The sequence below is a fragment of the Xenopus laevis genome, chromosome 9_10S (assembly GCF_017654675.1).
Source record: "Xenopus laevis strain J_2021 chromosome 9_10S, Xenopus_laevis_v10.1, whole genome shotgun sequence".
Lineage (NCBI taxonomy): Eukaryota > Metazoa > Chordata > Amphibia > Anura > Pipidae > Xenopus > Xenopus laevis.
Genome location: NC_054388.1, coordinates 90,888,925 through 90,961,013, shown reverse-complemented (window position 1 = coordinate 90,961,013; position 72,089 = coordinate 90,888,925). Strand labels below are relative to the sequence as shown.

Genomic DNA, 72,089 nt, shown 5'->3' with positions numbered 1-72,089 from the left:
CTTAGTTGCATAAAAAAACAGGTGCACTGCTAAGCAGAGCCTCCCGTAGGCTACCAGTCCACATGGGGCTACCAAATGGCCAATCACAGAACTTTTTTTGCACCACCCAGGAACATTTTTCATGCTTTTGTTGCTCTCTTTTCTTTTTACATCTGAATGCTGCTAACGGATTAAAAAAGGTTTATGGTATCCAAACAACCGGGCACGAGCTGGGGCAATGGGGTATACATTTTGAATGCCAGCAAGGTCTGAAGAGAAGAACCGGCAATGCACTGGCAGATTACATTTTCAAACCTACTGGATTGACAAACTGATCAATGCCCATGAGTCAGGGTCATAGGACCATCAATCACATGGCAATGTGATTAGTACTATTGTATTGGAATGTGTTTGGCCAGATTGATATGACTCTTCTAAATCAGAACCAGTATTCTCTAGAGGAGTACTCTGGCTGACCCTCCAGGTATCCCATTTCATCTTTACTTCAATTTATGTATATACTATAAAGTTGGGCTCATAGTTCTAACAATGTTGATGGGGGGCAAAGCCAATGAGGTACCGCTTTACCATCTTCTTTAGGGCACCCGTAGGATCTGTAGCTTGTGACATCAATCCTTGATACAACACCAGCATCTGATTTTGTGCCCTTGCAGATTGACTTTTTCATTCTATTGATACTAGTCAGCAATGGTTTAATGAATGTAAAAGCAGTGACATTCTCCATGTGCCATAGCCCTTATGGAAATATTTCTATCAAAAACTGCTGCTCACCTTGGGGCAAAATTACTGTTCTTTTTTCTTCAATTGGGTCGGCTCTCGTCCCCTAACGAAAAGAGTGTCAGATAATGTTTAACTTTTTCAGATTAGTGCATATTTATAAATATATAGGACAGGAAACACCTCAGACAACAGATCTTACAGAGAGCAGCTCACAGAAACCACAGGGCTGTTAAACCACAAAACCAAGATCAGCTTTTTCTTTTGTCTTCTAAGTAACTGAATTTGAGTTTATACAGTATGCTACATGCCCTCTATAAACTAGGGATGACAAATGGAGGCCTATGGGTCAGATGCAATCCTCTAAGGGAATTTCTATAGATTCTTTGGTATGACATTGTTGTTTTATTATTATCTGTGGTATGTCAGACAACAGGCCCACTGCATTTCTTTACCTGACACATATATTTTGCAGAATCTAAGAAAACCTTTGCTCTCGTTACAAAAATATTGTTTCCGTGGAAAAGATAATGGTCACTGTTTTGTTTTACTATAATGTTGCTACTGTTAGATTTATTTAAAATGCACTGAATCCTGGATTCGGTTTGGGATTTGGGCAAATTCTATCCTTTTTCAGCAGCATTTGGATTCGGTTGAATCCAAGTGCCTGACCAAAGTGATTCCAGACCCTTAGGGTCAGTCCACACAAGCAGATCAGGGAGATTAGCCTCACAAGGAAACTTTGGGCGTCTACGGAAAACGAAGCGCCACGTGTGCATTGCCGCAGGCGATTTTCATTTTAGCCAGCAGAAGGCAGGGGGAAGGCAGTTTGGGGAGATTGTCGCCCGAATAAGAGGTGATTTGTTGCTGGGGTGACTAATCTGCCCGAATCTGCTCGTGTGGACTTACCCTTAAAATCACATGACAATTAAGGGGATACATTTTTTCTGCTCGCATTCTACCCTTTCCTTTACCTAGTTTGTGTATGCAAATTACAATTTAGATTTATTAAGTATCCACACAACATGTTTCGGGCGCCAAGGCCCTTTCTCAAGGTGCCCGAAACATGTTGTGTGGATACTTAATAAATCCTAAATGCAGTTATTCTGCCTACAGCGTGTGATTCCAATACTTTGACAAAACCGTGATTTACAAGAGGAGGCCAGGGACGGAGCTTCCAGCGAAACAATTAGGGGCAAATTCACTAAAGGACGAAGGGCCTAACGCTAGCGTTAATTCGCTAGCGTAGCGCATTTTTGTTAATTCGCCGATTCACTAACGGACACTGGCGTAAATTCGCTAGTGTTACTTCGTACCCTTACGCCTGCCGAATTTGTGCAACGGACGTAACTACGCAAATTCACTGACGCGCGAATTTGTCTGAACGCTACCTTTTACCTCAGACCAGGTGAAGTGCAATAGAGTAGATAGGGATTGCTTCAAAAAAAGTAAAAAAATGTTCAAAGTCCCAAAAAACGCTGGCGTTTTTTCTTTTTTTATGGGTGATAGGCTGAAAAAGATCGAATTTTTTTTTGGGGGTACCCTCCTTCCCCCCTACATTTCCTAACATATGGCACTTAAACTATACAGTGGGCACATGTATAGGGCAAAATAACAACTCTATTTTATCTTATGAAGATTTCCCAGGCTTGTGTAGTGTAATGTATTTGCTGCTACATATACGGCCATTGTACTTTAACTTGGCGCCGTAAAATCGCTAGTGTAACTTCGCTTTGCTTGACGAATTAACGCTAGCGCAACTTCGCTACCATTTGCCTCCCTGAGCGCAACTTCGGATTTTAGTGAATTAGCGGCGCCCTGGCGAAACTTCGCCTGGCGAAGTGCGGCGAAGCCTGCGCTAGCGCAACTTCGCAGGTTAGTGAATTTGCCCCATAGTCTGGCTGTACTAAAAGTGCAGCTAATGAGTGTAAACTTACTATAGAGACAATTTAGATTTAGTTAGGGTTTTGTCAGAATCCTTCTTGAAAGATTTTGGGTTCGTTCGAATCCCAAAAATAGGAATTCGTTGTATCATTATTATTGATCAATGTGAATCCCTATTCAGTAGTAACAACAGTTATACAACAGTACCATTACAGAGCATACATATTAACTTCCCTCTGCTTAGTTGCTGTCAGGCTTTTTCCATTTACGTTATAGATTTTGGAAGCAATGTGCATTGTGAATGTATCTCTTCCATTCCCACAGGTAAAGAATAAAGACTTTACAGCCATTTCCAGGAAGCTGTGTAATAAAAGTAAGCAAGCCTTTCATATAAAGGGTAATATATTCTCCCTGTGTTTGCTCTGTATATTGAGAATCCCTGACATAAAATAAGACAAAACAGGATTTGTATTTTTGCTAGAAAGGCAACAGTAACATGAGCAGCAGAAAAGAGAATGTGCCATGCAAACAAACACTCTGGAGGAAAATAGCTTCCTACATATTGTTTCATAGAATAAGTCGTTTTGTATTCTAGTAATAGCATCCCCTTAACCTCTTTAAGGTACAAAAGCTCTAAGACATATTTCCTTTCCATAAGAAGGCTTCATTTAATATCATATACCCTGTATTTTAATAATTATTTCTTGAAGTCCCCACACAGTCTTTCATTATATAAAGCCTTATATAAACGTTTAGTGTTAGTGTTATGGAAATTCTGTTTTCCAAATGGCAGTTCCTGGTGTCAGACATGACATCAACCTGTGGAACAGTACTGTCATAATCAGCTGTGCTTATACGGCATCATATGCCAAAGCATGTGTTGTTGTACAGCCATGTTTAAATCTTATGTAAACCTCCAAATATACAAAATCAGGAATTTGATGTCTAGTCCCATTGCAGCCTGTCTTCCAATTAGGATAAAGCAAAATGTTTCTTGGCCTGTATTTTGCAGGGTGGGCAGAAGAATCGATAATAAAAGCATCCTTTGTTTAAGCTTGAATGGGAGTCATGTGTTCTTCCAAAGCCCAATTTGCTGTTAACAAGCCCACAGTGCACTGCACATTGAGTATGAGATTAGTTCTTCTATCACCTCCCATTAGAATATGGACCATTGCCTCTGCTGCCTTTACATGCTTCTGGATGGTGGGAACAGCTGAACCACTAACTACAGACTATGGAGATCAACATGGCTTCATGGCACTCTAATTGGCTTCCCATTTTACTGATGGGTATTCCCTGAATATGCCATGTGAACAGCCCAGAGATGCTAGCATTCCATAAGGAACATGTTTGCATTGGACTGCAGTTATAAAGTGGGAGAAAAGGGAACCTAACTGGCCTCATTACATGTATATATGTAATTTACTTGTGCAGTTCCATTAGCTGCACAGACATAGGTCTTACAATTTACCTAGAAGAAGAAGAAAAATAGGCTTTTATGGGGACATGTAATAAAAAGTTCACAGTTTCTACAGGTCTAGTCACCTACAATAACCAGAGTATGATTGGACAAATCATTTGTTGAGGGACCAGACACACCCAGATGGTCTTTCAAATCAGTCATCAAAGTGCTATCAAATCATAATATGACAAGTACTCCTCAGCGGGTGAACTGATGGATACCATACAAGGGACCTTACAGGGTATGATGATGATTAGATTAGAACATGTCCAATCCCCAAATCAAATCATACCCATCATGGATTTCAATTGGAATCGGCAAGCCACCATATATGTACCAAAAACTTAGACAATATGATATCTAGAACCCTATTCAACTATGTGCCTAAAGAAACCAGGCTTGTATTGCCTAATATTATTTGCCTATGATTAAGTGTCCCAGTGACACGAAATGCGTCAGGCGAGAGATGATTATATAATAAAGCTTCAATTTTTAATTTACTACTATTCCGGTCTGATCAATACATGAGTCTGCCAGTGTGCCCGGCACCAATACTTATGTGCTTTGTACACCTAATATTATTTCAGCCCAGGGAAAGCTTTATGACTCATCTGCTTTCTTCATTATTCCCTCTGACACTTCACTTTCAATTCTCGTGTTCCACCGCTGCCCTTTGAAACATAATTCTGCTCTGACTAATATTTTAAAGAATATAAACACTTACACCATAAAAGGGTCATGAAGCTGAAATGCAAACATATTTTAAAACTGGTTTTACACCTATAAATATGATCAGGGAAACAGATATTCTCAATGTATAGCCTTACCATGTCTTTGTAAGCCCCTGGGGTGACAGTTTTGACAGACTGTCATGCAGCCCTATCAAATGGCAATCAGTTTCTCAAACTAGAAAATTCTGACTACCTTCACAGCTTGTGCGTTTTTAATCATGTAACAAAAAGTGACAAACAGTTGCTCAGTTGGACAATGTTACCATTAATGTGTGTCCAGGTCACATGTGTACCAAACAGTCAAATAAGTTGAATATAAACCATGGGCTCCATATCACTGTGTAATACTTGAGGCCCCCTGTATGGTTCTTAAAAGTACTATATAGTAGTACTGCAATTCAGTTGGTACAACACTGAGCACCTGTAGGCTCACCCTACAAGTCCCCTGGTTTTTTACAAAAAGCATCAGTTACTAGTGCTGCTCCAGCAGACTTCTGCACTGAAATCTGTTTTTCAAAAGAGCAAACAGATTTTTTATTATTTAGTTTTGAAATCTGACATGGGGCTTGATATATTGTCAGTTTCCCAGGTGCTGTCAGTCATGTGACTTGTGCTCTGATAAACTTCAGTCACTCTTTACTGCTGTACTGCAAGTTGGAGTGATATCACCACCCTCCCTTCTCCCCCACAGCAGCCCATCAGCAGAACAATGGGGAGGTAACCAGATAACAGCTCCCTGGTAGATATAAGAACAGCACTCAATAGTAAAAATCCATGTCCCACTGAGATACCTTCAGTTACATTGAGTAGGAGAAACAATAGCCTGCCTTAAAGCAGTTCCATCCTGAAGTGCTGGCTCTTTCTAAAAGGACATGGCCAGGCAAAAATATCTGAGATGGTGCCTACACACCAATATTACAACATACACTTGTTGGTTTAGGAATTAAATTGTACATGGTAGAGTGAATTATCTGCAGTGTAAACAGTGTAATTTAGAAATAAAAACTACACCATAAAAATCATGACCATGAAAACCATTTTGGTTTATACCAAAATACATGACAGATGGCTTAGGTTTGATATCATAAATTGCAAAAATAAACTTGATCTGGTACCAACTCTTTAAGACTTCAACTTGTACTTGAAATAACTAAATAAAAAAAGATACCTTAAAAAGCATTTTCTGTTTTGATCCTACTAAATGCTAGTTGTGTCTGTTATTGATGTGTTTTGACTCTAGATTAATAGCGCAGGACTAGATTTTTTTTCTCCTACAATCGATGAAAGCATCTGGTGCCAGGAACATTGTTTTTTAAACAATGTCTGAAATGACTCTATGTCTCCTGGGAACAGCTGGTCCCCCAGCTATAAGCGAATAATAGGAAGTGTGAGAGCATTAATAGCTCTGCTGGATTGCCTTCCCATCTCTAATCCTTGGGTACCAAGCAGTATTAATACCTGAAGCATCTCAAACAAGAAAGACTGTGAGGTGGTGAATGGGAACCACAGTTAGTGAACTGATATAAAGTTACAGGTATATTATATTCTGGAAAAAGATACACATATAACAATATCAGTCATATACAGTGTATATAGATAAACATATAATACACAAAAGCCATGAATATCTTGTAAATGATATCCTTATAAATGGTGAGTTCTGATGTCATCAGTTATAAATGGTGAGTTCTGATGTCATTTCTGACATCACATGACTCACTGAAACTTGTGTATTATAATAAATCAAGTACCCCCAGTTGCAAAATATGAGGATATTAGAACGTTACCTTGGAGTTCCATGACCTTCGGCCTTGTGTTTTTATATGGTCATGAAACTTAAATCTGTATATCTCATTATAGTAAAGCTGACTGAGGGGAAATGGAGTAGATATTCAAAGGTCATGAAAACTCACAAAGCAACCAACATGCTTTGAAGACATTGTTCAACATGTATTGAACCTAAATCTAGACTTGTCAGGTGTGAGGCCATCAGTTTCACTAACAATAGAATGACTTCAGCGCCTCCAGGTAATAGATTGATTACACTCCTTCTGAGCCAAAGACACATCCCTTCTCTGCCTTTAGGCCTTTAGGCACTACTTCCCTTCATAAGCTAGTTCCTACCCAAGAGGTGCAATGACGTTACCTATCAATCCCATATCATACGCAAGGCCTTGGATGGGGCCAAAACGTCAGATTGAAGTTCTGTAAATAAAAATTAATTTTATTTATCTATAAGTCCTGAGAGTGCGGATCCTTTTGGAGGTATTGTGGAAATTTGATGTTTCTGCAACCAGGCATACATACTAACTTTGTCGAGAGTCCTGGTAGCCCTTGGAAGTATATATATATATATATATATATATATATATATATATATATATATATATATATATATATATATATATATATATATATAGAGAGAGAGAGAGAGAGAGAGAGGGACAGAGACAGATACAGAGAGACAGAGACAGAGTGCTAAGGCAATCATATCTGTATATATATATATATATATATATATATATATATATATATATATATATATATATATTACAAAGACATGTAACACCAACACAATACTATAAATAAGGCCCTATAATCCACAGTTTTGCCTATTTATGAATAATTCACAGCTACGTTGTCACTGCAGTGATGCAGACGCTTACATCTATGCCACTGATCATTTTGCTGCCTGTTGCAACTTTAACATTGTGATTTTGCAGCCCATAATGAATGGGAACAGATGGCTACAACATCACAAAGGGGCCAGTGCATTATGCCAGCATAGAGCAGAAAGCTTACAGACCTTAACCATAATTACATCTTGAATAACCCAGTCCCATGTGTATTATTATTTCATTGGCCACAATAGCTTTGAGGCAGCTTCATTTGGGCAGGTGTGAAGGGTGAAGGGAATAGGAAGGTGGGGGGGGGGGATATGCCTATAAGAATAGATGTTGTTATGCAAAAATATCTGATATACTGCCTATAATAATATTTTCAATACCATCCCTACTTGAAAGCAGGGCTATTTAGTGAAACGTTTAATCACCTGCTCAAGAAGCGTAGTTCAGTTTCACAGTTGTTTTCATGTAGATAGAAAAGGCATAATGTTGTAGGTTCATACTGTACAGCATCAGGCTTTGTATATACAGAAATAGCCTGAAGTCAACAAGGCCCCAGACGTGTTAGTTAGGCCCTAAAGCAGTGGTCCCCAACCAGTAGCTCGCGAGCAACATGTTGCTCACCAACCCCTTGGATGTTGCTCCCAGAGGCCTCAAAGCAGTTGCTTATTTTTGAAATTCTGGCTTGGAGGCAAGTTTTGGTTGCATAAAAACCAGGTCTACTGCCAAACGGACCCTCTTTTAGGCTGCCAGTACACCTAGGGGTGACCACATAGCCAATCACAGCCCTTATTTGGCATCCCCATGGACTTTTTCATGTTTGTGTTGTTCTCCAAGTCTTTTTTACATTTAAATGTGGCTCACGAGTAAAAAAGGTTGGGGACCCCTGCCCTAAAGGGACAACCCCTTTAGAGAAGATAGGGAGCAGGGACCCTGTAAAAGAGACAAAGCTAGTGTGCAGGATAGCCGCTGTTATACCACTCTCTAGGAAGAATGAGTCAGTGAACTCTAGTTAGCAAGATTAGCATTTCATCTCCAACAAGGATAGAAGGGAGTAGCTCTCCCCAGGCCCTGCTTGCCTGTAGTGAAGGGATCACATAACTGACAAGGGAATTAGGTTATTGTTCTATCCCTGTTCCACATCTACTGTAGGGATCCAGATGACATGAGGTACTGACAACCTGGAAGGTGTATACTTCAACTCCCCCTGCTATTCCTTCAGTGGTGCTATTCTGCCTGTGTCTGCAACAAGTGATGTGCGGGTCAAGAAAAACTTGACCCGTACAGACCCTAACTCGCTGCTCCCCAGCCCGCACCCAACCCTCTTTACATACCAGCGCCCTTCCCGCTGTGATGTTACGAAAGGAGTGGGGCCTGCACGAGTATACAAAAAGGCAGGCACAGAGGCGGAAGTGGGGCAGAACAAGGCCCGAACCTGCCAGGGGCTTGAGGACGTACTGTGGAACTCGTCCCAAACCCACCCGCGGGTCCCGTGGCCTTTGGGCTGCCCCTCACATCACGATCTGCAACACTTGTGATTGTATCTGGCATTTATCTGAACTACCTCATGTGTGTGAGTATTTTAAACCCTGCATTGCTTTATATTGAATAAGGCCTGTTGTTATTTTGTTTGCAAGAACCCCTGGCATCCCTTTTCTATTATTTTACATTTCTGGCAGTATAGAGGTATATTGCAACAGCACCCTCACACAGGTCCTGACTGTGATTTAAAAGACGCCCTGGCATTTCAGACACGCAGAGGCCCACACAGCCCCCCAGAAGCCTAATCAATATTGACTGTCTATGGCATCTTACATCAGCCCCTCTGGCATTTGCCAGAACCCACAGATTACCAATCTGGGCCTGCTCTTTCCAATTAGCAAAAGCCCTTTCTGCTGAAAGAGGGCCCAGTGTAGCCCATGCTCTACTTCACTAGCTGGAATTTGCCTTTTTAAACCAAATTATGGCTACACTATGTAGAGGGGTTTCCTCCACAGGGATGCACAACATTATATGAGACAACCCAACCAGTACAAATCTACACCCAGACAGGCAGTATGAGTGAGAACTGACTAATAGTAGCTTGGCTACAGTAGAACAATTGACTTCAAACCTGTAAGACTGTAAATCTGGCCAAACTGAGAATAAATTACGCACCCTTCAAACGGAGTTGGGAGGTTATTTGGCCTGTATCCGTAGCTGCGACTTCATCCTCAACATATATCTGCTGATCTCTTTATCTGGCAGGTTTGAAAATCCTGTTGGGGCGAGAACCACATCTGTGCATTAATATGATCTTCTTTTTGACAGCCTGCATTGGCCTCCATTGTGATTGGATTGTTGGCCTGAGGGAAAACTCCCCTTCTAACTATTTTGTTAATGGAACACAAAATGCAGGTTTACCCATGGGTCAAGCAGGTTTGTGCTGGCATCATACTTTCCCAGCAGGTCAAGGACAGTTGGCAAGAGCCAAACATTTTACATTTAGCCCCACAAAGCCCACAATATAAGCTTCCTTCTGATGTCCCCAATTTTTTCTGACAAACTTTCCATATTAATATTCCCACCCCTGCCCCACCCTACCCCCTCAAAAGATGTCACAGAGGAGCAGGTGGGCATACTGTAGATATACAAGTAAGGATGGCACACCAGGTCATGGGGGTTTCTGGTAGGGAGCGTGTAGGTTAGGGTCGGTCATGGGTCCACTTTTTGTTGACCTGCGAATCACTAATATACATGTGTAATAAACATGAATACAACACACAGACGATGCTCATTTACTTTTATTGAAATACATTAACTTCAATAAACACATTGTAAGAATACTCATATCTAATTAGCACAAGGGACACCCTTACGTTCTAGCCAAACAAAGTGCTGGATTTACGTACCTGAGTGAGTACCAGAGGATTTCCTGGTGGTTCCCAGCCATAATGGGCCTCAGTCTGGGATAATTCCATGCCTTTCTTATTTCCACCATAGATCTATATGACATCTGTATAAAAGAAGGTGTAGCTAGATCCCTCTTTATTCTCCCTAGTTCCCCAGCAATATTTTATATATCTTTTAAAAGTCTACTATTTTGAGCTGCCAACACACTTAGCAGAACTGTAATTCCCTGACACCAGAAACCATATGTGTTTAATTCAATTAATTAGCTTTGAAATGTATGTCCCCCCTTTTTTGAGTTGTTGAGGAGTTTCTTCTCAAGCTTTAAGTTTTAAAAATGATATCATAGTGGGTGGTGAAAGCATGGCTCCCATTAGTGTCACAATATGGAGAATATTAGAGAAAAAGAAAGTGTCACTGACTTCCTTTTCCCACGCAGCACAAAAGAGTCCCACTGGCATCTACCCAGTTGGCAAATACAGATCAAAACGTTTTTCGCCTCAATGAAATTTAATGAATATGCCCTTAGTCTTCCAGCAGAATTTGCCTATGTGTCACAGAATGTATTACTCCCCAGAATAAGTTGTTGTCATAGAAACAGAAGGTCTCACAAAGGTTCCAGCTACTATCTTCTCATTAGTATGTGCTTCTGCCTCTCTGCCTTGCCCTAGATTATATAGGGTTCCTAAGAATTAAGTCCTTTCACACCAATACCTTTTGGAAGTATGGGAACCTAACACATTCCTACTCTGGTAAAGGTCTAGGGAGAGTTCAGCTTAATTGGAATTTGGGCCAATACTATTGTCATAGGATTCCAGAAGGTTGTTCTACAGCTCTCCTCAAGCATGCACATACAAAGGGACTAGTGTAGCTCTAACGTAGAGACTATTTTTTTGTATCTCATTAACATGCCAGGTTTCAGGGTATGCAGAGAATTTTCAGGGATAGAATTTAAAATGAAAGAAATACAGACAAAAGGTACAGCATGTCAGGGCTCTGGAGTCAGCATTTATTTCTACAGTGACTCAATGTCTGTGCCAAACCACTTCAATAACCTTTTAAGTTTTTTTTTCATTACTTAAACTTTTAGGATTGCTGGCCAATCCCATGTTCAGGCTCAGCTGCAAGAAACAACACACACTGACTTGTCAGGTGACTTAGCACTATGTAATGCGGGGTTCATTGGGCCAATCTAAGCAGCCTAAACCGCATCAGAATAGACAAAGTCTGAAATCTCCTAAGTGCTCATGCCATGAATCAGTGATCCCCAACCAGTTGTTCGTGAACTGCATGTTGGTCACCAGTCCCTTGGATATTGCTCCCAGTGGCTTCAAGGCAGATGCTTGTTTTTGAATTGCTGCTGCAATTTTTAGTTGCAAAAAAATAGATGTACTGCTGCCAGACTGCCAGTCCACATAGGGGCTACCAAGTGGCCATTATTTTGTATGACCCAGGAACATTTTTCATGCTTATGTTGCTCCCTGACATTCTTTCTGAGCCAGGTTGTTACTGGGAACGTAGCGCCACATTTTTGGGCTCTTTAATAATGCATTGCAAAACGCAGCCCTAAATATGTCTGTGTGATTTTTTATGTAATGGAGATCTTACTATATTGTGCATGCACAAGCCAAGAAAGCCACAAGGATGCTTTCAATGAAAAGATGGTGATGCAGCACTAGGTCCCCAGACCTGTGCAATTTTTTGTTAAGAGAAGTTTATTTAAAGCATGTTTGCATCAAAAGTATCAATGCATTTGTGTTCTTTTCAACAGTAACAAGTATGTAGCATCCATTTATAAGCATAACACATGTTTAATTTATTATTCCCAGGCGTGTATCACCTACCAAACAAGAACAGGCTTCGTGCAACATTAGAGAACTAAATTGCTGGTGTTGAAAGTAGCACATTCTCATTCAGCTCTTGTTCCATCCCATTTAGCTAGAAAATAGACACTTGTTTATGATTTTTCTTTTGTGAAAGGGTGTTTCTTGTGTCCTATTGAGAGCATGTCCCAAGACCAAGATGACTGCATGGGGATGGGCAACAAGTTAGTCTTGTTTTGCAATTGGAAATGAGAGACTCGAGGCTGTAGATATTTCTTGCTTATGGTACTTAAGAAAAACAAACAGTTATAACCATGGGACCTTTCTACACCCAACCATTTCCAGTCAGATCTCAGATGAACTATAACCTGTAAGAGCTCTACCACAAAATGCAAATGAAAATTATTTGATTATGTTTTTTATTAGAAGGTTATCCCTGATGGGATTGTACTGATTAAAATACTCAATATGCCACTGAACAGAGTTACTTAATAGGGCATCTTTTTATGGCATGTAAATAAAAGAATCTAATAATCGCCTCCATCCCTAGGGTCCACGGTCGGATCAGCCCGATATTGCCCACCTCAATGTGGGCATATTGGGGAGAGATCCGCTCGTTTGGCGACATCGCCAAACGAGCAGATCTTCCCTGTGTATGGCCACCTTTAGCAGAGACATTCTGGGTGCCCAAATGACAATATAATCTCTTGCAGCGTCAGCAGCACTAAAGCCATGGCAAATATTGAAAAAAGGAAACACGCACATGGGTGATAAATGCATAATCCTGTTGGGCAGGACTGTAAGAAAGCAGATCATCCATTTCTCCAGGTATCAACAGCAATGAAGAAAATGCTACATATGCCACTGGCCTAATAGGGGACAATCCTGATTTAAATGTTAGACATCTTTCTCAGCATCACCTAAAATGAATTGTATTTTCATGACAGTACCCCTATAAGTAGGTCATCGTCCAACTATAAAGTACAAAGATAGGGTGTCAAATGGCAGACTGAAAGACCCACATTTTAAGTGCAGTTAAAATAGGTACAAACAGAGAATCAGCAATACAAAGGGGAGCAAAGATAAGAAGCATAAGCTGCTATTTGGCAGGTTTTTGAACCTTAATTTGGTCTCTCACTATTGTGCTTACACTGACTAAAGCTGCAACCTCGATTCCCACAGAGTTTCAGACACACATCAGATCTCTGTTGGGAAATAAAACTATCCTGCAGATATCAAACTTGTAAAAAGATCATTGCAGAAAAAGGAGTGCTGGAAAAAATGAGATTCTTCCTGCTTTAGAGGATACCTGATCCGAGTGTCTGTTGTTTTGTTTTCCCGAAATCATTGTCTGCGGCCTGTCTGCCCTATCTTCCCTAATGTAACTCTCCTTGTAAAAGAGCTTTGTACAAGGGCTGCATGAGAATAATATGAAGGGAATGAGCCATTATAACATGAATGGTTAGAAGCACAAGAACACTTGGCCCATTCAGATATCTGCTCACAGGACTTCCATTTTTTATGCCTTGGTCAGACCATTTGTTAATCAAAGGCATTCTTAAATGAGCAACAGAACTATGCAACTACCGGGAGGCTGCTCCATGTATTCTCCACCCTGCCAGTAGTAATATTTCTGAAGCCTTCCTTGGCTCTAATTCCGGAAAGTATAAAATATCTGTGGGACCATAAGTGTTACAATGGGGGTGTTCTAAACAGACCACTGAAGGTTGCCAATGGGTAATGTATCTCTTGAATTTGACCCCAATAATTTTATGTGTAGTGGATTTGACTAATACAGTGAGAACCAATGCTTGTCAGAGCAGTCATAAATCTACAACAGAAGTTAATAAAAAAAGAACAGCTGCATGGACGCTTTATGTTGTAGTTTAATTTGGTGGGAGATGTAATTCTACAATAGTTGAATTTTGTAGACTACTGTTACTAACTTACTATAAACTTCCCACCCAGTGAATTCCCTGAAAGCCTTTGCTTTCATTGTAGGTATACATTTCATAGGGATCCACCGAATCCCTATTTTTGTGACTCTGCTGAACCCAAAAGCTTTCAGCAATAATTTTTGCAGAATCCTGAATCTTTCAGGAAAGATTCAGACAAATCCTGAACCAAATTGGAACTCTTATTTGCATAGGCAAATCAGAGAAGAGAAAGGGTAAACAAAAAAAACGTTCTTATTCTCTTAATTTTGTGAACTAAAGTCATGTGGTTTTAAGAGTTTAATTTGGTTTGGCCAGGCTCTTGGATTTGGCCAAAATCCAAATCCTGCTGAAAAAGACTCATCCAAAACGGAATCCAACATTCGGTGCATCCCTAAGTTTTGATTCCTCTGAATACTAAGTTCTTCATATGCTATTTAGCAAACACCAAACCAAAACGTGGAATTTTCCTGGACTCGGTGCATTCTACTATTTTCTGGCTTTACCAAAGGGTGGAAGAACAGAGACTTTTGGAATGAATTAAGATAAGCATACAGTGCCTATCGGGTTCTATTACCTGATCTTTATCATCATAGCTTCTTACTGAGATGATATACTCCACATATTCATTGCTTTGGGTTACGTCTCATGGAAGACTATATAATTAGAATTTGGTTGCAATCAGAAACCTTCTGCAGTTTGCTTTGTTTAGAAAAAGAAAAGTTTTTTAACAAATACATAAAGCAAGACAATGTTGTGAGAATTTGCTGCACCCTCTTTCCTATTGTAAATATTCTGATTATTTCATTCAGTGTGAAAAGGCTGTGAATTCATTACCATTATCAAATTAGCCACTAAGGATTTAAATATGTTCTTTTTTGATTCACATCATTCCCACAGCTTTTGGTTTAGCGTTAGCTTGTTCATGTGTTTTTAATATACTAAATCTATTTCATGAATCCATAAAGTATATCCTGTTGTACAGTATATAAGTCCGCAAATGGTTCAAGATTCTCCTTTGGGTAGAAAATGCAACCAGCCCTCTCCATTGTGCTCTCAACTTTATATTCCTACATATTCACTTTCAAATCCTGTATTTTTTTTTTCTTTTGACCCTTTTAATTTCTTAAACGAGCCTCCCCCCATACTGACCTCATTGGTGAGAGAGTGTGTAGCCAGGCACTATACATGTGCTGACTGTTGATACTGAGGAACGACAAGTTTTATGTGTGAACATATGGTTGTACAAGTATTGGGTTACATATCAATAACACAGCGGCTCTTAGAAAATATTTGTTCAAAGAAAGCAAGTGTCTTACCAAAGGCACCGAATATACAGTAGGAAGCAGAACCTCAAAGGCATATTTCTCTGCATTCTCCGAGAACCCCGGTGTGCATATCATTAACTACAAAGTAAGTTGCACCAGAATATCCTCTAGAACTGATATCCCGGGAAGTTAAAGGTTAAACATAAAACAAGCTGTGCTTGTAAAGAGGAGGTTGTAACATTACAGAGAGAAAGACAGAAGTGATCATTTACAATTAGGAAGGCAGTGTGTAAAGTGTAAAAAACATGTGCAATGTGTATTTTTTTTTACACTTTGTGACATGCTTTCCTTATACAGGTATGGGGCCTGTTATCTAGACAACTCAGAACCTGGGGATTTTCTGGATATGCAGTCTTTATGTAATTTAGATCACCCTACTTTAAGTTTGCTAAAAAAAAAAAAAAATATAAAATAAACTGAATAGGATTGTGTTGCCTCCAATAAGGTTTAATTGTATCTTAGTTGGGATCAAGGACAAACATCTATTTTATTATTACAGAGAAAAAGGAAATAATTCTTAAAAACATAAATCATTTGATTAAGATGAAGTCTATGGGGTATATTTATCAAAAAGTGACGTTAGAGATCGCCACAGTCCGCTAGAGTGAAACACCGCCTCTCTCCATTCATTTCTATGGGGTTTTAAAGGTGTATTTATCAAAGAGTGAAAGTGAAAGTTCTGTAATAAGTACACTGCACACCCGGAATCTACTCACTCTGCAGTAGTGGTGCAGGTTCTCTGTTGACAAGCCTCATTATGATATTAGGAAGCAATGATTAATAATATCACCATATTAAACAAAAAGCCTCAGGCTTTTATAGGTCATTAAACTGTGACACTTAGTGGCCTATTTATTAAACCTCAAATTTTTCTGGTCGAGTTTTTAAAGGAGAATTCAACCCGTAGTTAAAAAAAAAAACACCAACCTGGGCAGTCCCCCCTCCCTCCTGGGGGGGGCAGGTAGGCTGGGGGGAGGAGAGAGGGGGGGGTCTACCCAGTGTAGGGGGAGGTGTTTTTTAAACTACGGATTGAATTCTCTTTTAAAGGGGGAAAACTCAAATTTTAGTTTCTGGCTGTTCGTGCTGGTTTTCCTTTGATAAATTTGAGTTTTTCAGGCGACAGATAAAGTCGAGTTTTCAGAGTGACAATTCTATAAAGTCAGGTTTTAGGAGCAACAATTCGAAAAAGTCTTGTGATTTGAATTAATGCTTCGTTGTGACCTTTGTCGCACCGATTTTTTTTTTAATTGGTAAATGAAGGCGGGTTTGGGAGTTTGAGTGAACAAAAAGTTGACATTTAATAAATAAACCCATTAATAACCACATGTTCTGCAACAGGGGGGGTTACATTATTTTCTTATAACTCCCAATTTTCAGTTATATGACATAACGTTATAAAGTAACATAACCACTGATATTACTAAACAGCATATAAAAATTGAACAAGTTCTTCCTGGCTTTTGTGCATTGTAAAGATATCACTACTCACCGATACAAAATATAATATAAACAGAGAGGAACAAGGAACAGCTGTGGGGGCTGATGGCCTATTTCATTTATTACTGGCAGACACAATGCACAAGCACTGAAAAAGAGGACAGGCACTTGAAAAAACAGAAATATTCATTAGGGGCGTGTACATATTATATGATATTGAACAGCTTAAAACACATCACATAAGTAAATAACATAAGAAGATGTCATAATGGGTCAAAGCTGCACTCAGCGCCAGGGTTGTCTGCCATGTGTACTGACCTATTAATAAGTTGGCTGTAATTCCAAGGTTTCTACTGCAGCCTGCATCAACACCTCAGTGGACTTAAAAGAAATGTGCACTGATGTTATTTTGAAAAAAATGGCTGTACTGTGTGTGTAGACTTCAAATTAAAAGTGCTACAAGGGCAGAGACTAAAGTGAGTATCATATAGGAGCAGATTCACTAAAGGGCGAAGATTCGCCAGCGTGATGTCATTTCGGTACTTCACTGATTTACTAAAGGGTGAACTTTGCTAGTGAAGGAGATAGAGTCTAGCGGTAATTCACTCCCTTACGCCTGACGTAGTTGTGCTCTGGCGAATGGACGTAACTACGCAAATTCACTAAGATGCGGATTTCACTGAACGTTACCTCTTGCACCACACTTGCCTTCACCACCTCAGACCATGCAAAGCGCAATAGATAAGATAGGACTTCCTCAAAAAATTGTTGAAAATTTTTCTAAGTCCCAAAAAACGCTGGCGACTGAAAAGAGCGTACATTTTTTCTGGGGTACCCGGCTTCCCCCCTACATTTCCTAACATATGGCACATAAACTATACACTGGGCTCATGTGTTGGGCAATATAACAACTCTATTTTATTTTATTAATGTTTCCCGGGCTTGCGTAGTGTAATGTATTGGCTGCAACATATACATCCATTCAACTTTAACTTTCCGCCGTATGCAAATTAGCCAACGGTAGTGCAACTTCGCTTTGCTTGCTTTAGTAACGCTAGCATACCTTCGCCAGCATTCGGCGACCTGGACGCAACTTCGGATTTTAGTGAATTAGCGTTGTCCTGGCGAATCTACGCCTGGCGAAGTGTTGCGATGTGAGCGAAGCAGTTGCTAGCGCAAATTCGCCGCTTAGTGAATCTGCCCCATAATCTCTGCAAATGTTTATGAAATGTGTCATATATAAACATCAGGAAATAAATACATATATTATCACCATACACATAATCAAATTGCACTTGCAAGGGAAGGTGCAGTGTATGGGCATACATCTAACTGTGCTTTGGATGATTTCTTGAAAAAGCATAATATCCAAGGCTATTCTGATTTTTATGGAGGTGTCCCATGTGGCTATGGGGTTAATTTTACATTTTGTATATATTTACTACATATCTTAAATCTTGACATTGTTTTAGTTTCAAGATAGAGACTATATTTAATGTATTAAAAGTCCACCTGATACAATCTACACCTGATGCTATTTACTTCAATGGCATCCATCTGTCACTATTCACACAGGTTGTGTGCCTAAAGGTGAATATCAGGCATGGGCGCAATTGGGCAGCATTTGCATATTCCTATCTTGCATTATAGATTTTCATGGATTTTCTTCTTGGCTAAACATCTTGTTAGTTCAGAGGTGTCGGTATAGAATGGACACACTAATCATTTCTTATTTGAAATCAATGAACTTATTTAATAAACATATGAGTTAGGATAGTAAATCCATTTAGTAAAAGCCTATGGGGCAGATTTATTCAAGTGTGAAGCGACCAACGCTGGTAATGATTCGCCAGCGTTACCACCCGCAGGGACTTCAGCAATTTACTAACGGGCACATGTGTCACGTCGCTAGCGAAAGAGATAGACGCTAGCGATGATTCACACTCTATCACCAGGCGACTTTTTGCTCTGGCGAATAGACGTTACGCCGCAAATTCACAAAAATGCGGATTTTACTGATCGTTACCTATTTCACCAGACTTACCTTCGCCAGCTCAGACCAGGCGAAGTGGTTTCCCCCATACATTTTCTAACATATGGAACATTAGTTTACAGTAGGGTCATGTGTAGGGCATTAAAACAACTTTATTGACTTTATTAAGGTTCCCTGGACATGTGTAGTTATCAGTGGAAATGTAATGTATTTGCTGCAACATGTAACATACATTGTAACTCTATTGTACTTTAAATTTCCTGCCATATGCAAATTAGCCTGAGCGAAGACCTCTAACAAATTTGCGCCAGGCAGAATTGGATTCTAGCGCATCTTCACTTTGATTTGCTTGCATTGCCAAAGTAACGCTAGCGAAAATTCGCCAGCGTCCTTTGGCCAGGACAAAACTTTGCATTGTAGTAAATTTGCGTTGTTCCAGCATATTTTCGCCTAGTGAAGTGTTGCGATGGGTGCAAAGCACATAGGCTTTGGCAAATTTAACCCATTTCGGTTCACCAAAAATTTGCCGCTTCCAAAATGTCGCCGATTAAAGTCTATGGGCGTCAGAATTTTTTTTGACACGCTTCTTTTTTTTGGACGCGAAATGCCATACAAGTCTATGGGCGTAATTTCCGTGGCGAAACAAGGTGAAAAAATTCGCCCATCCCTACTGGTGAATTTTCGCCGCTGAGTAAATCTGCCCCTATGGGAACCAAATTTTATAACATGTGAGGAGCAGTACTTGAGATTTCTCATTTGCCTGTTCCATGGATTTTCATAAATCTGTCCAAATTCTTCCAACATTCCCAAATGTCTCTAACACTGTGATAAACTATGGAGATCAGAATGGGCATCTCTCCTCAAAGTAAAATTCACTATCTGAGCTTGTAATTAAAGTCTTTTTTGAAGGCCTTAAACCTTAATTAATTCAACCATAGTAACATAGACACATATCCATCAAATTCAACCTTTAGATATCTTATTATATGCATTATTTACACTAATCAAAGCTTCTAGAAATGGTATAATTCCCATAAATTTATAGAAACAGTAGAATAAAAAAACCAAGTAACATTTTTTATGAGGCTGAAATGAAAATCAGCTTTGTGCATTAAACCCTACAGACATATTTAGAGCAATGGCAAAGTCATGTTTTCATATATAACTCTGTTGTTTTTGGGGAACTGTAAACTATAATCTCAAGGGAGAGACACTGAGATGCTTTTGTATCTTTTCCCGTCCCTCCTTAAAGACATTACAGATATCACATATGGGCTGTATTCCCTGACAAAGCAAATTCTTGGTGGATTATAATTTAATATCTGCAGAGCTTCAGCTCTCAAAGTCAAACAAATGGAAAATCAGGTCACAATTTTCCTTTGAGTAAGAGAGGAGAAACAGGCTGTGATCCTCTGGAGAGTGTATGGGATCTAGTCCAGAGAAAAAGACCAAGAGAACTGCTTTCTCCCATTAACTGCATCCAAGTTTCACACTACTTTGTGCCAGCAACCCACAGCTTAAAGGCATACTCATTAAATCAATCCCAATTTTTAAAATAATATTTCATTTTCACTGTTTATAAAAGAGAGGTTAGATGGGAGAATTGATTTTCATTTAATTGTTTAAAATGACTTTAAATTGCTTTCCCATCTGGCGTTTAACTTGCCTAACACTTAGGGGCCGATTCACTAAGGGTCGAATTTCGAAGTTAAAAATACTTCGAAATTCGACCCTCGGATTGAAATCCTTCGACTTCGAATATCGAAGTCGAAGGATTTAGCGCTAATCCTTCGATCAATCGATCGAAGGATTTTTCGTTCGATCGAACGATTAAATCCTTCGAATCGAACGATTCGAAGGATTTGAATCCAACGATCGAACGAAAATCCTTCGATCAAAAAAAGGTTAGCAAGCCTATGGGGACCTTCCCCATAGGCTAACATTGACTTCGGTAGGTTTTACCTGCCGAAGTAGGGGGTCGAAGTTTTTTTTTAAAGGGCAAGTACTTCGACTATCGAATGGTCGAATAGTCGAATGATTTTTCGTTCGATTCGTTCGATTTCGTTCGAATTCGAACAAATTTAACCAATTCGATGGTCGAAGTACCAAAAAAATACTTCGAAATTCGAAGTATTTTTCATTCGAATCCTTCACTCGAGCTTAGTGAATCTGCCCCTAAATGTGCTAGTTTGGTGCTTAAAGTCTGACTTTATAAGTAGTCACATTCATTAAAGTATGAATCTCTCGGTTATATAACGTTTTGGTGGAGAGCAGAATATTAGTCAATTTTCAGCATTTCAGTGACAAAATAATTTATTTTTTGGACAAAAAGAACTTATTGTTCAACCTTTCATTGGAAATAATGGCATTGCATCAGGGACAATCCTGGTCATTTTTCCGCCTGATGCGACCTTCCTTTTGCCGCCGCCACCCATCCCCGCGGGACTCACCTCTTCAGTGCCGGAGGGGGTCAGGGCGGTCCATGTCGCTAGTGTAAAGAGCGAAATTGCTGTAAACTGTAACTGCCTTTTACAAAGGAAGCAGAAAAAGCAGAAGTGTGATAATAAATAATGCATAAAGCCATATAGCATTCAGTGACACTACAAATAAATAACAGCTTTCTGGTGTATCAGATAGATCATAAGCTTAACAAAATTGACTTTAACAGACTGGGCGTTTTTGACTTTGGAGCTGACTGCCACACAAATACTCCTGCACTTTTAACTGCCCAGCCTGAACCTGGAAATAACCTCTGCCTTTAAATCCCTCAAAGAGCTTCAAATACTATGTCACACCGTGCATTTTCCCTGCTGTCTGAAAAAACTCCAATACAGTTATAGAATCCGTTATCTGGAAACACGTTATCCAGACTGCTGGACTATATGGCCTCTGTATTTTCCTGCTGGGATATATGGCCTCTGAATAAATGGGTTCAGAATTGTGCTGCTGGGACACACGAGTTCCATGTTTTTTATGCTGGGTGATATGAGCTCTAAAATTGTACCGGTATGGGATCTGTTATTCAGAATGCTCGGGACACTGAGTTTTTTGCGGATAACGGACCTTTTCCGTAATTTGGATCTTCATACCTTAAGTCTACTAGAAAATCATGTAAACATTAAATAAACCCAATAGGCTGCTTTTTCCAATTTTGGATTATTTGGATAAAATCCTTTCTGTAATTCTGAGCCTTCCAGATAACGGAGCCCATACCCCCGCATATTGCTGGAAGAGTGAGGCACTGAACTAGATAGATGGTTTGCTAAACAACTTTTATTGTTGGACCCCTATAAGAGTGGGAGGTAGTGCCATTTTAGCAAGTTCCCAGTCTTTTGTTTCATTAAATAGATTAAAGGGATACTGTCATGGGAAAACATGTTTTATTCAAAACACATCAGTTAATAGTGCTGCTCCAGCAGACTTCTGCACTGAAATCCATTTTTCAAAAGAGCATACAGATTTTTTTATATTCAATTTTGAAATCTGACATGGGGCTAGACATATTGTCAATTTCCCAGCTGCCGTCAGTCATGTGACTTGTGCTCTGATAAACTTCAATCGCTCTTTACTTCTGTACTGCAAGTTGGAGTGATATCACCCCCTCCCTTAACCCCCCCCCAGCCGCCTAACAACAGAACAATGGGAAGGTAACCAGATAGCAGCTCCCTAACACAAGATAACAGCTCCCTGGAAGATCTAAGAACAGCACTCAATAGTAAAATCTAGGTCCCACTGAGACTGATTCAGTTACATTAAGTAGGAGAAATAACAGCCTGCCAGAAAGTAATTCCATCCTAAAGTGCAGGCACAAGTCACATGACAGGGGCAGCTGGGAAACTGACAAAATATCTAGCCCCATGTCAGATTTCAAAATTGAATATAACAAAATCTGTTTGCTCTTTTGAGAAATGGATTTCAGTGCAGAATTCTGCTGGAGCAGCACTATTAACTGATGTGTTTTGGAAAAAATATGTTTTTCCAAGACAGTATCCCTTTAAAAAGGCCTCCAGAACCAACATATTAATAACATGCTGTGTTGAACTGTACACATCATGGAAATAGAGAGCCTTCCAATGACCACAGTTTATACAGGGAAAACAGCAGCTTTAACTGCAGGTTCCCTTTTCAGAAACTGCTTGCAAGCCTCATGATCTTCTAGGTCAGGAATTAAAAAGAGTTGGGGAGCAACACATGTATGAGAAATGTTCTTGGGCTGCCATATAAGTTCTGTGATTGGCCATTGTCAATCTACATTGAGGCTCTGTTTGGCAGTACGTCTGATTTTTATGCAATTAAAACTTGCCTCCAAGCAGTGGCGGAACTACCGGGGGAGCAGGGGGTGCGAGTGGACCAGGGCCCCCACCCCCTCAGGGCCCCCCGGCAGCCCGCTCGCCAGTGAAATCCGTCGTGTACGGAGGGGGGGTGGGGCCCGGCTGCGCGTCACGCACCAGGGCCCGTCCCCCTCTAGTTACGGCACTGCCTCCAAGCCTGGAATTCATAAGTAAGCACCTGCTTTGAGGCCACTGGGAGCAACATCCAAGGGATTGGAGTGCAAAATGTTGCTCACGAGCTACTGGTTGGGGATTACTGTTCTAGGTAATAAAAACGCTGGCTCAGTTAAGGGGCCCAGTACTGAAGATCTAAGTCAGGAGCTCATGAATCTTTGCTATGCCATTGGCTATAGGTGACGATTAGCACATGCTTTTGGTCATTTACTTCAAAGAGCACAATCATGGACATCTTGGGAAAAAAAGATTTAAACTCTTTGTGGTGTTTGCATTCATGTTATATAAGCATGAAATAATATTCATATGTTCAATGCATTTTTTGTTAAAAGTCTCAATATTCCTCAGCTGCACAATTTTATGCATGTGAACCAATGTTTGTCATGCATACGCCAAGTGGCTTTGAAATGTCTATAAATTGCTAACATACTGTATATACATTCCATTTCAGAAAACGAGTTTTTCTTGTATGAATCCCTCTGATTCTGGGATTTATGTCATAGTAAAAACCCTTAAGCTTTTCATGTTTTGTGCTTTGGATTTATGGATTCTTTAAATAAAAATAATCCCAAGGTTTCACCTTTAATTTGTAGGGCACTTTACAGACCTCAAAGGGCTCTAGAACACCAAGTAGTTTTATCACAGCTATCTTCTTAGTGAATATACCCTGGCCTCTGACAGCATTTTCCTTCTATCTATACTATATGGAAAGGTCATTGTATGTGGTGCCACAACAGAGAGTATTAGCATAGTAAATGGATGTCATCATTCTTTGGATATAACCATGTGTCTCCCATTGCCCTAATGCTAAATCATGATGGAAAAAGCTCTTGTTGGAGGAAGAGGCCCAGATAATTGAACTTTTTAAGCTTGTATGGGATCGGTTATCTAGAAACCCATTGTTCAAAAAACTCACAATTACGGTAAGGTAGTCTCCATTTTAATCAAATAGCTCTAATTAATAATTAGTGGACTTGCAACCCATTAGTACATTTGCAATAGTAAGTTTTATATTTTTTTAGCCCTTCTTGGCCATAGTTAGTGATGAGCTAATATTTTCACCAAGCATGGATTTGCGTTAAAACTCCCACATTTCGCCACATGCAAATTTGTTCATGGAAATGCAGCAAAAATCTGCCACAAAAAAAAAACGCCCATTGACTTTAATGCATTTGGATAAAAAGTCGGCAAAACAAAAAAGTTGTCACAAAAAACGTCCATTACATTTGGAGTGAGAAAAAAAAGGTCAAATGCGTAAAAAAACCTTTGTTGACTACTGACTTCAATTCGATCCACTCATTTTTCGCTGTTAAGCAAATTTGTTAGCATTTTGGCAAATTTTCCGGCAAAGCAAAATGGGAAGGATTTGCTCATCATTAGTCATAGCGGAACTTGCTGGATTGCTGTAAAGGCACGTATTTCCCAATACTTGCCCTTTATGTGATCTTGGGAAAAGTTGACTCTCTCTATGCTTCATTATGCTCATCTGTTACTGTCACTGGCCTTTTATCTCTTGCTCTGACCTCCTAGCAAATCATCTCCCTTTACACACCATGCAAACTCTGCCCTGTTCACCATTGTTGTTGTTGATTGATCTATAAAACTCCTTGCAAGGATTTCAGTGTCAGACTTGTTTCTTTGGTTTTCTCTAAGGCATTGCCTTTAGAGCGCTGACTCATAGCAGCCTTTGTTGTGAGGAATCAATAACAGCCCCGGTCATTTATGGAGTTGGGCCACATATCACTTCTTTCCATGAAAAGGTTTCTATCTTTACTGGGTCAGGATTGTTTTTCTGTGTTAAGCCCTCTTTTATGCTTTAAAAAAAGATCCGGTTGTCTTTGTTCTGTGCTTTGAACAGAAGAATATCAAAAAGCCTTTTCAATCCCTACATGGACTAAAGATGAAAAGTTCAATGCAAAGGCCATAGAAAAGACTTGCTTATATTTGTTATACACTATGAGATCTGTTATTCAGAAAGCTTTGAATTATGGAAATGTGTACAGTTCAACAGCATGTTATTAACATATTGGTTCAATTAATTTTAGGGAAAGAAGACCAGGAACTTGCTCAAATGGCAATCTTCCACTTTCAGATGGATCCAACAATAAAACGAGTTGTTGTTTAGCAAACCTTCTATCTAGTGCAGTGCATGGAAACCAGTTGAAGAATGTGTCTCTTTTTGAATATATAAAATAAAAATAGCATGTGCCCTGAAGGCTGTTAATAGGATTTTATTGGTACAGACACAGAACCCCAATCTTTTTCTAGAGGTACAAGGTTGAGCTTACAACATGCTGTTATTAGAAATGCAGACCTTACAATGTAAATAAAGCAGAAATCCGTTCCCTCACTCTATGTGATCCATTATCCGGAAACCCGTTATCCAGAAGGCTCAGAATTACAGAAAGGATGTCTCCCACAGACTCCATCTTTTCCAAATAATCCCACTATTTAAAAATGATTTCCTTTTTCTCTATAGATAATAAATATAATAAAACAGTACCCTGTACTTGATCCAAACCTATTCAGTTTTTTTAATGTTTACATGATTTTCTAGCAGACTAGGTATGAATATCCAAATTACAGAAAGACATGTTATCTGAAAAACCACAGGTCCCAACCATTCTGGATAACAGGTCCCATACCTGTATTTCTATTATTAGAAACCCTATAGGGCTTGTTTAATGTTTGCATGATTTTCTAATAAACTAGGTATGAAGATCCAAATTACAGAAAGATACGTTATCTGGTTATCCCGACCATTCTGGATAACAGGTCCCATAACTGTATTTTGATTATTATGGGGCAGAGTTATCAAGGGTCGAAGTGAATATTCGAATTTTGAAATTCAAATTTTTAATTTTTTTTGTAAAATTTGACTAGGGAATAGTTAAAATTTGAGTTTTTTAAAAAAAATTGAATTAGATTTTCTAAATCTATCATGTACTGGCCCTTTAAGAATTGGAATTTGACTATTCGCCACCTTAAACCTGCCAACTTTTAGCCTATGGAGGACTTCCTGGGATCAATTTGGAGTTGTTTGCAGCACTCCTAAAAATTTTGTTTTTTTCTGAGAAAAAGCTTGGATTCGAGTTTGCGGGTCGATCCCATTCACCAGAGTTTGAAAAATTAGAATTTTTTGATAAAATGCAGTTGGTCAAATTCTGGTCGAATTTAGAGTTCATGGGAGTTTATGGGGGTTTATGGGAGTTTAAAAAAACTGCTATGAACTCTAAATTCAACCCTTGATAAATCTGCCCTTTAATGTTTGCAGGATTTTCTAGTAAACAAGGTATGAAGATCCAAATTACAGAAAGATAAGTTATCTGGAAAACCCCAGGTCTCAACCATTCTGGATAACAGGTCCAATACCTGTATTTCCATTATTAGCATATAAAGGGCACTGAAAATACTGTTTTAATATACTGCCCGTATTCTGCTTTGACATTGTAGTGAGAATCAAAAATTACAGAGGGTCAATTACTTATGTGACAAATTATAAACAGCAATCATGTTTTTCCCAAGTAAGGATTCTAGCTTTCTTTTCAGTGGCTTAAATGCTGCACCTGATAATTTTCTATTATTACTCTTTTTTCGTAGTTCAATGCACAGAATAGCTTAATTCCCTTAGAATATTGATAATGGGTAAGTGCAGAGGACTTTCATTACTTAGCCCATTGGCCTTCCTGCTTCCCCAATTACAAAGGAATTCATTTTTGTTATGCAAAAACTTTGTAAGAGCTTATAGTGAATTAAGCTATTTTACACATTTTGTGTGGGAGACCATTTGGGTTCATCATTTATCTCAGATCATCAGATTAGTTCATAATTAAATTTACTAGCCTTACAGCAGATAATTCTTAAAATACATCTTTTGCTCCAGAGTTGTAGGGTATTTGATTTGTTTATTGCCCTTTTTGTAATGTAATTACAGACCCTACAATCTCATTTAGCTAGTTCTGTCTTCATATTTATTTTAATGAGTCATTTAGACCAAAATTTGGTCATCGTTCCATGAAACAGAACATTGATTGTGTGGAGTAAACTGTAACAGAACTCAGGCTGTGGTCTGCATTGGCTGGCCTCTTACAGCACTATGTGAGTATTTTGGCATGAAGAATTCCAGTTTGAGACACAAATGATTTTCATGGCAATGGCTTGTGGCTGCCATGTTTTATTTAGAAATGTAAGAGTGGTGTGGGAGGCTGGAGACTAAAGAAGCAGGGAAGATGTCGGTCTATCTCTGCATAGTATAGTTATGGGATTTCTTATCCAGAGACCCAATATACATAAAGCTCCTAATAAAGATAACTAAAGCTTAACTAAAGAAGTAGCTAAAAATGTGGTACATTATGTTTTGGGCTTCTGTACCAATCCAAGGCAACCACAGGCCCTTAGTAGGGAAGGGATCTGTTTCTCCAAAGATGCCCCAGTAGCCCCTCATCTTCTTTTCTGCTGATTCACTGCACATGCTCTGTGCTGCTGTCACTTACTGAGTTTAGGGACACACTCACAATATACACATAGAATAGAACACAATATAAGGCTGATTAGTAATTAATACAGATAATTACTACACAGCTACACAGCAGCACATAAACCAGTGCAATTAGCATCAGAATTTAATATTCAGCTCTGTAGCATCAGCTTATATTGCATGCCAACCTAATTTTCTGCTTGATCACTTGCCATGACTCCTAAGCTTAGCTTCTCAACAGCTGCTCAGAGCCTACTGAGCATGTGAGTGTCACAGACACTTTCCAAGATGGTGACCCCCTGTGACAATTTTAAGTCCTGGATCATTGCTGCTATTGACAAGCTGAAACGTTGGGCTAGTGCAATACGTTCAGTATATAAGATATGGCATTTTTGTGCCATATTCATTTCTGGGGTTTATTTCTCCTTTAAAAAAAAACTATTTTATTTGTTATCATAAAATAGTATTTTGTACTTTATGGTAACTAAGCTGCATGAATCCATATTGGTGGCAACACAATCCTATTGGTATTATGTTTAAATGTTTTGTCACTGACTAAAGGTATGGTAATGCCCCTTATCCAGAAAACACCAGGTCCCAGATAATAGATCATGTACCTATAGTAGAGATCTGCAAGTATAAGTATGGACTGTACCTATAGTAGAGATCTGCAAGTATAAGTATGGACTGTGTGGTCCATATAGAACCTCTTATTTGGAAGACAGAAATATAAAAGTGTAGCAACAAGCTAGAAGCAGTATATTAGACTGATCTTACTGTTGTTACTGAGGTTCTGACATCCAATATATTTTGCTAGAGGTAAGCAAACTTCCATATAATGACACAGAAAAACAAAATGGTGGCCCTTGTTAAAATATGGGAAACTCAATACAGGTATGGGATGTTATATGGAAACCTGTTATCCAGAAAGCTCCGAATTATGGAAAGGCCGTCTCCCACAGACTTCATTTTATCCCATTTTTTTTAAATTATTTCCTTTTTCTATGTAATAACCAAGTAGTACCTTGTACTTGATCAAAAACAAGATATAACTAATCTTTATTGGAAGCAGAACCAGCCTATTGGGTTCATTTAATGTTTACATAACTTTCTAGTAGACTTAAGGTATGTATGAAGATCCAAATTATGGAAAGATCCATTATCCGGAAAGACTCAGGTCCCATGCATACTGGATAACAGGCCCCATACCTGTAGTTATATCCATTCTGATTTCATTATCCACCATGAATCTGACCATATGTTTTACAAAGTGAGAATTCCTGCAGTTATATATACATATACTGTATATGAATATCCTGTAAATTACAGAATATCCTCATAAATGCAGCTTAGTGACATCATCAGTAACTGTATGTACAGTGAAGCCTCTATTTTACATACCCTGGTTTTAAGTTTTCCCTCATTTTACACTGTTTTTGGGGTCAAACATGTATATTATGCAAAAAATATTGTCCAGATTTTACATTTAACAGGTAGTGTACCCCCTGTTGAAAAATTTGAGGATATAGTTCTTTGTGTCTTTATATAGTCATGGAACTCCTCAGTAACTTATATCCTTATATTTTACAACAGGGGGTGCATTATTTACTTTATTATATTACCTCTGAAAGAGCATTCTTATTTTTTTTTAATTAAAGCTTCTTCATGGAAGGGGTGTATTTTCTTTATTATTCCATAATTCTAAAATTAAACATAAAAATGCAAACTAACTGACAACATTTAGTTCTGTTTGAGATAAGCTAACACAGCTTGGTTATCTTTCAATCAGTGTTTATTAGGAGACAAACATGAAAAAAAGTCTGTATTTGCAAAAAAATTTGTGGAACATGTTGGAGTTTACAAATCTAATAATAATGCATAACTTAAATGTAATTGAATAAAGGAATATCCTGTCTCATTTAGACCAAATGCTGTGCTAATAAACTAAAAAGCTATCCATGGATGACCCTACATCAATTAGTGTGATGCTATTTTAGTCCATGGACAATCAGTTGAGAAAACACAACAACATCATTAGCCTTTGCATTACCTTTGGCCTGCTCTCTGGTTTCCTACCTCCGGGGTATAATGATATCAGTACTGAACATAAATAGATGCACAGGATGTGAGATGGAGCCGAGGTCAGTGATCGCATACGTGGAGGAAGAGGAGCAAGCTATCTGCTCTGAAGATCCAGGTTCTTATTGCAATCATCCATCTCATTTCCTGCACAAGTCTTTATTTTATTCTGTATGTATGAGAAATAAAGATGGTTTGTTTAGATACACATTCATATACCATCAAAGTTTATTCCTGCCCTTTGCAAAACCACAGATACAATGGCTTACTGAGCAACTGGAAAGGACAAAAACAAGATGGCAGACAAACTTTTATCAAATAATAGTTCAACATATTTACATCATCAGTAAAGGTTTCTCTGAGTAACATAGGGTATAATACCAGGGTTAGAAGCTGGGTATATTGCCAAAAAGGTGCTGATAAAAATATTTTGTAGAAGTCTCAGCCAAGACTAGCCAATAGATTCACATTATGTGAAATTTGGATACATGCATTGATTTCAAAACCACACTAACACAATCTTTTGTTCTGTATTTTTCTCATGGAAGATGGCTTTGCAAAGGTGCCAATGGAAGTCAATAGCCAACAGGGCTGCCGGTCTTGTGCAACCAACAGTAGATATGCTTAAAATTGTTGACCAATGTCCCCATATATAATGTGGTATTTGACTAGTTTCTAACATGCCCTACACATGTTCAGGTGAAAGGTGGACTCTGCCTACTATTAATATGGAAACACCAAAATCCTGTTAAATATATATCATATCTAATAGTGGTGAACCTGTAGCAAAAAAAGGAATCAAAGTAAAAATGTTTGGATTTAAACATCTGTGCTTCTAATGCCATTCCCTGAGAAGTTATCTGTTAAATATATATCATATCTAATAGTGGTGAACCTGTAGCAAAAAAAGGAATCAAAGTAAAAATGTTTGGATTTAAACATCTGTGCTTCTAATGCCATTCCCTGAGAAGTTCTTGTCCTCCTACTAACCCATCACTGCGTCTGGCTGTGACACAAGAAAGAAATAACTACAGCGTGAAGAAAGGAACACATTGCTATTCCAAAAAGTAAAAGATTTCATTCCAAAGACAAAAAATCAACACATCCTCCAAACTTCAAAACTGTTTTTTTCCTTCTTCCGCTGTTGGATTCTGGCTTTCAGACATATAAACTCAAAATTCAGTAATGCGGGAACATTGTGCTGTAATTTTGCGCTAGCTGGTGTGGTGTCAATGGCAAGATAGGCAATATGTTATATATTTTTTTCTCTCAGCTACAAAAGATTTTAAAGATGAAGCATAATAATATTTTGCCCTGCACCAGTTTTCTCATACAAATAATAAGCTCAAGCATTGGTGCTTGGTGGAAGAACACTTCTACACAACTGTTATGTATTGCTTTATAAACAAATAGATGCTGTCTATGGAAAATCAACTTTCCTCAGTTCAGAAATGGGATGGCACAGAAATAGGAGACCCTTTGTTTGCTCTTATTCTCTAAATTTTTATTTCTTTAAATCTGCCCCAACATATATATATATATAAGATTTATGTACCTTCTGTCTATGTGCCCACCCTGGTGGCTCAATATGTGCAATTTCTCTGCCTCACAAACATAACTGGCTGTATATGGGCTGATAAAAGTTGCATTCTCAGAACCTTCAAACCAAATCAATACCTTAAGCTGGCCATAGACGTTAAGATTTGATTGTACAAATCTCCACTTCGTACGATTTTTCGGGCCACGTTTAGAGTGTCCCGACATTTTTTGTACAATGGCGTTCGGTCGGTCAGACGACTGGACAGGTTAGAACACTTCTGTTGGCTACCGATAATATCTCTGAATGTATTGCCGATCTAACAATATCGAAGACTATCAACAGCATTTGTCGGACCTAACTTTTGTAAGATTGCTTTCAGGGGCAGAACATCATCTGATCTGTTCTTTTACTACTTTATTTGATCTGAATGGTTAGTGGCATGACCTTCTGTGCAGATCCAGTGATGCTGGGCTGGGGCAGCGCGATCCTTCCGTAGGCGAATTACGAATCAAAACAGAACTTCAGCCTATGGAAAGATCGCTCCAACCCCAGCCCAGCGTCATGGAAGCAAGGCAGAAGATCCGTTAGCAGTGTGAGCGGTCAGCTGTGCAAAAGTTTGCAGGGCGGCTTTGAGGGGGGCTTTCAGGGAAAATTTTCCTGGTGCAGCACATACTTGATACTGCCACGTTCCTATGATTTTTATAGGAACGTGTCAGTATCGCTTTAATCAACAATTAAGCCATCTCATCTTTTGAGGAAGCTGCACCAATGAAGCAAAATTAGTTGCCTATTAACAAACATTTTCATTCAAAACTGTGTAATCTAAAAAAAATCTATAATCACACAATTAATCTAGCCATCATACACTAGTCAACAGCTGAGAAATGTACTAGTTTGCATTTCAGCCATAATTTCTTTGACTGTGGAAACTCCAAGAGATGGATGAACAGGACCGTAAATATTTACTTGGGGAAAATATCTTGGGTAAATATAAAAAAGACAGTCCACTGTTCCTATTTTACCACCCTGCGTATGTTGTTGGAACCCAATATTTACAGCAGTTGAAGTACACATTGTGAGGTTCAGTTTGCTTTGCTTTTCAGTGTGACTCCTACAATCTGACAACCTGTGAGAAGGTTACAAATTCCTGTGACATCTCTTAATGCCAAGTTAATTGTAGCCTGGTCGAATGAAACGGACCATAAAGAGTTTAGGAAAAAGATTAGTGGGTGTTTTTGTTGCTGTTCACTATGAAGCAGACAAAGTGGACTAACCTGTCCAGTGCTGTGGCAGAGCTTCTTCCATTAGCATACAAGCTGACAACAGGTTTGTATTGGTTTTAACTTTAAGAGACCACAAAACAAATTGCTTTTAAAACTGCTTTTAAAGAAAAAAAGTCCTTGCAAGTTCGATGTTTACGATGGAAACGTTGTGATGCTTTGTATTTACATGTGTTCTTCCCCAAGACTTATGATATTCTTGTCTCATGGTTAGAAGACCATTATTATTTATACAACATTTGACAGAAGGTGTTAAAAGGACATTATACACTTAAGGCTATTTGCACACAGGGCAATCTTTCAATCAACATATTTATTTTGGTGGGAAAGTGCTCTCTGCTGGCTCCCGTTGGCTCAATAGGAACTGCCTGACAATATTGTGTTTCTTGACCCAAAATAATGCACAATAGAATCTACACTAGCAAAGTACCGCAATTCCCACTGAAGTCGAAAGAGATCTTTCAGCTGCTCTTTTTCCAAATAATATCCACTGCCAGAGAAAATGCCCTACATGAACACTAATAAGTTGGGGTAGGAATTTCAGAGACACAGTTGGAAGGAGGTCCCTGCTCCATAGTGCTTACAGTTTAAGGGGCCGATTCACTAAGGGTCGAATATCGAGGGTTAATTAACCCTCGATATTCGACTGGGAATTGAAATCCTTCGACTTCGAATATCGAAGTCGAAGGATTTAGCGCAGATAGTACGATCGAACGATCGAAGGATTATTCCTTCAATCGAACGATAAAATCCTTCGAATCGAACGATTCGAAGGATTTAAATCCAACGATCAAAGGAATATCCTTCGATCAAAAAAAGTTAGGCAAGCCTATGGGGACCTTCCCCATATGCTAACATTGACTTCGGTAGCTTTTAGATTGCGAACTAGGGGGTCGAAGTTTTTTTAAAGAGACAGTACTTCGACTATTGAATGGTCGAATAGTCGAACGATTTTTACTACGAATCCTTCGATAGTCATAGTCGAAGGTCGAAGTAGCCCATTCGATGGTCGAAGTAGCCCAAAAAAAAACTTCAAAATTCGAAGTTTTTTAACTTCGAATCCTTCACTCGAAGTTAGTGAATCGGCCCCTTAGTGTGTGGCTAGCATACAGGCACAAATTGGAGGGGGGAGTGCCCAAGCTAAGGGCATTGTCCAGTAGGTACCAGGACTAGACTAATGTTATAGTGCTCCAAAAGGTATACTCTTAGTTTTTTCTTGAAGAGATTGATAGAGCACGCCTTGAGAAGGAATTCAGGGATAGAATTCCATGGAGAAGATGACCAGGAACTTAGGAGAGAGCAGGCGGATCCTGGTAGCAGAGTTTAAAATTGATTGGAGGGGAGAGAGGTGGGAGTCAAGAAGACTTATTAGTAGGAGTAGACGTTCCAGAAATTTAGAGGCTAGTATTAAGAGAGAAACAGGGTGGTAGTTAGACAAACAGTGTGGATCCAGTGTAGCCTTTTTCAGAATGGGCTTGACACAGGCCTGTTTAAACCACTAGGGTAAAGTAGCAGAAGTAAGCGAGGAATTGAATATATGAGTTAGTAATGGAGTAAGAACAGAGGCACACTGTTTAAGTACAGGTGATGGCGTAGGATCAAGTGAGCAAGTTGTTGATGGAGAGGACAGGAGAAGTTTAAATATCAAAAGAGTTGAAACGGGAAAGAGGAGATTTAGGAAGAGTGAGAATATTGGTATGGAAGGGTGGGAAATTGTTTGTGGATAGAATCCTGGAGGGTATGGTGAAATGTTTATGTTTCATTTATGGAGGGATGGGGTAGTGAGTTGAATATGGAATAAACATTGTGGGTTGGATTTATTATTATTTATGATTGTACTATAGTATTCTTATTTAGCCTGGGATAGGGCAATACCAAGGCAGGCCATAAGAAATTTATAGTGAAGGAATTCCGCTTTTGTGTGGGATTTCCTCCATGTGCACTCTACCATTCGCATACAGGAACACAGAAATCGTATCTGAGAGTATCCAGGGACAGGGATTGCAGGCCTGACTGCATTGTGGCTGCAGAGGTGCATGGGTATTGATAGCAGCAGTCAGAACTGAGTTATAGATATTTACCACTGAATCAGGATCAGAGAAATTATAGAGGAGAAGCTAGAACTGAGAGAATGAGATATCAAAAGCTCGGGTATTACGAGACAGAATTTTTGGCTGAGAGTTAGCAGAAGGTTCGGAATAAAAAAAGAGATAAGATGGTGATCTGAAAGAGGAAAAGGCTCACTGTTGAATGTAGAAAGATTTAAAGGAACTGTAACACCAAACATTAAAGTGTTTTAAAGAAATGAAAATATAATGTACTGTTGTGCTGCACTTGTAAAACTGGTGTTTTTGCTTCAGAAACTCTACTACAGTTTATAGGCTGCTGTGTAGCCATGGGGGCAGCCATTCAAAGCTGAAAAAGGAGAAAAGGCACAGGGTACACAGCAAATAACAGATAAACTCTGTAGTAGTACAATGGGATTCTTCAGAGCTTATCTGTTATCATTGTGTATCCTGTGCTTGAATGGCTGCCTCCATGGCTACACAGCAACTTGTTCATATAAACTATAGTTGTGTTTCTGAAGCAAACTCACCAGTTTTGCCAGTGCAGGACAACAGAACATTATATTGTGATTAATTTAAAACACTTTCATTTTCTGGTGTTATTGTTAATTTAATTACAATTGCCAGTGCCTGTATCCCCACTCAATCTTCAGGGGTCAGTGGGAGCTTGGCGTTGTTACAGGTTGAGCAACACTGATTTAAAACCTTTCTGTCACTATTTCCCTTACCATATCACCATTCTTTTGACAAACAGCTGCTCCTCTGGAGGGCCACTAGTGCAGGAACCTGCAATAACTGAATGTATATGCTAGTTTTAGGTAAGATTTTTATATAGATCACATAATATAAATCATTTTCTGGTTAAGTATTTTCTCTTAAAGGGATCCTGTCATTGGAAAACATGCTTTTTTCAAAACGCTTCAGTTAATAGTGCTACTCCAGCAGAATTCTGCACTGAAATCCATTTCTCAAAAGAGCAAACAGATTTTTTTATATTCAATTTTGAAATCTGACATGGGGCTAGACATTTTGTCAATTTCCCAGCTACCCCTGGTCATGTGACATGTGCCTGCCTGGGAAATTGACAATATGTCTAGCCCCATGTCAGATTTCAAAATTGAATATAAAAAATCTGTTTGCTCTTTTGAGAAATGGATTTCAGTGCAGAATTCTGCTGGAGCAGCACTATTAACTGATTCATTTTGTCCCATGACAGTATCCCTTTAACATACAGTTTTCCTTTAGGACAATGGTTATATTTATAAAGCTGAATAAGAATGCCGTATTTAATGTAAATGTCCATAAGAACTTTTTAAATATGGCAAAAACTGAAAATTGCAAATATTTATGCACACTTACGCCACAACTTATGTAAATATTTGCAAAACAGTTTTCGCAAATTGTGAATTTAAATTGCTGTCAACACTATTTTCATGCACAAAAACTTCACAAAGTGCCTGAACTCACGCAAACACCCATCTCATTTGCGATCCATTTGCGAAAAATCGAAAGATGGGCACAGTACTGCAATACTTTAGCGTTCAGGAAAAAACATGGGCAATACAACCATTTGTATGTATGTATGTATGTATGTATGTATGTATGTATGTATGTATGTATGTATGTATATGTTTATTTGTATAGCACTCCTTGAGGGCCAAGCAATATATTTGCAAATAAATATGCACTGCGCAAACTTTATAAATGACTCCCACAGTGTTTTTGTTGCCAACATTTTATTATGGCTACATAACACTAGAAAGTACCTTGCCATAGGCAATACTGAGAATCGTCTCTGCTAAAACACTCAAATTGCTAATTACAATAACTGCTAAAAAAATATATGAAGGCTGTTGCTGTGAAAAAAAACACTGGGGCACATTTATTAATGCAGCGCAGAGCTAATAAGGTTAAACTTTTGCCCAGCGCATACGTATATTTAAAAATGTAATGCTCAATTAATGTGCTGCTTTGGACACAGACATTTGCATCGGCGGAAACTGAGCATTTTCTGTCACAAGACTTGCAATAAATGATGCGCACATACTAGCGCTACTGGCCACAACTGCATTAGAAATACACCACAGTAGTAAAAATATCAATGTTGCTGTGTAGGCACACGTCTGCGCAAATTGCCTAACTTTTGCAATACTTGAGTACTGTAGCCACACCCCCAAGAAATAATAATAATAATCTTTTACGGGCAAAGTAACGCAAAAGTATTTGTGCTTCCACACAAAATGGTGCATACATTCGATTGCACCAGATTAGGTGCTGCAAGTCCTTAAAAAATGAACCCCACTGTGTCTCATTGCCCTAACCTAAAGGGGTTTTTTAGAGCAATTTTTTGTCAGTGTCTAATTTGCAGATATTACCTAAGATAAGAACAGATGTACAGGTACGGGAACGGTTATCCAGAATGCTCAGGACCTGGGGTTTTCCAGATAAGGGCTCTTTCCGTAATTTGGATCTCCATACCTTAAGTCTGCTTAAAAAAATGATTTAAACATTAATTAAACCCAATACGACTGTCTTGTCTTCAAAACGAATTAGTTATATCTTAGCTGCGATCAAGTACAAGGTATTCTTTATTTATTACAGAGGAAAAAATGAAATAGGTTTTACAGTTTTGACTTATTTAATTAAAATGGAGTCTATTCTGAGCTTTCTGGATAATGGGTTTCCTGGATAATGGATACCATACCTTTACCATGAGTTTATTCATTTGTGTATATAATCTCTATTGTCTATTCATATGTTTCCTGTTCCTCTCCAAACATTATTTGTAACTTGCACCAGAGGAAGGACCTAAGGGGTCCGAAACATGTAGTGTATCAATAAAAACGATTTTTTTCACTTTTGAAGACTCTCCAGTTTCCTGTATACTTCATGTTCCTCTCCATGCCCTTGTTCGATCTCCATGTTGCCTATAACAATTTCATTTTTTGGCACATTTACCAGCTAGGCCTTTATCCTGCTGGGCCGTATAATAAGATCATTTAACTTGGCCAGCTTAGTAGATAACAAGGTTCAAATCAGTATTATCATCCCATTAGAAACGCTGCTTGCAGCTGCATATTTGTGGGATTTTCAAGTATCCACAAACTCCATGGAATTTCAAAAGAATATATTTCAGTCTACTGCCATCTCTAATGTGCACTTAAGTTCTGCTGAGGATCGTGCTCTTGTGAAGTCTTCTTTCTCTTATACTCATTCCCTTTTGTAATTCATTTATCCCATACCCAATAAATTTGATTAAAACAAATATTTATCATTCTTTTCTATCTATATTTCATTTCTAACACATGCTGATGATGAGCAGCACTGGGACTTGTCACTGGGACTTGTCACTTTTGGAAGTTTCTTGGCAGTAATTGATTTTACTTGTTGCTGTGCCCAATTAAACAGCCTGTCGTTAGAATGTAAATGAGTGTGATGTATTTTGCACGTTTTATTATTGCTAACATTGACTTGTGAAGTGCCAAGAAATGTCCATAGTTCTGTACAGAAGAGGAAGACTATCTGATGCTAATGGAAGAGAAGACCTTGCTCTAAAGAGCTTACAGTCTAATGGTGCTGTAAAATTTTTGTGTGCTAAAGAGCCCTTTGGATTACATATTTTTGTCTGGGAAAATATGGGTGTTTCACTTTAAGTCTATTTTATCTGTAGATGTAAGTAAAACATACAGCTGTTATTAATTCTGCAAAGAATTGGGCTGCCATATTGCTTGATCTACAGAGTTACAATTAAAAAACACCCAGAATTCAAATAAACACTGCTCATAGAGAATAGAAAATAGACGTTTGTTTGATTAACTGCACATAATTTTTTTTTATTTTGGGAAATCATTCTTGTCTATCAAATTTGATATTTATTTTGCTGTTTATTTTTAAGGTTGGAGAGCCTGGCAACGTGACGGTGAACCTTCTGAAAATTAATAGGGCATTCATACAGGATCAAAATTAGTATGTCCCGCTTGTGTTTATTAAAGTTTTCTCCAAGAGGCCCCTGTAATTCTGGGGGCCCAAAGCAAATGCACTCTTTGTGGATCTTAAAATCCTCCCTGTATTTCTCTTAGAATTTTCTCAACACATCCCTCTACACTTGTAACAATCAGCCCAAAGAAAAGAATTGAGGGCCCATTTATCAACCTGGGACTGTGCAAAAACAGGTGAAAATATACTTTGGCAAATATATCTATATTTATATATTAATATATATATTATAAATAGAAGAATAAGGAAATAACACATTTTTTGCAAAAAAAGTTAAAAAAAATAGCTCTGCACTATACATTTTCATTGAACTACCCATTAATCAATCAAGCATCTATCCAACTACTTTTTTATTTGCTCTGCAGGAAAACAAAGAATTTGTTAAAAAAAATCCACACTTGGTTAGTGTATTGTAAAACATTAATGGAGGAATGTAATAAAAGTCGGGAAATGAAAAAATATTCGCAATTAGAAAAGTTATGCCTTTGCATGAATAAATTTTCCTTGGAGCATATTTAATATAGCTTTTGCGAACCCAGAAACTGTTTATCAACCATTTCCGACAGGGGAAGAAGGTTTGTGAACTTTATAATTTGCGCCAGGGCCCAGTGAATGTAATAAAACTTCTTACTGAAAAAGTTGTTGTGTTTTCTCCAAGAGATTTGGACACTTTCAAGCACTTCTTAAATGTGGGCAATTAAAATTTGTAGTGTAATCACGGTTTAAGGAAGAATATTACATTGTGAAATTAGACTTTTTATTCTTTTTTGTGCAAATTGTTTTGCTCTTTGCGACTTTTATTACATTCCACAATCAAACGAAAAAAGGGATCCCTTAGTAAATAGATTTATCCTGCGGTAGAAGCGGAGGTCTGACCTTAGTCAGTACAAGTTAACTTTTATTACATTCCTCCATAGGAGTTGCATTGTAAATCCAAATTCTAAAGAAATTGTTGTGATTAAAATTGTAAAGTACAAAATGGGGATCCTCCTTCCTTCCACTATAATTCTGTTTGTTTTTTTATATATATATATATATATATTTGCACTTTTAACACACTATTCTCTGATCCTTTTACTACTGTTGGGACAAAAGCCTCAGAAAGGGTGAGTTAAAGGGTCTTCCCAGTTGCCCTGGGCCTTTTATGTAACCTGAAAGCCAGCCTGCCCGTTTTGTGTTCTTGATTTGCTGCACACAAGACATAGTTATGCTGACAGTCACCATCCCTACTGAAACTGGCCTTTACGGCTGGCGTCTTAAATGGCTTTGTTAATTAGTGACAGAAAGGGGGCTGAAAGCAGTGAAACGATCCACAGAAGCTTGAAATCAGCAGAATCTTTGGCATTGTTACATTGTGATTTATAATCAGAAAGGTTTCTTTGACATTATCAGCAGCAGCAAGGGGATTTGGCATTAAGAGACACCAGTGGTAAAATGAAATCAGCTGCTGTGGGAATAAAGGCCCCTGTGACCAACATAAAATATATCTGGGAACACTGATATAGGTATAAGTAAGTAGGTAGCAGGTACTCAAAGGACCATTCCTCCACACGGACGTAATAAAATTCAAGCAGATTTATGTGGTTCTATGTAGGCAAAGCCTTACGCGCTTCGTATCATATCATAATCAAATAAATCTACTTGAATTTCATTATGTCTGTGTGGAGGAATGGTCCTTTGAGTAGCTGCTCAACTACATTACGGTTTGGATCCACTCCCTTAGCTGAAGGTTCAGTGCACCTGAACCTCCTCCTATACTTGGTGAGTTAACTCTGTGACCTTATTTGCATTTGATATAGGGTGGTATAAATACAAATCGGAACAAAATGTGATCTTGACATAATCAGATCATGTAATACGAATATGTATAATGTACAATCTCTGTAAAGTGCTGTGGAACTTGTTGAGGTTTTATGAAAAAAATATTCCCTTCGATATACAATTTACGAAAAATCTCTTGATGTTGAGGGCTATGTTTCTAAAATATTTATATATATTTTGGAGGGTTAATAACAGAAGGGCGAATTTAGTAAAGGGCAAAGTGACTAACGCAAGTAAAAATTTGCCGATTTACTTACGGCCACTGGCGTAACTTCGCTAGCAAAGGAGTGGTACTTCGCTCCCTAACGCCTGGTGAATTTGTGCTCTGGCGAATGGATGTAACTACGCAAATTCACTAAGATGCAGATTTTACTGAACGTTACCGCTTTCACTTAAAACAGAAACAAGGTACAAAGTCATCATTTAAAGGTGTAAAGACATGACTTGCATGCACCGAATCCTTTGCGAAAGATTTGGCCAAATATGGCATATGCAAATTAGGGGTGGGAAGGGGAAAACATTTTTTACTCCCTTGTTTTGTGACAAAAGGTCACGTGATTTCCCTCCCTTGCATATGCAAATTAGGATTTGGATTCAGTTCGGCCTGGCAGAAGGTTTCGGGCGAATCCGAATCCTGCTGAAAAAGGCCAAATCCTGGCCCAATCATGAGCCGAATCCTGGATTTGGTGCATCCCTACAAATAAAGGGTTTATCTATGTATTTCTATAGATATATAGATATATTTTGAATGTCTTCCTTCAGCCTAATCTTTTGTTTAATCTATATCCTAACAATCTAACAAGAACACATGCTTACTAGCAGTATCACATCAACTTCCTTCTGCAATTTTTCCCCCCTGTATTTACTTAGCACACACGCACATCATGTAAAATATGCATCTGATTTAGATAATGCAGATCACTCACTCGCAACATATTTCTTACTAGTTTATACCACTCAGTGGAGAAAAGCATGCATTATAAAGGTCATATTGAAACTGAGCAATGCAGGCTCTAAATACTGAAAGCAACAAGAGCAAAGGGTACTGATTGTCAAACGACTGTGAAAGTCTAAAATAAATAATTAAAACAAAGTTTTTTGCTGTTGACGCAATAAAGTTTTGTTATATTTTGGCAGCATCCATGACAGAGGAAAATCACATGAGAGAATGATAAGGAAGAACTCATATTTCAATGGGTCCCCTGGCAAATAAAATATGATTGAGCTCTGGCTCCAGATCCATTTGTGGCTAACACAAGCCAGACATGAATTGCACAGGGAGCACATTGTATCAAAGTGATGCTCGCAGCTGTAAAACTTTGGCGAGGATGTGTTATGTTAGGATATGATCTAGTTTTATTGGCTACAGAATGACCACATATGCTCATGTCACAGAGGAGAGGTAGAATTGGATACATCCCTTTTCGGATTATTAGAGTTCCTAAACCCATTAACTTTCCATTTTCCTGTTTTTTGAAATTTTATTATGTATGCCTTGTTTTGCTCAGTTCAGAAACAGTGTTTTTTTCCACCCAAGCAAATATGCTGGCATACATGCCGAATGATTGGCTTGTACTAGGTACATAGGTAGAACAAGTCAGAAACACGTCCTGGTATGTTATCTCATATATTTGGGCTAGCAGCATGACCTATGCACAGTGAATAACTTCACTGGTCCCTGAGAAGGATAGAGCTGGGCACAACATGCTTTCCAAATGTTTTATTATGTACCCTCCCCATGTCCTGTTAAAATGAAAACCTCAAATAGTCTTGTATTTCTTTTTAAAGTTGCCTATGTTTTATTTTTATATAATTTATTTGTTGCTCAACCTAACATTATTTTTCAGCTTCAAAAAAAACACACTCATGCTGTGAGTCTCTGACTCTGAGTTGTTTACAGTAGGACAAAATGTTAGGTTGAGAAAGCACACTGACGATTTAGGTCTCAGAAATTAAAAAAAATATAGTATAAAATAGATTGGTAAAAAATAATTATCAAGCATGTGTATATCAATGACAGCTCCCACCTAAAGTGAAATATCTTAATGTATCTGTCAGCACAGTAGGACTACACTGTTCCATATGTCAAAATTGCCTTGTTTTATTTTGAGCAGCCTGTTAATATTTGTATATACTGTCTATATTTTTTCTTTAAATACCTATGTCATATCATAAATAACAAAAGTAGACCAAACAAATTGAAAAGTATTTCATTTCCTGAATAAAGAAAACTTTTGGTAATTCATAACCAAAAGAATGTAAAAACCAGTATTCTTCTTCTGCTTTAAGAGACACACATAAGAAGCAGAAGAATCCCTTTTCCCAGTTATATCATGATATTTTTATGCTTCCCAGAATTCTTTCCCACTGGACAGTTACTTGAACCTTTGATATTGTAGGAAACCACATGGCTGGGATGCATTCAATGCAGTACGATGTGACTATAAATCTTCATTGCTTCGGTGCTCTCCTGTTCCCTCACTTCTTTCTCACAAAGTTAAACAGAAAAGCAAGTACAAGATACCAGGCAGACCTGGGGCTTGTCTCTGCACCCCTGCCTTTGTATCCAGATAACTGTTGGCTTGGGATGTATGTATCCTGCTAGCTGAGGCTCTTCACAACAATAGAAAGCTATAATCTTAAGATAAAGGGTCTTTAAATGCCTGAGTTAAGAAATCAATGCCAAGGAATCGTTACTCACCCGTCATTCCCCCTATTGCTCAAGCCTGGCAAAACCATCCAGGGCTAAAACTCCATTGAACTGTAAGGAATAAAATCAAATGGAATGTTGTCTCTTTAAGAATTTACTTTGGTGCCTAAAGCATCAAAGTGGGAACTTCTCCAACATACCATTCTCAAGGTGCCCGACAGGCAACACAGAATAGATCAAGTTTTATGAACTTAAAAGGATTGTCGTAAAGCCAAGTTTGGTGTATTATATGGTTCGAAATGTTATAACTTGAAATATATAGAAAGATAATTGCAGTGAATGATTTGAGCTAACAACTCATTGGCCAATAAAATCTTATTGGCCCCTATATGGGACCCTTCGGAGAGTCTACCTGATCAATATCTGGTCCATCTTATTTGTAGCCAAATCATGTAAAGATGAAAAGATCCACTAACGTGATAAGTTGGGCCGCAAACAGGAGAAGTTTATGAAAGGTTTATGCTCCCTTTAAAAATGCCATTTGATGTTTCCTTCCGAACTTCTGCTTTTTTTTGACAAGTTAAATGCAAGTTCTCTGTCACTTCTATGTGAATTTTAGGCTATCTGACTGCTGTACAGTTATGTGTAAGTTCCATGGTGCAGGCACCATTGAAGTGGTCGATTATGGCACAGGTTTTACTTTTACAAGAGTTGTGGGACCGTTTTCTTATTTGTTGTTATTGCAAGACCTCTCTGACTGATTGACACTACATTTTCCCACAATTGCAAAGCAGTTGTGCAGTATGAGCAGACTGAAAAAGCCCATGTGTAGCTTTTCTTTTCCTTTCATTTCACATTCAGAATAAATTACATTCATAACTACACCCCCCGGCTGCAGTATATTTTGCTTGTAAAGGTTGGTCCTAGTTATTTTATGATTTATTTTGAGCAAATTATTTTCAGAACTGTATGGGCTAATCCAAATATCAACTGATAAAGAGAAAACTGGTAGACTAGAGGGGGTGTTTCTGCATGTTGCTTTTGTATGTGGAGATGTAAAGGGCAGGAAGTTATTTTAATCTTTGCCTAAGCGTACACAATGTCTAGAACCAACACTGTCTGCTGCAGCCATGGCCCCCACTCACTTACACAGGATATCCCAACTGAGTGACTAGTCATCACACCGAAGGCCTGTAAATGCCTCAATTCTCAAAAAGTACAGTTCATTGTGTTCCTCTATCCCACCCTTACTAATTTATATGTTTCGGCTCTCACAATAGGGGTGTGCTTTTAATCTTAATACTGCATTCCAGCAAACCATTAGCAGAGATTACATACTGTAATGCATATAAAATACAGGGCTGATAACTACATATAAAAGGCTGGTGCTGTTGATGACCAAACAGATTTTCAAACCTTCCCAGTCATTATACTTAAAGAGAACAACATTGTGGCAATTTAGATGAAGGCAAAAGTAACCTCTCATAATCCTTTATCATCTCCACCGGTAGTTCTTTAACAGCTAGGGAACCAAAGGGGGTCACTATTCATTAATAAGCATGAACTCACTTTTCAATTTTTTTATTCTGAAGCAGAAGATTCTACTTCTCCCCTATATAAATGTATGGAAATACTTTTGGCAGCAAATTATCACTAACTCTCTTTGGAAATATGGGAAGTACCTAAACATGTCACTGTAGTATGTTGTAAATATGTTGGTTGTGATTGTATTATCCTATGTGGAGTGGTTTTGGGGACATTGGTGCCATGCTTTAAGCTAATTTAAACTGAGGCTAATGGCACTTTGGGGCCTTTTTTGCAGCATTCTATAGGTGGATTCCCAAAATGACAGTCTACACAGACTTGGGCTCTTTCACTGGAGCGCAAATGCTCTGTGTGCCATGAGCAGTATACACCTTATTTATTGATATGTCTCTAACCTGTAACCACCAATCTACATTTAGTGCACAACCAACAATTTCAAATGAATTACACTGCTAATTCTCCTGCAACTGTAACAAGCATCCTTGTAAAAGTTGTCTAAATATCATACAGCACCACATTAGCAGCGTTATCTAGTTAAGGGTTGCATTTAGTGAAACAAATACCTGCTATACTCTTGCATTCATATACACAGACCCCATAAAAATAATGATATCATACCCAAAAGTCTACAGAGCTCAGGGTCATGACCATGGTGCAACCTTGCAGATATAAAATAGATTCATTGTATTTACACATTAATCTATTTTTAGTGAAACAAATACCTGCTATACTCTTATAGTCATGGCACAGACTGATATCATACCCAAAAGTCTATGGAGCGCACGGTCATGACCATGGTGCAACCTTACAGATATAAAATAGATTGATTGTATTTGCACATCAATACAATGCAAGCATTTTCCTTCTTTCATGTTAATGCCTTTTAACATTTTAATCTAGAAAAAAAGAGAAGAGTAGAAGTCTGTTTCATTGTGTTTGCTGGAAACAGAAATTCATCTGGCATGGCATAGGTCACGAAATTAGCAATTAAAAATTTCAAGAAGGAGTAAAAGTATTTTGGTCCTCCTTAAAATAATAAGCGACATTGTGCTTATTTAGCATGCAGCTGTATGTCCTCGTGGCTTATTCCATACCCTCAGGAAATGGGCATGGGAAATCAGTTGAAAGATACGGCATAGCTTTGTCCAGGCCCCCAGTCTAATGGATCTGCACAGTCTCCACATGTATTTCTGGACAAGTGGACCTTTGTTTTCTTTTTACTGCTGTGACTTCTGAGCTTAAACTTGTGGTGCCACAGACCTGTGCATCTGTCCATATTTCCAGGACACCAAAAGCACCAGTCACTGGGAGATTATTAAGACAAACAACTCAATGACCTTGTCAGCTCTGGACATGCCCGCGCGGCACCAGAGATCAGAGTATGAAACAACACTATTTCTTTATGAAAAATCCAATTCTTAAAGGGAGATAAATACTATAATGTTGTCTGTCTCTGGCATAACATGATATTCTCTGTCCTTCAGATATTTGTATGTGTCCAGTTTACTGCTTTGATTTGAAATATTCTTATTTAATGGAAGCATTTTAAGCGCCCAGTTTATAGACTATTTAGGGTGGGTGGCTGTATGCTTGATTACGGGGGTGATCCCCGAAACGCTATAAGTAAATTTAAAGCAAGGGTATCACCCTGCCAGTATTACCCGTGTGCCAGTGAATCTTTTGCTGTAACCAAATGCTGCTCCACAAGGATGGACTGAACCCAAGAACTCTGTCAACCACTTGGTTAGTTGATATTTTCCAGGCCAGTTTTTTCCTGCCTAGTAGGAATTTTTGCGAAGAAAATGTGTGTCCCAACCCTACTGAAATATAGAGCACTTACAATAAAACTGCATGGCGTTATGGAACATTGCACAGATGTTGCAATTCATAAAAACTATGCATACATATGATATATGTATTTAGGATGTGTCCTTAAAAAGCATTAGAGCTAAATGAAATCTGAATTAAAAGTGGATGCCTTTTCTATTCCCAATATACGATGACTCACTAGATCTTTACTGTTTCCCTAGCAAAATATTGAACCTACAATATTAAATGAAACTGTCATGGTGGTAGTTACCATCAAGGATGTAAAACGATCCTTTCTTTATTTTATTTCTTATATTTTTTCCAAATGTCTGTGTTTTATGCCTCATCATTTGTGCCAATTTCCCTTCCAAACATTTTCAGTATTTTTTCTCCCTAGGTATTGCTATGACTTGTCAAAATCACAACTACCCAGTGTGTATCTGTGAATCGAATTAAAGGCACCAAAAAAACTAAAGAGGAGCTGTTGTTCATGTGCAAATAAATACTTACTTAAGGATACACGGTACAAGGCATCCAACGGATTCAACAATCCATGGGCCAAATGCATGGATACTGTATAATTATGTTGGGGGGATCCATCATTTGAGACAGATTTGATCTGTGATCTGATCTGTTGAAACTGACCCCAAGCTGATATACATGGTAAAACTGTAAAAACTGTGCAACCAAATCTGGTTATGCATGGCCAGCTTTAGTCTTTACAATCTTCTTTGGGAGAAAACTCAATTAATTCTTAGGAAGAGAGTTGAAGAGTTACTGTCATCCTTTATTATGAAAATGCTACTCTGCCTCAATAGAACTGAGACAGGGGCTTGGAGTCATTGCTGTCACTTGGAGATCTTTGGCATTGTAAGGATCAATTATGCAGAATAATGTTGTCACAAGACAGCACAGACAGGTCAGCTTAAATGCTGCCTTCACTATGTGACACCCTAGTGTGGCTGTGTCAGAATACCAATTGTCTGAAAAATACTGGCAACTACTAAACACATGGTATTAGTTCATTGCACTCTGCAGTTGGCAATTTAAGCATCACAAGTATATAAACTTCGTATTCACATTGATAAAACTGGATTCTATCTCAAGATAAAATATGGGGGGGGAAGTATTTTTCAAGTTAACTCATTGGGCTGGCAATCCATAGCCTGGAGGAAATCACTCTGACTGCTGACTGGAATACAAATGCAAATTGCCTCTACTAATTACACCCCACCACCACTACCTTCATAGCATATAATGACCATTTACAATCCTAAAGTGTTGATTGTTTACACGGCACTAATGCAAAATAGATCTTGCCATTCTCATATGAAAGGACCTATTGTACTATTAAATCATTTATATGCAAACATTTGCATGCCTTGTACTGTACACTTGGATTGAAGATAGGTCCTTTACTTTCTAAAAATCAGCAAAAAAGATTAATGTATTGAACATGTAACATTTTAGCCGCTTCCATCCAACTGTCCCAGTCAGCTTTGCATTATGATCAATAACAGGTAGCCTGGTCAGGTTCAGGGATTTTCTGCCACTCTTTAGAAAACCCTGCCTGTGCCATATCTAAAAAATATATAGCTCTCAAACTTCACAAATGTCTAAGAAAAAAATCTTTATTACAAACATATTATAATCATAATGACCCATAACTACAGCTTATAGTTAGTATAGTAAAGGCTATAGTTATGGGGTTATTGTGGATTTTAATATCTTTGTAATAAAGATTTTTTTCTAAAATGTTTGTGATGTGCAAGAACTGTATATTTTTGGGATGTGATTGGTACCTATTTTGGTCACTGGAATAACTAATTGCATATACATAGTTATATATTTTTTTATAAAAAAGGTCAGTATATCAAAAAAATTTATTGTAATATGATACAGTGAAACATTGGAAAGCGGAGCTGACCGGCACTCAAACGAATCCACAGGACCAGAGATGTTCAGTTAAAAAATTATTTTATTGATAGAAAAGTTAAAAATATAGCTGTATCTCCATCCACCCTACGCGTTTCACCAGGCCCGGACTGGCAATCTGTGGGTTCTGGCAAATGCCAGAGGGGCTGCTATAAGGTCCCATAGAAAGTCAGTATTTAGTGGGCTGGTAGGGGCCATTTGGGCCTGTTTGTGGGCTGATTGGGCCTCTGTGTATCTGAAATGCCAGGGCCTATTTTAATTCTCAGTCCGGATCTGCGTTTCACACCCCTCAGGGTGCTTAGTCAAGGGCTTAGTCAATAGAGCCCATGACTAAGCACCCTGAGGGGTGCGAAATGCGTAGGGTGGATGGAGATACAGCTATATTTTTAACTTTTCTATCAATAAAATAATTTGTTAACTGAACATCTCTGGTCCTGTGGATCCGTTTGAGTGCTGGTCAGCTCCACTTTCCAATGTTTTGCTGTACCGCTCCCTAAAGCTGGGGGTCTGGGGCTGGGCACCCGGACCACTTTTAATATTTGGTGAGTGACTATATATCTAATTCTGGAGCACCTTGTCCTTTTTTTTAATCATTTGAATATGATACAGTGATCAATGTCAGATGTTGACCTTTTTTGTGGTCAGCTTTGCTGTCTAAACCTATGGACCCATGGGTATAATGATTTGGCATTGAACTCTGGTGTTGCTATATGAAGGGATACTAAACACATATTTAACTCTTTGGCCAATGTCACACACCTGTATCTAAAAAAGTACTTTACAGTATTACTACACAGAGCTGGATCTAAACAACCAGAATGCCAGCACCATTTAGGCTGCGTTTCTTGCTAGGTCTCTGATCCAAGCCACAATAGTTGAAATGCAGCACAGCAGATTAAAGAGCTGTAAGTGCTGTGTAATGTTCCAGAATTATATGAATAATAATTATTATACTTAATATTATATTGATATTTACATAATATTATATAATATTAATATAATATTATATCAATATACTGTATTAATTAATTTATTTATATTATATGAATACAGCATAATATTACCGGTCCATCAATTTACATCTAAAATTACAACAGAACAAGTAAAACATCAAAATATACATCAAAATGAACAAAGTTTTTGTTTGTTTTGTGGAGTGGGTTGCATTATTGCTAAAAGTATCTCTTGGATTCATGGTTTTACTTGCAGGCCATGGAGATAAAGAATGTTTATACAGTGATATATATAAGGGTTGGGGCAGACGAGCAGATTCGGGAAGATTTAGTCGCCTGGCGACTAAACGCCTCTTCTGTGTGGCGACAATCTCCCCGAACTGCCTTCCGTCCGCTCGAATGAAGAATCGTCTGCGCTAATACACTAGCGGCACTTTGATTTCCAAAGTCGCCCGAAGTTTCCTTGTGAGGCAACTTCGGGCGACTTCGACCCCTGTCAGTTTTATTAATGAGTGTAAATGCTGTGTGTGTGGGGGGATTCTGAGGGGTAAAATTTCACATGTGACACACTTCTGCCTTTTCAACAAACACTACACTTTAACACATATCTGTGAACTGCTGGCAGCAGCACTTGGGCAGACAAACTGTCACAGGCCCAATGGGCTAAAGGTCTCTTGCAAGTCTATACTGTATTTATATGTACAGGCTACATCAATTTGCAGTACAATCAAGGGGTCATGGGGATTTCATAAACAAACAAGGTCGAGTATGTTAAGACTTTGAAATAATATGCTTACCACTTGCCGTTCTTAAGGAATGAACTACTCCTATGTCTGTTCAGCTCTCTAGTGAAATTCTGCATGTCAGTGTACTCTCAGCACTTGCCTGCAAAGCCTGCAAAGCCCAATGTTTGATGGAGGGTGCTAGAAGTTAAAAGATGGTTAAAAGTTTAGCCATCCATAGCAAAGATGGCACAGAGAACCCGGTAGTCTCCAATTCACCCCTTAGTTCAAGGGTGCCCACAATTTACTGAGGTAGGGTCTGAAGTAAGTTATGGCTACATTGCCATAGAATACATCACTCCATGGAAATATATCAGAGAGTGCTGCATTTAAATGACAACAAAAGGTTAAAACACTACAGGTGCCAATATCTTGGGCACCCCCCAGTGAAGCAAAAAGTTATAATTCACATATATAGCATCATCTTTTTGCATATCCATAATATGAGTAACATGTCACATGCATTTAAGGTCACCCTTTGCCTCCAGGCATACTATTCCTGCAATGTTGTAGTAAAATAAATGCTTTAGTGATAACAATGGATTTTTAAAGAAATGCATATGAAAGAATGTCAATAGATGTTGCTTTCAAAGGCGTTGGATTAAAAACAGGTGTTAATTGATAGTAAAGTAAATAGCTCACTGATTTAACTTTTACAATAACTCTACTTATGCCTGTACTCAATTAGCACTGGGAATAAAAATGACTCTCCAGGTAGCACAGTAGGTGAAAAAAGTAAGTAGGCGCAAATCAACACAGAACAGCAGTCAAAGAGCTAGGTGCAGACAGAGAAGTTCTAAAAAGATCTGCCCTAAAGTAAATCTAATTTGCATAATGCCAAACTGTCCCTTTATTCATGAGAAAGTACCATTTTGTACTCTCTCTGTAATTTTATTTATCCAAAATGCAAAGTAGGAACTGCTCATGATGACCTATGTATTGTATTTTACATACTGTAAGTCTGCTCTATAATTATTTAAGCAATATTATTTTTCCTCAGATACATTCCTTATGCAGTAGGTTGGGTATATACTGTATGACTGTGCAATGTTTCATAGGATGGGCTGAGTAATAAGCAAACTGCATTGGCATCAACCCTCTTAAGAGGTGCATTATTAGAAGTGAATGGGTAACAAACAAGCACAACACATTTTTCTAATCCTCTCCCTTGCACAAAACCAGGGCAGAGACAATGCCTTGTACCTACACAGTATAAACTGATATCAATTACAAACCCTACCCTTAACAGTCTGGCATAAAAGAATTTTTAGATTATAGTCTATAGTCCACTGACCCTTAATCAGTGAACTACAACATGGGCCTATTAATATGGATAATATATTTATATTAACATTATCAGACTTTCCATTAACCTATTTACTTACAAACAAATAATATGGCTATGCAATGGTAATAGCTATGCTGTGTTGTACTGCATGAATTATTTATTACCAGGTAGAGGTCAGGTAACAATCAATTATATTGTTTACAAAGAGTCAATATTTGTATTAGAGCTTTAGAAATATACACCACTATAAAAACAATGTGGGTTTACTTGCTCCGGAGAACTCATATATTTGTTTGCTACCATGCATTATAATGGTTCTGGCGGCACAGTGTGGATGGGAATTATAGGGCTTCAGATAGTTTTGCTTGACGGAAAGGAATAGGGAGTGATGGCACAGCAGGGAGACTGACTTTATTTCTCCCTTGGTCATCTTGTGACCTTTGGCTAGCTACTTTATCCCCAGAAGCTCAGGCACTAAAACTTGTTGTAATCTCTTTATAGTGTGAAGCCTGCGGGACACATGGATAACACATGTCTGAGCAATTGGCACACACAGAGGTACAGATACTCCCTATGGGCACAGAAGTTATCTGAATGGAGAGTTTTTTTTGTCTTTTGTTTGCTTATTGTTTAAAATCAGTCATATAGTAACATCTGTAAGAAACCCTGTGTATTATTTGTGCAAACATTTTGGAAGCTACTACGAGGTTCTCACCCAAAACCAAGATTATGAGGCTTGGGTTTAGCTGGCAAACATCTAATTAAAAAAAACACAAGGCCTATGTGTAAGTCACAGACCAGGTCAAACCACTACCTATTTGGTCAGCTGCTTTCTCATTATATCTGTTTTGAGCTACCACAGGTTTCTATATTTCCCTATTTGTGTGTCAGCCCGGACTGGCAATCTGTGGGTTCTGGCAAATGCCAGAGGGGCTGCTATGAGGTCCCATAGAAAGTCACCATTTAGTGGGCTGGTGGGGGCTGTTTGGGCCTCTATGTGGGCTGATTGGGCCTCTGTGTCTCTGTGTACCTGAAATGCCAGGGACTATTTTAATTCTCTGTCCGGACCTGCGTGTGTGTAACTATACAGTAAGCAGACTCTGTGACTACTGGTGTGCCCACAAAGTATAGCGACACTGAATAATGGCTTCAGTATTTTAGATTGTAAGCTCTATTGAACAGGGCCCTCTTTACCTCATGTATCGGTTAATATTTTTAGTTTATATATTTGATGCATAAACCCATAGACTGCTGCGGAATATGTTGGAGCCAGGGGCATAACTACAGAGGATGCAGACCCTGCGGCTGCAGGGGGGCCCAGGAGATATAGGCGGCCCCATGAGATGCAAATAATGAGCAATTTGAACATCTATTGGTAAAACAGGACAACTTCTGGATATGATTGAGGCCCTAAAATTAATTTTCTGTGGTGCCCAGTAACATCTGGTGACGTCACTGGTTGAAGCTTTATAAACATGTATTAATAATATGTGTTTATACAAATTATCTTATTCCCACACTTTACAAAGACCCTTAAATGATTTGCTGTGTGATTCAGTAAGGTCTAGTCCCATGAATAGGCCAAAGTCTTATAAACATATATTAAAAGAGCCCTAAAATGTTTTGCTGAGGGAACCAGTAGTTTCTTATCACAGAAATGGGCCTGTTTTATTTACATACTGTAAGAGAGCCCCAAAATGATTTGCTGAGGGAACCAGTAACTCCAAGGCACACAACTGTGTCTATATCTTAGTCACTCACTTTCGGAGCGCCCTAAAATGATTTGCTTAGGGAACCAGTAACTCCAAGGCACAGATTTGTGTCTATGTCTTAGTCACACACATTTGGAGGGCCCTAAAATGATTTGCTTAGGGAACCAGTAACTCCTAAGAACAGAACTGAGTCTATCTCTTAGTCGCACACTTTAGAAGGGCCCTAAAATTATTTGCTGAGGGACCCAGTAACTTCTAGTTAAAATCTGGGCCAAAGTCTTATAGACATACATTAAAAGAGCCCTAAAATGTTTTGCTGAGGGAACCCGTAGTTTCTTATCACAGAAATGGGCCTGTTTTATTTACATACTGTAAGAGAACCCCAAAATGATTTGCTGAGGGAACCAGTAACTCCAAGGCACAGATATGTGTCTATGTCTTAAGGTGGCCATACACTGAGAGATCCGCTCGTTTGGCGATGTCGCCAAACGAGTGGATCTCTCCCCAATATGCCCACCTTGAGGTGGGCAATATCGGGCTGATCCGATCGTGGGCCCTAGGGCCCAATGATCGGATCCTAACGAATAGTAATGGGCGGTCGAATCGCAGGACCGCATCAACGAATAGATGCGGCCGCGATCCGACGGGATTTTTCGTCCCATCCGATCGAGATCTGCTTGATCGGTGAAGCCCGTCGGGGGGCCCCATACACGGGCCAATAAGCTGCCGACACGGTCTGTCTGCAGCTTTTATCGGCCCGTGTATGGCAACCTTTAGTCACACACTTTCGGAGGGCCCTAAAATGATTTGCTTAGGGAACCAATAAATCCTAAGAACAGAACTGTTTCTATGTCTTAGTCACACACTTCAGAAGGGCTGTTTGGGCCTCTGTGTACCTGAAATACCAGGGCCTATTTTAATTCAGTTGGGACCTGATGTGTTTTAAGGAAACTAGAAGCTATGATTGAACACAGTAATATATAGGCTCGAATTTAGACAGGCGGACACCAAACAAGCCATTTATGACACATGATACTAAAGGGCAGCGCAAGGCAAATGTATAAGGTGCTAGAGGGCGCACTCTGTCCGTCCTCTCCACACACATACACGCTACGCAAGCCCATGTGAAAAGCCAAAAAATAACAACAAAAGTGTCTACAGAAGGCTGCTGTAACCACGCCCACTTCGAGATTACAGTTTGAAGAGGGCGTGCTTACACTTTTGGCTCGTAGAATGTGGGCGGAGCTTGACTAGTAGGAGATTTTAAAAGCGTGCCGGGCGCCTAGAGAAGTCAGGCTTCAAGAGGATCGCGGAGGAGAGCGGTGTGTGTGAGCGCGCGTTAGAGAAGTTCATGTTGGACAGTGTCCGTGTGTGTATAAAGCTTAGCCTGTGGGCACGTAGTTCATATAGAGGAGGAGAGAAGGTAGCGCTGTAAGCAAGATGCTGAAGAACTGGGGGAAGAAGCTGCTGCTGTCTATAGTGGGTGCAACTCTCACCTGCCTGCTGGTGCTCGTGGTGGATCAGCAGAGTCGGCACATGCTGGAGACACAGAGTGACCATGAGCCCGGGTCCGCCGCCGCTGTCCATTTACGGGCAGATTTGGACCCCGCCAACCCCGGGGATGGGGGAGACCCCGCTAACAGCGCCCAGGATTCCGGCACCTTCTCGGCTTATTTCAACAAGCTCACCAGGGTGAGGAGAGACGTGGAGCAGGTGGCGGCCCCATCCAAAGATTCCGCGGCTCCCGAGGAAGACATCACCGCCAACGATGTGTTTATAGCCGTGAAGACCACCAAGAAATTCCACCGCTCCCGAATGGACCTGCTCATGGACACGTGGATCTCCAGAAACAAGGAGCAAGTGAGTATATGGGGGGGACGGGCACGTGACCTGTGAAACTTCACACCTGCGCCCCATTAGCGCCTACTGATAACTATGTGGCCATTTGCCCGACACACGCCTCTGCCAATTTCATTCGCACTTCTAGGTGACACTTGGGAGTTCGTCTAGTGTTGTTACAGGCATTTGCCTCCCTGGGTTCCCTCCAGCCTTTAATTCACCTCCAATTGCCATGAAGCAAAGTGTTCTCTTGCAGCCCCTTATAGTAAGGGAGGTGTTACTGTGGCACTTGCAGTCCTTAGTCTAGAAGGCATCACATCATGGGGCAGACAAAGGTTGCACAGGGTACGAGGGGTCGCAGTTGCTGATAGACCCCCGTTTCACCTGTCTTTCCCACTATAGTCTGGATTTGGTTTGTGGGGGTAATAACTTACTTTATAGCCATATTTAAGGTTGAATTGAATAGTAAATGTCCCATATCTTATTAGAGAGTAAGCTTTTAGGATCAGCAAGGAATTTGTGCCGCTGCTCCTTACAGTGTCGGACTGGCCCACCAGGATACCAGGAAAATTTGCGGTGGGCCGAGGTGACAGTGGGCCCTTTTGCTCACCCAACTCTTTGCCTTGTAGGCCTTTACAACAGCAATTGCCCTATTTCTATATAAGAATAAAGTGAAGAAATGAAGGTGGATACTGATGATAATATTTGAGGAAAAGTGATTAAAAGAATAAAGAAAGTGAACCACAAAAGAAGGAAAAAATAGTTTGGAGAGTGGGCCTGTGGCCAATGGCTTTCTGGTGGGCCCAAGGCATCCCAGTCCAACACTGGCTCCTTATTTTTTGGTTACCCACTCCCTCCCTCTGCTCTACAGCCAGGACTGTGGCTTGGAAATAAATGGCATTTGTTACCCATTTTCCCTTTTGTATCTGATTTACAATGGAAGCAGAGTTATCTCCCCCCCTTTCTTTCATTCTGTACGGGGTGTTTGTTCCAAACCTTAGGAGGGGAGGGGCATGAAAATCTCATTTGTGTTGGCAGACGCGACCAGTCAGCTGAGACTCGGTGCTGAGCACCCGCTCCCCCTGAGATCTCGCAGCATGGATGGGAACAGAAGTCCTGATATTCCTCTTAATTCTCTCTGGGCTCTTCTGAAGCCGTAACCTTGCTCTCCCATCTGGTGGGGAGTTTTAGAAAATGAAATAGCCTAACCTCTCTCTGCTTATACACAGATTGGGGTCACAGTAGCTTCTGTCATCTTGATGGGCCGTTTTAAATGAATGTGCTTGTGTAGGCTGGCCAGCCGTCTGTTTCAGTTCTTTTCCTTGGGGCCCCTGAATATAAGACGTTCTGTGTGAGGCGTTTCAGCACCATTTGGTTTTTGATGTTGCTGAGGCACAAACTGATAACTACCGAAGCAGTATGTCAATGTGCTGCTGCAATGCATTCTATGCTGTGCTGCACAGGAAGTTACAGTGCTCGAAGCTTCCATTGTGAAACTGTTCTATTTCAAACCACACAGACAGCAGAGAGGCCTTTGCAGAGTTCAAAGACGGCTAAATCTTTATTATACCTACCCCTGCTTACTCCAGCATTTTGAGCTTTTATGTCGCTTTCTTTTTAAGAGAAAATTTGCATTGAAGAGAAGGGTTGCAAGGATACATTTCCAGGCCTTATAGAGTGACATTCCTGGGAATGGATCAGAGCACTTTCATCTTTAGTTTCTTATTGTTTTCTTTGGTTTTTCCAGGCAGTTTGAGTTCCCTGGGACCAAGTCCCTGCTCTCATGCTCTCCCCATGTGCTTGTTAACAATGCCCCTTTTCTCCCAGCTTAGAGAAAGGCTTTGCCCCCTCTTCCAGCGAGGCTCTTTTCATGGGAACACTTTTAACCAAGCTACCCCTGTGGTAGTGTCCAGATCGTGTTGCCTAGAGATACAGGGCATGGAAAAAAGCACTTTAGGAGGGGGCTACTCAACATGGATGATGGCTCTTTGGGGTTTTATGACAGGCTGACGGCTCTTGTAGGGGAGTTGAAGGACAACTTTGAGTTTGAGTGGGATCTGATGTTGGCAAAAAGTTTACACCAAATAGAATGAGAATCTGGCAGCCTTGTATCTAGGGTTGCCACCTTTTCTGGAAAAAAATACCTGCCTTCCAGTATAGCCATAATTTTACCGGTCAGGGCGGTAAAATACTGGCCAGGTGGCAACCCTACATGTATCCACCCTTCCAATGCAGTTGGCATAGTCTCCATTGCTCCTTTTACATGGATAATCCTATCTTGTGTTTGGATAATCCTATCTTGTGTTTTAGAATCCATAATTTATGTTTATCTGCAGCTTTCCTTCCCCAAAACTATCAGTGCCAAAGTGTCATGTTTGCAGAATTGTTACTCTAAGCAGCTTTTTCTCATACCCCAACAATGTATTTGTTACAAATGGCTACAGTTTAAGACAATGACTGTTTAGGGATGAGGACTTTGAAGTGAATCCCCTTTCTGCAGGAATTGCTGTTGTAGCTGAAGCGTTTTAGTTGCTGATGGCAATCACCCGGTGTGTTTTGTCAACAGATCTTTCAAAACTGATGGTTTGCCAAATCTATGGGGCACAAGTGGAAAATCCAGTTTTCTTCCATTTTCTCCCCTGGGCAGTAAACAACCACTGTTTAACCCAAAACAAAGCCTTAACTCACGCACACGCGAGCACAAACCTCTCCCAGCTGTGCCATGGGCATTCTGTAATAGAGCTGGCATTCTTTCTTGGAGTAGTCAGTGTGCAGTCTGTTGGGTGAATGGCAATAAAAATTTGTAGCAAGTTGAATCTTTTCCCGCTAGACAGACGCGCAATGTGTTACAGGTCACTTGGTTTCGGCTGCTATTGACTGTCAGTGATAGTCATGTTTTATCTGGTTCAGCCATCCAAAATACAAAGTAGCTTGTAAATAGTTTGTAAAATAAGAGACAAAGGCCTCTTTTAAAAATACAATAGATGTGTCTTATCAGGCAGTGATAATGTTACATTGGCCTATTGTCCGAGATCTTAAGATGGCCACAGACGCAAAGATCCTATTGTACGAATCAACATACTGACTTCCCCATCTCCTGACCTGCCACTAACCATTCCGATCAAATAAAGTACAAAAGAACAGATCAGCCGATGTTCTGCCCCTGACAGCAATCGTACGAAAGTTATGTCTGACCAAAGCTGGTGACAGTCTCCCTCTGAAAATCTTGCGATCGACAATACATGCAGAGATATTACCCGCAGCCGACAGAAATCTTTTAACCTGTCAGATTCACCAAACGACCGATCTCTGCCGGACGAAAAATGTCCGGACTTTCCACACACGGTCCGAAAATCGTAAGAATCCTTGATTCGTACGATCAGATCTTTGCGTCTATGGCCAACTTTAGATGGCTATTTTGGTCACACAATAGAAGCCACAAGATGAAAGGCATAGACCACCACAGCTGATGGGATATTCTGGGCTAATCCCATGCACCAGACGTGCTTGTCTGAACTGTCTCATTTGTATGCAATTGGGTTCAGGAGATTAATATGCCTAGAGTATGTTTTAGGTCATCGGGTCTTTGTGGGCTTTTTGTAGCACATCAAAGGGATTGTGAAGTGAAAAGCCTAAGCTCTTCAAGGGTTTTTTCCTTAAAGGGATACCGTCATGGAAAAACATGTTTTTTCCAAAACACTTCAATTAGTAGTTGAAATCTGACATGGGGCTAGTCATTTTGTCAGTTTCCCAGCTGCCCCAGTCATGTGACTTGTGCCTCCACTTTAGGATGGAATTACTTTCTGGCAGGCTGTTATTTCTCCTAAATGTAACTGAATCAGTCCCAGTGGGACTTGGACATGCTACTTGCATAGACAAGGGTGTCTGACATCCTACATATGTTCCACAGACACATAGCTGTGCAGAGAAACTGATTAATTCACCAGTGACCCTAGTGCAGAGCCCCGCTGCTGCAGCACAAGGAAAGATGCCAGTACTTGTCCTCAGGTGTAACGGCTTGGGGAGGTGTGTTCATTCTGACTTGCTCCTGACATGCTGCTCTGTGTATACATAAACACTACTGTGTAAGTGAGAGTTCTTCTGAGTGTTTATAGTATAAACACTGGTGTGTGCACGTGCTCCTTTGGAATCTGGTGTGAGCTGGATCTGCCTTCCTTATAGAACCAGTGTACACCTGTGTGCTTATCAGTTATGTACTGTCCATTTTATAACCTATTGTAAAACCCAACTTGAACCCAGGTAGCTGTCGGTATTTTTATTTGTATTCCACTCCTTGAGGGCAAAGCACTGTACAGCAAAACAAACAATAAATTAGTAGTAACAAACCAGGGGTCACTGCGATAATAAGTAACAATAAGTGCATTATTAGAAATACAATTCACATAAAAGTAAAATATACTAAAAATACAGATTGTGCTCAGTGTCAAGGAGACTAAAAGATGCCCCCATGTAATAGATCTCTTGGCACACCTGGAGATTCAGGGAGATTTAGTCGCCCGCTGCCCGACAATGCACTCACGGCAATTTGATTTCCGAAGTCGCGAGGAAACTTCAGATTACTTCCGAAAACGAATTGCCACAAGTGCCATTCCAGCAGGTGGATGACCTGGGGAAGCAGTTCGGGGAGATTAGTTGCCCCAAAGAAGAGTCGATTACTTGCCGGGCGATTAAATCTCCCCAAATCAGGTGTGCCCTTACCCTAAATAAACCTCTACCGTAGCTGATAAGGAGGACTGGTAGTTGTAGTTCTGCAACAGCTTGCTAATTATATCCTTGATTTAAGTCAATCAGTTGCTAGTAGCCTAGCTTCATCTGTTTTTTACTTTTTTGGAACTGTTTTAGATAAACTGGGTGGGGAGGCATCTATGGATAAGTTGTACCCAAAGTTCAAACTGTTAGCTGCTTGTCTTGTTTTTTTTGGGAGTGATAGTGTTTTGGGTACACTAGAGAGCTGAATTTCCCCTTAACCCCTCCCTTCTGTTATACAGGTTTAAGATTTTTTAAATGCAATTCAAGCTGGTATCATCCAGCTAAACCTGTCTGCTGTCACCCAGCGGGAAATTCAAATTTTAAAACAGACCTGCCTGTCCAACACACCTTGTGATTGCACCAGAATGCTCATAAATGATTGCAAAGAAACTGTCAGCTATTTAACATGGAACTGGGTTAGAGGTGTTTGTACCAGTTCATTTGCCACGATTGTTCTGAGCCTTTGTTAGAATTGAACTCAGCCCTATTGTAGCACAGGGCCTATTGTCCTTTATGGACCACAGAGATCTCTTGAGGGTTTTTTTTGTAGGTCTACACCCACTACAATGGTGGGCCCTATTGTTACTGAAGGAACTGGCATCCTGTCTTTCTTTTAAAACGACTGGTGCCTAAAACAATAGGGCTTCCTCTGTCTTGGGCCCCATCCTGAAAAAAGGGGACATTTTCTTCTGCAACTCCAAAGTGAAGTTTCTATTAAAATGAAACTTAGAATTTTGCAAGCGGAAGACAAAAAAGCAGAAGCATAATATTGTAACACATACTCCTTATTGAGTCACATCTCCGTTTAAAGGCATAGTGCCATAAAAATCACAAAGGCTTTTCATTGAGCCTCAGGGATATACCAAGAGAAGATTATGCTTGTTCCATGGATGTTTGGGTTGTGCTACCTAATTGTTTAACACACACCCACCAACTCACCTTGACGGTCGCCTTGCTCTTATGACAACATTACATTTGCAATGGCATTGACTATCATCCGCCTTTTATTGCCATTGTAAATATAGAAAGGAATTTATATACCAGAGCCTTCTGTATATTGCAGAAGGTCACACAGGGCGTTTCGGGGAGATTTAGTCGCCTGACGACTTATCGCCTCGTCTTGCCGGCGACCAATCTCCCCAAATGCCTTCTCTCACTCTTGCGCTGGCTAAATGAAAAAATCGCTGGCTCTAAGCACACACAGCGATTCGTTTTCTGAAGTCACCCGGGCGACTTTGGAAAACCAATCGCCGACGTGTGCTTAGCGCCGGCGATTTTTCATTTTAGCCAGCGCATGAGTGAGGGAAGACGTTCGGGGAACGCCCAGTGTGACCGTACCCTTAAGTGGCTCCTTTTGTCTGACTGTTTATATTTTAACCCAGCACTCCTGTGCAATTGTGCAGTATTTTAAAACAGATATCTTGGTTACTATTTGCTGGGGAGTTGGGATTTCACAAAAGTGCTCAATATAGGGGGCCCCCTATGCTCAAATAACATGACCCTGCTATTTGCAGTTGAACAAAAAACTAAAATATTTTAAGGGGAATCGGAAAAAGGTTAATTGGATTTCCTGACTCCTCAAGTGATGGGCTTGGCAGGAAGAGCTGTGAGGCTGCAAGCCTGTAGATCTTAGATATCTTCCAAGAGGTGGCACTTGGCATTCTATACCGACTGTCTCTTCCTCGCATGGAGTACAGAGCAGGCAGGCTGCTGCAAGCTTCCGGAGTTTCCTTCCATTGGAGGGAGGGCATGCTGCTCTCTTCCTGTACATTCATAAGAGATGGAGGGGGCTAAGTGTGACTTCTTGAATATACAGAAATCATCCCATTGTCTCCTTATTCTTTTGGTGGGGGGCTGTGTTCTGGCTATGGGACGGGTCACAAACAAGGCAGCTTTAATCTATTTTTAGTGGCAAGGAGTCTCCTAGTGAGATGTAAGGCATCTGGAAACAATGGGTTTGTAGAAATATCTTTTTACTTTTCATGTATATTATATTCCCGTTGTCGGGGTGAATCTTTCTATAATATCCAATCTTCTGTAATCCTAACATATATCCATTTCCGTGCTAAAACGAGGCAACTGGAGAATTATTTGAAATGTGAAGTGGCAGAAAAGACATATATGCAACTGTGTGTAGCTGTATAACTTGTTTAAGTGTATGAACTTGGCTCACTTAGAGGAACCAGTGTCTGAGGCCTAGTCTTTTATGTCTTAATCCCCATTGACGTTCGGTGTAAAATTCTCTGCATTCTGCACTTGTTCAATCGGCCTGTCACTATGTTAAAAGTCCTTTCTGCAAATATTCTTCCGTCCTTTTGGCTTTTCCCCTTTCATGTTTGTGGGTTCAGAGTGAAAGAAGCTAAAGATACGCACATCAATCATCCATCTTCTTCCCCCTCTGTTCACGGATCTTAACCAGGCCAGCTGTATGTTAATAAGGTGGACGTGTTTCAGATTTACTCTTCCTGGCTGAGTAAAGTTAGGCAGCATAATCCAGGCTATTGTTAGGAGCTGGGCCCCCTTCCATCTCTTTGTCTCAACCTCATCCTTCTTGTCTGTTAGAAAAAGCTCCCTGCTGCCAGTATGAATGATGGCTGACAGTCGGCCTTCAGCTGGGCCCAGATTCCAGGGTATCGCCCCGCCTCCTGTCTTTTTTTTTTTTTTCTTTGCACCCCTTTTTTTTCCAAACTCACTTTGTTTGTGACTCTTTCCACCCAAACCAGACTGCAGCTGGCAGGACATCTTTTTTTTTCTTAAACTTTTCTTTTACTCTGATTGATGGATTTTTTTTTTTTTTTGTATCATGTGTTCAAATCCTATCGACATTTCCCCAACAAAAAGAACAAACACAAGAGTGAGAACCACAGACACAGCCAGCGTCGGCTCGGCATTAGCTATATAAATAAGGGAGTGCTGCCAGGCAGGTGGAGGATATAAAGGGGAGGGTGGAGTGCGTCCAGGTAATGCTGTTTTCCGACAGAGCTATAGGGTTACATAAGTGTCATGGTGGGTTGGCTAGAGCTGGACGTAGAACTGAGCTGGCAGATAGATGTAAGGCTGATCCAGCCCACACCCTGATCTTAGGCAGGTTGAATAAAGCCAGTCTCGTGCCATGGATACGCCACAGCTGCTGCTGCACTCTTGGCTAGATAAATGTCTGCAAGTGAGGAGAACTAAATATTAAACCCACAAACCGTTTCTTCATGCTGTCCATAACATGACTTCCATTGACTTTGGTGTGGACACCTCTGCTCGGTGTCTTACCTGTCACTTCTTTACTTTAGTTCTTTCCCGTTCCTGTTCTCTCTTCCATCGTTTAATCGTGCCTAGTGCACAGAATTGAGGAGCTGCAAATTTCGGTTCAGAAGCAAGTGCTGGGGGTCTATACCCTTGGCTCCGTTTTGCAATTTACATTAAAATTAGCACAATGGACCATAGCATTTTACTGTATAATGCAGATTAGGCAGTGTTTTAAACAAATAATCTAGGTTATGCCACCCCACCCCAGCACACTTTTCTGCTTTTATCTTAACACAGTCATTATTTACCAGCCAAATTAAGGTTTTTTTTTTAACTAACACAGCTGTCACACTCAAAGCACCCAAACAAAAGGAGTTGGTTGCAAATTACATGCCCCCACCCACCAAAACTCAGCCATCTGCTTTTCTGCATCATATTTAAATAGTACCAGGTGTATTCCCAGGCCGCAGAATACTAATGTTCCTTTTTCCCTTATTGTGTCTTTCAGACTTTCATCTTCACTGATGGGGAAGACGAAGAGCTTCAGAAAAAGACAGGTGAGTCTCTCAGCCTTTACAAGGAGAAATCCCTTGCTCTTTTAGGACACCGTGATGCAATCACTTCTCCTTTCATTTGTAACTTTATTTCTTGCTGAAGGGGAAGTTTAGTTTTGGGTGGATGAGGGTGGGACACCAGCAGAGGGTGGGTTTTATACTAAAGTAGCATGTGTGTATTTTTTTTTCCCCCATTGAGACTGGGGTCATGACCCCTACTCTTCTCATGTAAATGATTCGCATTCAGACCCCCCCTAAACAGTGTCTATTGAGAGGAGGCAGCCAGTAACAGGTGGCCTGTTCTAGGAATGTCCTCTTTCAATAGGACAGAATTTTGGAAAAAAGCCCGAGAACTGTAGGGGGAAGGGTGTGGTTTAGTAATTAACTAGTTCCAGAGCTTGGTGCTTGTACTTCTGGATGCCCCTGCTAGACTGTTAGAGGTGTTCCATCTGCTGTCCCCAATGTGTTTTATTGCATCCTCAAATATGAACCTCAGCATCTGCACTGACTGTTAAGCCTGTAAATGACAGATCTAAAGCATTATTTTCTGATTCTTTTATAGGCAATGTCATTAGTACAAACTGCTCAGCTGCTCACAGTCGCCAAGCCCTTTCCTGCAAGATGGCAGTGGAATATGACAAGTTCATAGAGTCTGACAAGAAGTAAGTATCTGTAGACAAGAGATTGTACCCAGAACTAGACTTGCCCAGAACCAGCTATATGAAACGTTTTGCTTTGCAAAAATAACCGCATTCATGGGCTCCCAGCATTGCATTAGTTCTCTGATGCTGGAGCTGCGGATGTTAAATCGGGTTATATGTGATGTTTGCTGATGCATTGTTCCTGAGCCTCTGTTTAATCTGGTTCCCTGCTGTTTGGTTTCAGGTGGTTCTGCCATGTGGATGATGATAACTATGTAAATGTCCGGACGCTAGTGAAACTGCTTTCTCGTTACTCCCACACCAATGATATTTACATTGGGAAACCCAGCTTAGACCGGCCAATCCAAGCTACAGAGCGCATCAGTGAGAGCAATATGGTAAGAACAGCAGCTGCTATCATAGAGTGGGGTTGGGGGCGATGTGCCCAAGTATTTCCAGTGCAGTAAGCACCATAATATGAGACAAGAAGCTTATGTTATGTTTTCTTTGCAGCGTCCTGTCAACTTTTGGTTTGCTACTGGAGGAGCCGGCTTCTGTATTAGCCGAGGGTTGGCCCTTAAAATGAGTCCATGGGCAAGGTGAGTTTTTAATCTTCTTCCTAAAGCAATGTGTAAGGAGTATGCATTAGCCAGTGCATTACATTAAGCCTTTAACCGTTCCTAATTGGATGTTACATTTTGTCTCTACAGTGGAGGACATTTCATGAATACAGCAGAAAAGATCAGGCTCCCCGATGACTGCACCATTGGTTATATCATTGAGTCTGTGCTGGGAGTGAAACTTATTCGCAGTAACCTCTTCCATTCGCATCTGGAGAATCTGCATCAAGTTCCCCAGAGTGAGATCCACAATCAGGTGAGACTAATGTTATAGAATTTAAGAATTTATCGACTCCAGCATTAAAAGAGCATTCTAAGCTAGTATAAATGAAAAAGTCCCCTTATCATGGTTCCATCATGTTTTTGTATAAACAGAACGATATTGTACTAATCATTTCCTACTCCGAAACAAATGTCTGAATGTGTCGAGTCTGCATTTTTTTAGTCTTGCATGACATGAAGGTGCTTGTGTAAACAACAATGCAAAACAATTTATTTGGTGCCCTTTGTTCTAGGTGACCTTAAGTTATGGGATGTTTGAAAACAAGAGGAACGCCATTTTGATGAAGGGTGCCTTTTCTGCAGAGGAAGATCCTTCACGGTAAGAAACACATTTTACTACATGCTTTATAGCTTCCATGTATCATACTGCAGTATCTTTTGCATCCTTCATAGGCCCTTGTAATGCACATTTTCAGTGTCCTACCTGCCCTAAAAAAAGTGAAACCCTAGATAGCAACCGTAAGACTTTTCAGGAATGCAAAAAGCAACCTAACATTTATTTTTTTATGTAGGTTCCGGTCTGTCCACTGCCTACTATACCCAGATACTCCCTGGTGTCCGTGGAAAGCTGCTTACTAGAAGACCTCAAATCTTCTGCAAACTCGTCCCAAGTTTTCCCTGGTATCCAAAGGGCTTGTGGGACCTGTACGTTGTCCTGTGCTGTGAAAATTGCTTGTATTTTAATTCTGTGCTTATCGCACAGTGTTATGTTCTATTAGGCTGCTGTGCGGCCGCTTCTTGCTGTCTCTGCCCGAGGAGACTGAAAGCTTATTCCTGTGGAGCTACGATGCCACCTCTCAAAAAAGAGCCGTGGAAGAACTTACAGAAAGAGACTTGATACTGATGGCTGCTCTCTACGCATTGTGGTTCGGCCATTACCTATGGACTTGCTTTGCAGTGTCTGCAATTCTTATAGAATGTAAACGGAAGACCTGCTATTTGCTTTTGCCCATCAATACCCTGTAAAATGGGTATTTGCCATGTCTCTCCAGTCCATTGTATATAGTACAGAGATTTATCCTTCACACAGATTTCCAATCGGCCACATATTTTACATAGAAGGGATTAGTGTTTTTTTTTTTAATAGATGAGCAGATTATTAATGGATGTTATCCTCAAAAAAAAAAAAAATAGCCCTTTATGCCAGGGAAACTCTTTTTTTGCTGCACTGCTCTCTGATCCCAACTATGGAAAATAAGATCAGGCATTTAAAATTAGGAAGTTTAGTTAATTTTGCCTGTTAGTCTACAGCTCTATGCAGTTTTACAGAGTGTACCAATGCACTTCCACCTGTCAAACACCACATGAGGATAATGGCCTGCACTGTTTGGATGTTGAACTAAAATTCCCATAATCTCTTGACTACTGTTGGTTAGTAGAAGAAATGCATATTTTTGCACTGTGACTGTATGACAGCACACTTCTGCTCCCAGAGCTTTGTACTTCTGCGTTGATGTTATAACTGAAGTCCTATCTTTTTCACTGAAATATTTTTCCTAGCCCTTGTCCCCTGTTTTATCTATCAGACTCCGATTCACAATCAGATGAAGGTTTCCCCGTTCTTACTGGCCTGCAAATTTTTATTATTTTTGCTTTTTGTACCAGACCTAATTTATGGGTAAGCAAGTGTCACTTAGGCCACACATGTGCAAGCCATGCATAGGACTGGTGCTTGATCTCTTTATATCCATAAAGGCAAGCTATGCATGTTCAGGTTCTGCCTCATTGGGAGTAAAGAGTGCATTATATACAGCACTTTGAATCATTGTAGGTATTAGATGAAGCTTAGAGCTGGACTCGTGAATGTTTTGCTTCTGTGACACTGAAGGGGTGGGGTGGTAATTGGCTTGGAAATGTATAGGCACATATATTTATGTGCTGTCAATTGAAGTTTCTTGGGAAAAGCCATTTAAGTGCTACTATGATGGTTTTCAATTACCCAAACTATGCAGGTGCTAATCACAGGCGTCACATGTTAACGGAAGCCTATTGTACTGCTTGGACCCCCTTCAGTGAACAATAACTCTGCCATTATTGAAAGCATATTAGGGACAAGGAGTGCAATTATTTGTCATTAGCTATCAAAGGTCCTGCAAATCTTACTTAGCAAAGTGGTGGCTTGGTCTTAACCTTGAAAACGATAGGTCTTCTAATGTTCTCAGCCCCATCTCAACTGTGCTAGGAACTAAAATCCTTCGACTTCGAATATCGAAGTCGAAGGATTTAGGGCAGATAGTACGATCGAAGGATAATTCCTTCGTTTGAACGATAAAATCCTTCAAATCTAACTATTCGAAGGATTTTAATCCAACGATCGAAGGAATATCCTTCGATCAAAAAAAGTTAGCCAAGCCTATGGGGACCTTCCCCATAGGCTAACATTGACTTCGGTAGCTTTTAGATGCCGAACTAGAGGGTCAACGTTTTTTTTTAAAGAGACAGTACTTCGACTATCGAATAGTCGAACGATTTTTAGTTCGAATCCTTCGATTCAAAGTCGAAGGTCGAAGTAGCCCATTCGATGGTCGAAGTAGCCCAAAAAAAACTTCGAAATTCGAAAAGTTTTACCTTCGAATCCTTCACTCGAAGTTAGTGAATCGGCCCCTACGATTGATCTTTTAAATGAATATACCTAGTTTGTTACTTTAATGCAGGGTATCTGTGAATCATGCAAGGTCCAGGGCTTTTTACCATGTCCTGCCCTTGGATAGATTTCCTGCATTAAAGTTGGAAACTGGCCCCATTAACTGCATTGCTGGCACTTTAGCTGCATTTATTTAGCTGCTGTAAGTCACAGCCTCTAGGGAATCTAGAAATGAATTTTCAGATGAAATCAAAACTGTCCCTATATGCTTGATGGCAGAGATGAACACAGCTTCAAGCTGAGCCTTTTTATTTGAAGGTTGAGATTTTGCCCATAATGGGTTTCTGTGTAAATAAATCGTTGAGGCAGTCATTTTGTACTGTATATTTTGAGATGCATCTAATTTCTTTCTTCTGTGGATCAGAAGAGAATTATAAATTAAGAATTGTTATATCTTTTAACGCGCTTGCATTAATTTAAATGTCCCAGTATCTGGGCTCGGTTATAGTACTTTTTAAATCTAAATATATGTAAGAGAATTAACAATTGTTCTCAGGGAATTATACCTGGAAACGGGGTGATTCTGTTGTCCATCACTTTCTGCTTAAATAAAGCAGTATTTGGTTGATATTTTGTGTTTGTGTCTTATTATACTATATTTGTAATGCACTTTGCAATACCAATGAAATGCAGAGCCGAGTGATTTTAAATTGGCAAGTGATCTCCATTTTAATATTTCTTTAATGGACCCTACATCTTTTTTAACTGTCCCATATGCACCCCTAGCCATCCTGGGTAGGCATCCATGCTTAATTACAAATATTGTGAATGTACCTGCTAATGTTCATTTGCTTGTACAGCTATGGGACCTGTTATCCAGAATGCTATAGACCATAGATTTTCCAGATAATGGATCTTTCTGTAATATGGATCTTCTTACCTTAAGTCTACTAGAAAATCATGTAAACATTAAATACACCGAATAGGCTGGTTTAGCTTCCAATAACAAATAATTATATCTTGGTTTGGATCAATTTCCAGGTACTGTTTTATTATTACAGAAAAAAAGAAATCCTTTTTCAAAATTTGGATAAAGTGGAGTCGAGACGGCCTTTCTGTAAAATTGAGTGTTCTGGATAACGGGTTTCAGGATAACTGGTCCCATACCAGTTCTAGTCCAACGTCGGAAGGCTTGATATACTGCTGCTTGGGTGTTTTATAGAAAGGAGAATCTCATTATAGGATTCTATTTCAAATAAAGGGGCAGAAATTCCTGGAAACGATGTCCCCTTGTAATCCTTATAGTATTTTTACTTTATGCATAACTGGGAACCATTTATAAAAGTTATAAGGCATAATATCAGTATTTTTTTTTTTTTTTGGGGGGGGGGGGAGTTAGATCATGAATGTATTCTCTAAAGTTACCCTGAACACAATCGGCTAAGCAGGCCTTTGTTAGAGCACAGATAAAAGATGGCTGAACACAAAGCTGAACCCAAAATTACTGCAAAGAAAACAAGAATTTTTACTGCAAAGATTTCCACCATGGAGAATCACTCAACACCCTTTATCCTGTGATCCCTGCACTAAACATATATTAAAACTGCCCTGTCACCTTTTTTTTTTTTTTTTAGCCTGCCATCCCTCAAACATGCATTTTACAGCAAAAAATATTTCAAAAACTTATGAGCATTTTCCGTTTGTCAATGGCAGGAGGCTAAGCCATTATTGGCCAGGGCAGGATTGTGTGCTAGCTGCACAGAATAAACATTCACTTCCAGTTCAGTTCATTAAAATTTCTTTCATTAATGTATGGGTTGCTGGCCCTGCATAGCAGTTCTGGATAAATCTCCCAGAATGCTCTAACCCTTAATGTGTTAAGCATGTGGGGAGCAGCATACTGTAGTGCAGGAATATGAATCAACACTGCTAGGGAAGGCTTTTGTCCCCTTAATGTATATCAGAGCTGTCCAACTTCTGTAGTACTGTGGGCCGAAATTTTTTGGCCTACGCCGTGGAGGGCCGATAATGGAAGCCAGTGTTGACCACTCCCCTATTTAAAACACACCCACTGTAAATCACAATCCACATTACCACAAGAACTTTTAAGATAATATCCACAGTAATTGTGGTAGCACACCAAAAAACCAAATGGTTGGTGCTCACTGCAGGGATATTCCTCATCACTCATATGTGAAAAACTGAAATTATGTTAAAAACATACCCTTAAATCCATATGCCTCATCCTCCCCTGTGGATAATACAACAACCCCCATCACATGCTTAAACATCTTGAGGGCCCCTCAACAATTTCCAAATGCCAACAAACACCCAGAACATACCCCTACCAGGCTTACATCCCACAGGTAGCGTAGGGCAAGCAGAGAATGGCACACACAAGCAGCACTGGGCAAGCAAAGAATGGCACACAAGTGTCACTGGGCAGAGAATGGCACACACAAGTGGCACTGGGCAAGAGGAAAATGGCACACACAAGCAGCACTGGGCAAGCAGAGAATGGCACACCCAAGCAGCACTGGGCAAGAGGAAAATGGCACACACAAGCAGCACTGGGCAAGCAGAGAATGGCACACCCAAGCAGCACTGGGCAAGCAGAGAATGGTACACACAAGCAGCACTGGGCAAGCAGAGTATAGCATACACAGGGAGCATAGGGAAGGCAGGAGACAGGGAAACATATCAGGACTCTAAGATGGACAGTTCATGCTGTGCTACATACATATGTGACACAGTTCTGGTGCCCCATTAGCATTTTGTATAAAGTGTGAACAGGTGAACAATGTGGGCAGTTTCAGTCAGGGTCTCAGGTGTGAACAGTACAGGCTTTAGGATATAAACAATAGAGGTGTCACGAGTGTGAACAATACAGGGGGATTACATGTGTGAACACTACAGGGGATTTGAGATGTAAACAATGCAGGGGCCAGTTAATATCAGTATTGATACCTTTTAAAGTTTAAACATGGTAAGAAGACACAGTAGGCAGACTTCCATGTGGGGGGCCACACAAGGGAGGGTAGAGGGCCACATGTGGCCTGTGGGCTGCTAGTTGGACAGCCCTGATGCATATAATGCCAGCTAGTTACACAGCCACAATAATCTAACCTTGGACTTAAGATAAAGTACAACAGTGTTATGCCAATGGTGAAACAGAACAAGCCCTAGAACAGTGGCTCCACTTGAGTTTATTAGCAGCTTTATGTTCATGAACACTTTTGCATGATAAAAGCAATGATTAACATGGCTCAGTCAGCACCCCATAAGCTTGCATTCTCATCATTCTATTTCTTTTTATTCCTATCAGGCATGTTGTCACTGCTACTAACTTGATGTTTAATTCCAGTGTGCAGATGGAAGCAAAAAGATGCTAAAAACCCACGCGATATATAGCAAGTGGTTAGGAATTTCCAAACTACTGTTAATTAATGGGGCTGTGAGGCTTAGATTTTCTGTAATAACTCAAGATCTGGATGACAAGACAAATGCTTTCATAATAGCACATTGGTAAGTAAGAGGTGTAACCAAATCAAGTTTCAAGAACTATTAATGCATTTGTGGTAATTTGTCGTTTTCTTGGAACTGAATGAATAAATACCAAGCTTTCGATTCTTTCTCGTTTTTCAGAGACAGGCCCTGTTTCAGAAAAGAGTAGCATAGAAAGCATGACACAACATTAGAGAAGGTGAGTGATATATTGAGGGTCATACGTAATTGTAATTTGCATTGTGGAAAGCATGGCTTATTAAATTACCCTATATTTCTCTTGAAAATAAGTAACACAATTTACACAGTGTGACTTGCCTTAGGCAACTGTTTTTTTAGAAAAAAAGATTGGGGAAGAAGGCAGTAGCTCTTAAAACAATGACATCCTGTTCCACCAAGGCTCCAAATGAACCAACTGGGTGCAGCAGTTGTCCTGCACGGTCAGCATTGTGTGTGGTTCCTTTTTTTCCATCTTTGTCTCTATTTTTGTTTCCTAATGGTAACAAAGTAACATAGAAAGTTAGGTTGAAAAAAGACACATATCCATCAAGTTCAACCTTTTAAATCCATATATAACCTGCCTGCTATCTGATTGAGGAAGGCAAAAAAACATTTGAAGAAAAAAAATCCTGACTCCAAGATGACAGTCGGACTAATCCATGGATCAACTTGTACTATGAGCTATCTTCCATAACCCTGTATTCCCTCACTTGCTAAAAAGCCACCCAACCCCTTTGTGTCAGCTGGAAGACCTACTGGTAAATAAAGCATTATATCCCCTTATATATTTACACA

At 39.7% G+C, this 72,089-nt stretch overlaps 1 protein-coding gene across 1 annotated transcript; it reads left to right on the top strand.

Annotated features, from left to right (window-relative positions):
• Positions 1–54,553: 54,553 nt before the first annotated feature.
• On the top strand, positions 54,554–65,941 carry lfng.S (LFNG O-fucosylpeptide 3-beta-N-acetylglucosaminyltransferase S homeolog; the record flags this gene model as incomplete). Its single annotated transcript, NM_001088002.1, is given in 8 exon segments — positions 54,554–55,120; positions 63,618–63,666; positions 64,226–64,325; positions 64,549–64,702; positions 64,818–64,903; positions 65,015–65,180; positions 65,440–65,525; positions 65,719–65,941. Coding segments are annotated over 8 exon segments (1,128 nt in total). The 3' UTR covers positions 65,786–65,941.
• Positions 65,942–72,089: the final 6,148 nt, after the last annotated feature.